Raw genomic sequence first — 70,203 nt, 5'->3', positions numbered from 1 at the left:
AGGTCTGTCCACCTAGGTCTCTGCTATGCTGGGGGCAAGGGTCAGTGGTAAGCCACACGCATACCCGGGGCTAGGTTCGGGGACCCAGTCTCAGCTCCGTTACCACTGGGTGTCTCTGGGGAGGTTCCTTTATCTTTCTTAGCTTCAGTTTCCTTTTTTGTAAAATGTAGATTATCGGACTCCAGAGAGAGGGATTACACACAATTGTGCTATCCGTAAACTGTAAAGCGCTCTTCCTTCCATACTTACCCTCGGAGAGAGTATAAGGCCTCCTTGAAGAACATGATCATATTCTATTAAAGGATATAAACAGAAGACCTGAATAACAGAAGAACATTCTCAATTCATGAATCAACCAGCCTAATGTCTTAAAAAAGTGTCGACTGTCTCCAAACTAATCTATAAAGACATTAGGAGTCCAACCAAAATCCCCAGGGATTGTGGCAAGGCATAATGGGAACCTGATTCTAAGACATATAGAGAAAACCAAGGTCCTTGAAAATTTAAGGCATTTTTTGAAAAATGGAACCAAAATGGGGACTTACTCTGCCCAACATTAAGACCTATATGTTACAAAAGCACAGCAGTAAAAACAATGGGGTAGTGGCAGGAAAAACAGGCAGGTGAATGTCTCTAGAACCCTGAAGCTGTCTACAAATGGAAACTTAATACAGGAAAAAAAGGGACATCCCAAAGCAGTGTGAGAGCATGGCCTCGTTAGCGGATGGGGTTGGAGAAATTGGTTGACAATGTGAAAAAATGAATACGTATGGGTCCTGTAGTGAGTTGAAGGTGTTCCTTAAAGACATGTCCACCCAGAACCTGTCAATGTCACCTTATTTGCGAAAAAGTCCTTTGCCAAGGATTCTTTGAGCCAAAGGTCTTCAGACTAGATCATCCTGGAGTATGATGGGCTCTAAACCCAATGATGAGGGTTTTTATAAGAGAAACTAAGGGAAGGAGAAACACAGAGAAGGCCATGTGAAGAGGGACATGGATTAGCCAAGAAATGCCAAGGATTGCCAGCAGCCACTGGGAGCTGGGAGAGAAGCATGAAGAGTTTCTTCCTCAGAGCCTCCAGAAGGAGCCAACCCTGCCAGCAACACCCTGACTTCAGAATTCTCCAGAACCGTGAGAGAGAGAAATCTCTGGTGTTTGAAGCCACCAAGCTTTTGGCAATTGTCTACAGCAGCCACAAGAAATGGATACAGATCCTTACTCTGTGTCTCAGCTCTGTACCTAAGGTCCAAAAACATTTGAAATGCTATATCAATGCAAATTGGTATTATCCTATTATTACAAGGATCCCTATGTGCCCAATGCGTTTATTATTCTTTGGGAAGTAATCGTAGCTGCCCTTTACTGAGGGCAGAGCACTATAGGGCAGAGCAATCTTCTATTTCATTCAGTCATGCAATCAACACTTTGAAGAAAGCACTCTTTTATCAGCTCCATTTTGTAGCTAAAGAAATTGTCTCTGGCGCCTGGGTAGCTCAGTGGGTTAAGCCTCTGCCTCTGCCTTCCGCTCAGGTCATGATCTCAGCGCCCTGGAATGGAGCCTGTCATCCCATCAGGCTCTCTGCTCAGCGGGGACCCCCCCCACCGCCTGCCACCCCCCCCACCCCCGCAACCCCCGCCTGCCTTTCTGCCCGCTTGTGATCTCTCTCTCTGTTCAAGAAATAAATAAAATCTTAAAAAGAAAAGAAAAGAAAAGAAATTGTCTCAAAAGAATTTAGTAACTTCCTGAGGTCACACAGCAGAATTCATGCCTTCAACCACCAGCCCTCACATCCCCGCTGAGAATGAGCTCTTTCCAGGGTTTTAACTCCTTTCCTGCCCCCACTAGCACGGAGATGGCAGGAAGACCGGCTCTACTGCATTCCCTACTCTGTCCCCAGGCCAGGAGCATGCACAGATCCTACGAGTGACATCAGGTGCCAGCGTCCCCCTTTAGACTTTTGCCCGCGCTATCCCCATTTGTTTGTTGTTCGCAGAGACTGTTTGCCTCCTCAGTCCTCAACCCACAAGTCAAGTCAACAATCTTGACTTGCTGAACCAGCCTCCAGGAGCATCCTTTCGTCCCCCATCCTGGCCCTGAGATCTGTTCTCTGCCTGTCAGTGGGGTAAGATCTCACACCATGAATCAGACCAACTCATTCCACTGATTAAGACGCTTCAGTGGTTTCCCATAGTATGATACCTGGGGGGAGGGACTATGACCATGATCCCAGCACCTCTCTGGGTCCCCCAGGGAGCCCCCCCACAAAAGACCCCTCCCATTTCCCATGCGGTCCTCCCTGTGACAGAGCCTTGGCACCTGCTTCTCTCCCTGCCCGGAACACGGGTTGACTTCTACTTAGTCTTGTTAAAGCATAAATGTTAAGAGAGGATAAAATCACAACTCTTGTACAGATATAAAATGAACATATGTCAAAGATTTTATTTAGCTCATTAATTAATGAGAGAACTAGGCAGACGCCACGCTGGTTCAGAGGAAAAGATGCAGAACCACACATTTAAATGGAGCAAAGGAATGTCAAAATGAATTTAAACAAGTAGATATCAGACTGGCTTTTTCTGTTGGGGGAGAGATGTGTCCTTCCACCAGAGATAATTTATTTGTGTTTGGATAGATTAGGGTTGTTTGCATGGCTACACTTTATCTACAATCCACAGGGCAGTAAAACAGTTGAAGAGCAAAGAAGAATCTTTTTAAACTACACCCAACTAGATAATCCCCAAGTTTCCAGCATGTTGGCAAAAAGAGAGCTCTTCCCCTTCTTCCAAAATCTTCCCCTCTTCAGATCGTACCTTCTATGTTACCGCTTGGGAAGTCTTCCCCAGTCCCATCATAGTACTAACTGGTCTCACTCCCCTCCTCAGGTCTTAACCCCCATTGTGGAATGTATGTATGTATGTAAGCTTTATGCCCAACATGAGAACTCCCAACCCGGAGACCAAGAGTCACCAAGAGTCTCATGCTCTACTGACTGAGCCAGCAAGGCATGCACCAACCCCCACCATTGTGGATTTTTAATTGTCAATGTCAGTTGCTTTAAAGAAGGGGCATCTATCTCCATTTTTCGCAGTGCCAACCACATAGGTGGGTTTCATCAATATTTGTGGGTGAAGGTAAGAGTGAGCCTGCTTGTCTGGGGGGATATGTAAATATTGTCAGTGGAGCCTCAGGTTTGGACTTCCTGGGTCCCTCTAACCAAAATGTGTTTCTCTTCCCTGGGGGAATATGGAGATGAGAAGCCCGTCCTCCCAGGAGCAAAGGTGCAATTCTGTGCCCTGAACTTCACGTCTCTGGGAAACTTTTCCTCTTGCCGTCGGTGCCAACACCAGGCCCAGAACCCCCAGCATTTTCCTAGTTTGACCGACTGACCTAATAGCCACCTGAGTCTTCGTTTCCTTAGGTATAAAGTAACAATCACACCTCAGTCAAGGATTCATTCATTAACTCCTTCATTTGGTAAATGTGTAGGATTGCCTGCTCCATGCCAGATTCTGTTACGCTGATGCAAATCAAAAAAAAAAAAACTTTTAACATCTCTAAGACTCGGAATTTTATTTGAGCCCAAGGTAAGACAGGTGCCAGGGAAACAGGCTTTTCACATGTTTCAGAGAAACGTGAAAATGTTTCAGAGAATTAACAGTTATTGCAGCGTTATATACTTTCTTATATCTTGTAAAAGCTCAAAAGATTTAGGTTAGCATGTCGTCGGGAATCCCAGGTTTTATCAGAAGAGAACGCAGGGAGTAGGAGCATGGATCAACATCTCAGAGACAAGACGGTTTTCCTTCAGGCGACTCATCCACAACGCGGCTGTGCGGCGAGCCTTAAATCAGGCTTCTGGTTTGAACAAAGTTTATATACAGTCATGATGGCTTGAAAGGAAATCTAAATGGCTTCCCTCGTATCTCTGACCTTCAGAAAGTTTTTCTCTCATTAGTTATAGTTTCTCTCATATAGTTATAGTTATTAGTTATAGTATATAGTTATAGTTATCTCAGAACTGTTAAAAAGAAAACCACAAATCCAAAATGGCGTCCTTAAGTCAAGTCACCAAACTTGGGTTTAATAGCTAAGCTAATGCAGTTTCAACATCCCCCAGAAATGCAGTCTTCACTGGTCAGGGATTTTTCTGATCAGCACCAATGAGGTAATCTATCAAATGGACCCTCTGCATTCCCCAAAGGAATATGAAGTCATCCACCCAGTAAGACCTCTGCCCTTCCAACTAAGGGAAGGTGACCTTGCCTGGAACAATCCTTCCATTTCTTTCGCTAATAACTTCCTTGCCTTGTCGTCCTTCCTATAAAAACCTTCTACTTCGTACAGCTCCTTGGTGCTCCCTTCTGCTTGCTAGATGGGATGCTGCCTGTTTCATGAAATATTTCATAAAACCAATCAGATCTTCAGGGCGCCTGGGTGGCTCAGTGGGTTAAAGCCTCCTGGGATCGAGCCCCACGTCGGGCTCTCTGCTCAGCAGGGAGCCTGCTTCCTCCTCTCTCTCTCTGCCTGCCTCTCTGCCTACTTGTAATCTCTGCCTGTCAATAAATAAATAAAATCTTTTAAAAAAAAATCAGATCTTCAAATTTACTCGGCTGAATTTTTTTTTAACATAACAAATGGCAATTTCTGGGGGTGAAACCCAGACATTAGACATTTTGAAAAGGCGCCAGAGGACTCTAAAATGTAGCCAAAATTGAGAGCTAAACAAGACTAAAGATTTCTGTATGAGAGTCGAATTGGTTGGTTTCAACATTCACCCGTACAACCAACCTCCTCTAGAATTGTAATGTGTGCCGGGTTCTGCCCTGGGGGCTGGAGGTTTGGAAATGAATCCATGTGATGTTCATTCAAGTTACCTGAAAGGTGGGAGAGGGCTGGAGATGGAAGATGAGGTGAGAGTGTCTTCTAGAAGGAGGCAGCTCTCCTCTGAGGCGAGAAGGTTTCTGTGGCCTGCCAGGATCCTGGGCGAGGTGACTTCTGCTGGGGTAGGTCTCTCGGGACCTAAGGTGACCCTGGTATTCTTCTTGCACACAGAATCCCCTGAAAAATAATAAATACACATTAGTCATGACCCACGTTATCTGACATTAAAATATCCCACAGTCATTCATTCACTATGTATTCATTGTGCACCTGTTGTTTGCAGGGCTCTGTTAGAGGCATTTGGGATACATCAGTGAATGAAACAATGTTTCTTGCCCACTGGGAGCTTATATTCTAGCTTTAGTGATTAAAAAACAAAAAAAAAAAAAAAAAAAAAAACCAACACACACAACAGCATAGAACATAGGCTAGCACAGAAAATAGACCAAAGGAAATAAAGAAAGAGCACAAATGCAGATTTCTGTACACATCAGGCCCTGATCCATGATTGAAGAGTGACAAGGCTGTGGGGCAGTTGATTCTAAGAGTGATGGGTACAGTGTGGGGAAAATCAACTTATTCTTGGGGGAAAACTGCATCTTCTACGGACACCATATATAAAGGCAGATTCTAGGTAGATTAAAACAATTAAGACTATAAAACTACTGTAAAAATATGAGAGAAAAATCTCTGCGACCTACAGATCCTCAAAGTCTTAAAATAAGGCTCCAGAAACACAAACCATGAGGGGAAAATGATCGTCTTAGGCCATGTCAAAGTGAAGGATTGCTTTTCAGTGAAGGATAGTATCATTAGTTAACACTCACAGAGTACTTGCTAGGTCCCTGTAACCCTGTCATCGAACCTTTCTATGAACTTGGCGCTATCTGTGTTCTCACTTCAGTACGTGGGAAAACAGAGCCACAGAAAAAAGTATACTTGAAAGTGGTGAGACCATATTCAAGCTCAAGTAGTCAAGGACTCAAATCCAAGCTATTAGCCAGGGGTCCACAAATGCTTTCTGCTTTCTGGAAAGGGCCAGAGGGTATCTTTTTTTTTTTTGGGAGGGGGGGGTGCTCTGTGGACCATATAGTTGAAGGGATCCAAAGTTCACTTCGCTTGGGTGATTTTAAGCTAAAAATACCTCAACAGATGTCAGCCACAAGAAAGAAAAAACTTGGGTGCCTGGGTGGCTCAGATGGTTAAGCGTCTGCCTTCAGCTCAGGTCATGATCCCGGGGTCCTAGGATCGAGTCCCACATCGGGCTCCCTGTTCAGCGGGGAGCCTGCTTCTCCCTTTCCCTCTACTGCTCCCCCTGCTTGTGCTCTCTCTCTCTCAAATAAATAAATAAAATCTTTTTTAAAAGTAAAAAATGATAGGGGCATCTGGGTGGCTCAGTGGGTTAAAGCCTCTGCCTTCGGCTCAGGTCATGATCTCAGGGTCCTGGGATCGAGCCCCGCATCGTATCGGGCTCTCTGCTCGGCAGGGAGCCTGCTTCCTACTCTCTCTCTCTGCCTGTCTCTCTGCCTACTTGTAGTCACTGTCTGTCAAATAAATAAATAAAATCTTAAAAAAATAAAAATAAAAAATGATAAAAATTTTAAAAAGAAAGGAAAAACATGCCTAAACTTCTTTGCTGCCCAAAGAAGGACTTCCCGAAAGAAGCCACCACAAATCCTCAGTCTGGGTGACTCACAGCCAGAAAGGAGACTAACCGTTGTCACTTGAATAATTGCATAAACAAACTAGATCCTAAACTGTCACACCTTCCATCGCTCTTCCATAGAAGCCCTTTCTCCCTGCTCCCTATCCTCTTATCAGGTGGGTATGGAAATACTTATCTTCCTTTTCTTTTCTTTTCTTTTTTTAGGATTTTTATTTATTTATTGACAAAGAGGGACACAGCGAGAGAGGGACCAGAATTAGGGGGAGTGGAAGAGGGAGAAGCAGGCTTCCCCCTGAGCAGGGAGCCGATGTGGGGCTCCATCCCAGGATTCTGGGATCATGACCTGAGCGGAAGGTCAGATGCTTAGCCAACTGAGCCACCCAGGCACCCCTTCCTTTTCTTTTAATACAGTGGTTCTTGAAGCAAATGAGAACAGTGGGAATAGAGCAGGAGTTGGAGCTCGCTCCAGTGCTCATCGTCCTCGGGATGGGTAGGAAGATGTGGCCGTGTGCACAATGAGACACTGGGCACTACGGGGAACGAACAGATCAGATGTTCCTACCATAAGTGGATAAGTTGTAACACCATAAGCTTGAGTTGAGAAAGGGAAGAAACAGCAATATTTACAGCCCGATGCCATTGGCTATTTAAAAACACAAACCGGGGCACCTGCCTGGCTCAGTCAGAGGAGTACGTGACTCTTGACCTCGGGGTCGTGAGTTTGAGCCCCACGTTGGGTGGAAAGATCACTTAGATACATTTTTTTTTTGATAGAGAGAGAGAGAAAGAGAGAGTACATGAGCAAGGGAGTTGGGACAGAAGGAGGAGAGACTCCTAAGCAGACACTTGGCTGGATTTCATGACCTTGAGATCAGGACGCGAGCCGAAATTAAGAGTTAGATGGTCAGTGGACTGAGCCACACAGGCACCCTGAGAGATTACTTAAATAAATAAATAAATAAATAAATAAATAAATAAATTTATTTGTAAAAGTAAATATATTTTTTTAAAGATTTTATTTATCTATTTGACACAGAGAGAGAGAGATCACAAGTAAGCAGAGAGGCAGGCAGAGAGAGAGGGGGAAGCAGGCTCCCCACTGAGCAGAGAGCCCGATGCGGGGCTCGATCCCAGGACCCTGAGATCATGACCTGAGCTTAAGGCAGAGGCTTTAATCCACTGAGCCACCCAGGCACCTCTAAAAGTAAATATATTAAAAAAAATAAAAACACAAAGAATAAGGCATATGTAATTAATGTACAACGGTGCATGCACATTCAGAGAGATCTATGAGCAATGGGCAGCAGAATCAGGTGAGGATCTTGGTAGAAAAACAAGCGTGCAGGCCCCACCTGTCGTCACTCTGGGCCTCCATGTTCTTTCCGAGCTCTCCCTGGGACACTGAGGCACACCAGCGGAGGGAAACTCTGCTTTGAAAACTGTCATGAGGAGGGTCCTGGGAATGAGGGGTTGGGGAGAGGGAAAGGAGACAAGAGAGGGGGTTTGTGGGCACCTGGGTGGCTCAGTGGGTTAAAACCTCTGCTTTCTGCTCAGGTTGTGATCTTAGGGTCCTGGGATCGAGCCCCGCATCGGGCTTGCTGCTCAGTGGGGAGCCTGCTTCCTCCTCTCTCTCTGCCTGCCTCTCTGCCTACTTGTGATCTCTGTCTGTCAAATAAATAAATAAAATCTTTTTTAAAAAAGAGAGAAAGGGTGTTTGACCCCCTCTGGAGATCATAATGTTTTCCAAGCTGAGGAGACGGATAAACTCAACCATTAACAATAATTAATATTACCATGATAGGGGCACCAGGGTGACTCAGTTGGTTAGGCATCTGCCTTTGGCTCAGGTCGTGATCCCAATGTCCTGGGTTCAAACCCCATGTCGGGCTCCCTGCTCAACGGGCAGCCTGCTTCTCTCTCCCCCCTGCTCCCTCCATGCCCCACTCATGCTGGAGTACTCCCTCTCTCCCAAATAAATAAAATGTATATATATTTTAGGTTTTTATATTTAGATTATATATATTTTAGATTTAGATATATACATATATCACCAATATATATCAGCTATATATTTATATACATATATATATATATATCACCATGATATTTCTTTTTCCTTCTATATGCCTTTCTAGGTTCTCAGCTGGGTCTCTGTAAGAAATGACAAATTAGGGGCGCCTGGATGGCTCAGTGGGTTAAAGCCTCTGCCTTTGGCTCCGGTCATGATCCCAGAGTCCTGGGATCAAGCCCCACATCGGGCTTTCTGCTCTGGGGGAGCCTGCTTCCTACTCTCTCTCTCTGCCTGCCTCTCTGTCTACTTGTGATCTCTGTCAAATAAATAAATAAAATATTTTTTTAAAAAAGGATATAACAGGGCGCCTGGGTGGCTCAGTGGATTAAGCCGCTGCCTTCGGCTCAGGTCATGATCTCAGGGTCCTGGGATCGAGCCCCACAAGGGGCTCTCTGCTCTGCAGGGAGTCTGCTTCCTCCTCTCTCTCTGCCTGCCTCTCTGCCTACTTGTGACCTCTCTCTCTGTCAAATAAATAAATAAATAAAATCTTTAAAAAAAAAGGATATAACAAATTAACAGGAGAAAACAAACAGAAGTCTGTTAACATTGTGTATTTCATACATACATGGGGAAAATCTGGAGATGAGCAGCTCAAAGGGGTGGCAAAAACTTAGGCTTATTTGGCATCTTCCGCAAAGAACAACACATTTGTAGAGAATGACAGGGCAAACATGACAAAATGACAGACCCATTTTAGACTTCCAAGGATGGCAAACTGTGGGAAAATAAATAGATGGGGGAACACTAACAGAATGTATTTGTTTTCAGACTCCTCTGGTGCTGCCACTGGGCTTATAAGAGTCTAGAGTGGTCTCCAGTAAAGGCAAATGTAAACCCTAGAAGGGGAGAAGGGAAAGAGAGCTTTTCCTGCACTTGCTACTTTTTAATTGCCTCCAGCTCAAAATAATTCTTATGTCAAAGAAGCATATTTTGGGGTGTCATATTCTGGTTTCCTTCGATGATATTTCTGTACAGTGAAATAGTTTGCAGTCTGTTAACCAGAATTAGGTAGGTCTATATATAGCGACATGAAAAGACTTTCAAGACACATCGGCAAGTATAAAAAGCAAGTCACGGAACAACACAAATGCTATAATACTATTTATTTAAAAATTAGATGCGTGTCCACGCATGCAAAATGAGTAAATTCATAGACAGTCACCCAGAAGGTGGCTGAAACTGTGGGTACTTTTGAGGAGTGCAGGGGGCCTGAGGGGTAGGTGTGAAGGCGGTTTTCCCAGATGGTTCTCTATAGCCTGCTGGATTCTTCGCAAGAATGTACTCATTGTTAATTACTTGGGCAATTTTTAAAAATAAAAATCAAAGTGAACTTCTGAGAAGAAACAAAACGGGAATCATCTGGACTTTTTCAAAATATAGATACCACCCTGGGGCCTGCTGGATCAGAAGCTGGGGGAAAAGGAAGCACAGCCAGCCCGGAAAAGAACCCCAGGTAATTCTGAAGGGCACACCCCCTTAAGCACCACTCAGCCAGGGAAAGTTTGGGCAAATCACTTGAACTTGAGATCTAAGTAATTGTAAAAGTTTTTTGTGCCCCCAAAAGCTCTTCTGGGACATGACAAAGCTCATGTTGGAAGGCTCAGAGCAAATCCCTTTCCATCTCTGGGTCTGAGTCCCTCCTTTTTGAAAATGAGGAGGTTGGACCAAAATCTCTTTAATGGATGGTCCCAGGTCCCTTCCACTCACTGTTTAGGATTCTAGGTGGGCTGTGTTTCTAATCCAACCACCCAAGGCCTACTATTGCCTTGTTAAAGACAAAACACCAGGGATGCTTGGGTAGCTCAGTCTGTTAAGCGTCTGCCTCTGGCTCAGGTTATGATCTCAGGGTCCTGAATCAAGTCCCGCAAGTAAGTAAGGCTCCTTACTTAGTGGGGAGCCTGCTTCTTCCTCTCCCTGCCACCCCCAACCCCCCGCCGCTTGTACTTTCGCTCTCTTTGTGGCAAATAAATAAATAAAATCTTTAAAAAATTAAAAAAAAAAACTCACCAGATAACTGTCCTGCTAATGAATACAGAATAAAAGTAGAAAATCAGGGGCGCCTGGGTGGCTCAGTGGATTAAGCCGCTGCCTTCGGCTCAGGTCATGATCTCAGGGTCCTGGGATTAAGCCCCGCATCAGGCTCTCTGCTCAGCAGGGAGCCTGCTTCCTCCTCTCTCTCTCTCTCTGCCTGCCTCTCTGCCTACTTGTGATCTCTGTCAAATAAAGAAATAAAATCTTAAAAAAAAAAAGTAGATAATCACTCCTTTGTCATCCCTAATTGAGTCAGGCAAAGACTTCCAAGAGATTTTAAAAGCATTGGATGAAACATAGTTAGAAAACAGTATAGTCGTGCAATGTATCACGTACAGATTATTAACTAATTCTGAAGGGAAAGTGTGCTTCAACAGTGGGGAGACCCCTTCAAGCAAGCAGCAACACTCAGAGTGGGACAGCCTGGTGTGGTGTCCCTCCCCATGGTGTACTCACTAAAGTGTATGACATCATCTGTGAACTAAGGTCCAAATGTTTACTGTAAGTGCAATCATGAGAAAACAGACCCATCAGGCCTCTCTGGCCCCCACTTTCACCCTGTCCCTCCTCCAACTGTCCCTTTCAGCCTCTCTGGATTTACTGCGACTCCCACAGCTGGGTTTCCAGCTGATTCAGGGATGATACGTATAATTACAGCATAAAGTAGAAAGGGGCAGGGAGAATTCGTTTTCCACTGCATTAGTCAGGGTTCTCCAGAGAAACAGAACCAGCAGAACCAATCATGTGTGTGTGTGATACATATATAGGATTTATCTTAAGGAATTAATTCATGTCACTGTAGCAGTTGACAAGTCTGAAGTCCTTAGGGCTCACCAGCAGGTTTGAAACTCGGGCAAGAGTTGATGTTGCAGTCTTGGGTGCAAAATCTGCAGGGCAGGCCAGCAGACTGGAAACTCAGAAAGGAGTTAATGTTGGAGTCTGGAGTTCAAACTCTCCGTTCTGGGAGGACTGTTTCTGACTTAAGGCCTTCAACTGATCAGGTGAGGCTCACCCATATTCTTGCAGGCCACGGCCTTTATTAGTAATCTTTTTTTTTCTAAGATTTTATTTATTTATTTGGCAGAGAGAGAGAGAGCGCGTGCAAGTAGGGGGAGTAGCAGGGAAAGGGAGAGGGAAAAGGAGGGTCCCCGCAGAGCAGGGGAAGCCCGATGCAGAACTCGATCCTAGGACTTCTAGATTCATGATCTGAGCAGAAGGCAGACGCTCAACCAACTGAGCCACCCAGGAGCCCCCATATTTTTCATTTCTTATACTTCTGCTTGATTCATTTCCTTATTTCTTGTTCTTTGATATTGCTGATATCATCCCTTATCTCCACATCATGCTTATTTCAAATTCTTGATTTGCTTGTCCTAATACCCCTGCTTCAAATGGCATATGTCAGGCGGTTTATTGAATTTATTTTCAGGGAGTTGTACACCTCAGATATCTAGTTGTTTTAGCCCCTGAGCTCTCTGCACGGAGATCTCAATTATTCACTCTGGTTGTGTGTATTGAGAGAAGAAAAAGGCCAGTTCCTGGTGTGTGTTAGTCCCAAGAAATTTGAGTAGAGGGGAGGAGGAGCCCTGGGATCAGTGGGGGACAGAAAGCTCAAGGGTCCACCAGACAGCTCCAACTACTCCTTCTGGTTGCCACGGCCCCCAACTAATCATAGTTTCACTTTGAACCAGCTTTAGTAGTCTCCCAGTTGGCTTCCTGATTCCTGCTAATTTGGAGAGGTGGGTGGATGAATGAATCCTGAGCGCAACTGTCTTCGACTTTCAGCCGGCACGTGGAATCCATTTGTGTGAATGGTGTGAGGTAGGAACCCAACCGCATTTCTTTCCCCATATGGAGAGCCAATGTTCCCGGCACTGCTCACTTACTAAATGGCCCATCCTTCCGTTTGCAATGTCACTTCTGTATATCACATTTCCAAATGTTCCTCATTCTAATTCTGGGCTCTGCATTCTGTTCCATTGTTCTTTTTGTCTATCATCTGATTTACTACAGCTTTATAATGAACCTTTACATCTGCTACGTCTGTCTGGTAGAACTTGCTCTTCGTCCTCGATTTTGGATTGGCCATTCTTGGCCCCTTGCTTTTCCCTAAGGATTTTTTTTTTTTAAGATTTTATTTATTTATTTGACAGACAGAGATCACAAGTAGGCAGAGAGGCAGGCAGAGAGAGAGGGGGAAGCAGGATCCCTAAGGAGCAGAGAGCCTCATGTGGGGCTCGATCCCAGGATCCTGGGATCACGACCCGAGCGAAGGCAGAGGCTTTAACCCACTGAGACACCCAGGCGCCGCCCCCCTAAGAATTTTAGAATCAGCTTCTAAGCGAAATAAGTCAGTCAAAGAAAGACACACCCTATGGAATTTAAGAAATTTAAAAAAAAAAGAATATGGGGGGAAAAAGAGAGGGAAACCAAGAAACAGACTCTTTTTTTTTTTAAATATTTTATTTATTTATTTGACAGACAGAGATCACAAGCAGGCAGAGAGACAGACAGAGGGAGAGGAAGGGAAGCAGGCTCCCTGCTGAGCAAAGAGCCCGATGCGGGGCTCGATCCCTGGACCCTGGGACCATGACCTGAGCCGAAGGCAGAGGCTTTAACCCACTGAGCCACCCAGGCGCCCCAAGAAACAGACTCTTAACTATAGAGAACAAACGTTCCTGGAGGAGAGGTGGGTGGGGGGTGGGTGAAATGGGTGATGGGGATTAAGGAGGTGCCGGTCCACAGGGACACTGGGTGCTGGATGGAAGTATTGAGTCACTGAATTCTACCCCTGAAACTACTATTACTACTATTACTATTAAACTACTATTAACTATTTACTTACATGGTATGTTAACTAACTGGAATCTAAATTAAAACTTTAAAAAATAGGGGTGCCTGGGTAGCTCAGTGGGTTAAGCCACTACCTTCAGCTCAGGTCATGATCTCGAGGTCCTGGGATCGAGTTCCACATCGGGGTCTCTGCTCAGCGGATAGCCTGCCTCCCCCTCTCTCTGCCTGTCTCTCTGCCTGCTTGTGATCTCCCTTTCTCTGTCAAATAAATAAATAAAATATTTTGTTAAACTTTAAAAAACAATAATAGATAAGTAAATATTTGCTTTGTTTTGTTTTAAACAGCCTAGAGAATTTTTTTAACGATTTTATTTATTTATTTGCAAGAGAGACAGAGGGTGAGCAGGAGCAGGGGGAAGGGAGGAGCAGCAGAGCCAGAGGGAGAAGCAGACTTGCCACTGAGCAGGGAGCAGATGTGGGCTTTGATCCCAGGATCCTGGGGTCACCACCCAAGCTGAAAGCAGATGCTTCACCGGCTGAGCCCCCCAGGCACCCATTGCAGTAGCAAATTTTTTAAGATTATGGTTTTTCCACTCAAATCCAATGAAAGAATTGCCCCTCCTCCCAGGCAACCCCACGCTCTCAGAGAAAACAGACCTAACGCCTTCCATACCAAAGCAACCTCAAGGGGGCAGGAGAGAGTGAGCAATGGCGAGTCACAGCTGAGCCGGGACAGGAGCTCAAAATTACCGCGCAGAACCGGGCAAGATCAGGCAGCTCCGAGTTTGCAAAATCTTGACCTACAAAGAACAGTCTGACTTCCTCCTTTGGCCCTGCCATTAACAGGGAACAACACATAAACACAAACAGTAGGAGAGGAGGACGTTTCTATGCACCTGCAATGCTAGGTATTCAGTAGAGGTTCTTGGGGGACCCTGGAAACCTCCCCATCATTTATAACTTTGTGCTGCTAAGAAAATGCCTCCACACCCTGCTGTGCATACCTACCTTGAAAACCAACCGGGAAGGGAAGGCCAACAATGTTTACTAAGCTCCTTCTTTGTATCAAGCACTATTCTAAGTACATTTTGTGCATTCTCTCATTTAATCCTGACAATAATCCTCAGGGGTTTTGTTGTTGTTGTTTTTTAAAGAATTCATTAATTTATTTATTTGGTAGAGAGAGAGAGGGAGGGAGAGAGCAAGAGCGGAGGGGAGGGGCAGAGGGAGAAGGAGAAGCAGGATCCCAGGAGGAGGCTGATTGGGGGGGAGGGCGGCATGGGGGAGGGGGGTTCAGTCCCAGGACCCAGAGATCATGACCTGAACCAAAAGCAGACACTTAAGGGACTGAGCCATCCAGGCACCCCCTCAGGTTTCTTTATAATAAAGTACTATGCTTATTTCTATTTATCATATGAGGAAACAGTCCCAAAGAGGTGAAGGCGTTTGTCCAAGGTGACTCAGTGACTGTCAGAAGGAACCAGGACTTGTACGCAAGAATATCTTCGTCTACAGCTCAGGTTCCTGAACAACACCCTTTCTGAGATTTAAATTCATCGGTGTGATCCAATCTTAATGCTGGAAAGGTTAGAACATTCTCTAAATTCTTTACCCCTTATGCCCCCATGTCTAGCACAAAGTCTTAGGTAAGGTGGGTTTCAAATAAAGATTTATTAAGGGGTGCTTGCTTCTCCCTCTCCCCCAGCCCCTCCCCACCCTGCTCATGCTCTCTCTTGCACTCTCTCTCTCTTCCTAATGAATAAATAAAGTCTTAAAAAAATTTTATAGGGATGCCTGGGTGTCTCAGTGGGTTAAAGCCTCTGCTTTTTTTTAAAAAATATTTTATTTATTTATTTGACAGAGAGAGAGGTCACAAGTAGGCAGAGAGAGAGAGGGAGAAACAGGCTCCCCACTGAGCAGAGAGCCCAATGCGGGGCTCGATCCCAGGACCCTGAGACCCTGAGACCCTGAGATCATGACCTGAGCCAAAGGCAGAGGCTTAAACAGCTGAGCCACCCAGGCGCCCCTAAAGCCTCTGCTTTTAGCTCAGGTCATGATCTCAGGGTCCTGGGATCAAGCCCCGCATCGGACTCTCTGCTCAGCGGGGAGCCTGCTTCCCCCTCTCTCTGTGCCTGCTGCTCTGCCTACTTGTGATCTCTGTCTGTTGAGTAAATAAATAAAATCTTAAAAAAATTTTTAAATAAAGATTTATTGAATAAATATGTGAATGAATATTACTGAATCAGTCCATCACACTCACTCAGATTTATTTCCCATTTTAAAAAGTGTGTATAATTAACATACAGTGAAAATCACCCTTTTTTTAAAAAAAGCTTTTCTTTATTTATTTGACAGAGAGAGAGATCACAAGTAGGCAGAGAGGCCGGCAGAGAGAGAAGGGGAAGCAGGCTCCCTGCCGAGCAGAGAGCCCGATGTGGGGCTTGATCCCAGCACCCTGAGATCATGACCTGAGCCGAATGCAGTGACTTAACCCTCTGAGCCACCTGGGCACCCCGAAAATCACCCTTTTTATGGACAAACATATATTGTCAATTTTATAACCATTACCACAAACAAGAGAGAAAAGGATTCCATCATCCCCCAAATTTTTCCATGCTCTTCACTAGTAAATCCTCCAATGTGCCCTCCAGTCACACTTTCAGTCCCTAGCAACCGCTGTATCTGTTTTCCGTCCCTATAGTTCTGCTTTCGCAAGGACATATAAAAGGAATCATGCCCTCTGTAGTCTTCCGAGCCTGGCCTCTTTTCCTTAATACAACACATGCTGTGGAAAGTATCCATTGTTCGTTCCTTTTTCATTCCTGAGTAGTAACCCATTGCACAAAGGGTCCCACAATTTGTTTCTGCATTCTCCCATTGAGGGACATTTGGGTTATTTCCAAGTTTGGACTATTACAAATAAAGCTGCTATAAACATTCTTGTGCAGAGTTTTGTGTGAACATAACTTTTAATTTCTCTAGGGCAAACACCCAGGAGGGAGATTGCAGGGTCACATTGTAAATGTATAAGTTAGCTTTATCCGAAGCTGCTAACCTGTTTTCCTAAGTGGCTGTACTTACTGAATTATTATTACTGTTTCGTAATTTCACCAGCAAGGGGTAAGAGCTCCAGTTGTTCTAAATCCTCTCCAACACTTGATATGGTCAAATTAAAATTTTTAACCATTTTTGTATGTATATGGAAGTATCTCATCCTGATTTGCATTTGCATTTCCCTAGGGACTAGTAGGCTTAGTTGCCATCTGTATATCTTTTTTGGTGAAATGTATCTGTTCAAGTCTTTCACCCATTTTCTGAAAACCAGATTATTTTCTTATTATTGACTTTGCAGAGTTCTTTATATATTTGGGATGCAAAGTCTTTTTTTTTTTTTTTAAGATTTATTTATTTATTTTAGAGGGGGTCATTGAGAGCACGCAAGCAAGGGGCGAGGCAGAGGGAGAGGAAGAGAGAAACTTCAGCGGACTCCTGCCTGAGCTCAGAACCCAACTCGCGACTTGACTTCAGGACCCTGAGGTCATGACCTGAGTCAAAACCAAGAGTCTGACACTCAATGGACTGCGCCGGCCAGGGACACCTGGAAAGCAAAATTTTTTTTTTTTAAACAAAGGGGTTCTTTTATTTTTTTTTTTTAAGATTTTATTTATTTATTTGACAGACAGAGATCACAAGTAGGCAGAGAGAGAGGAAGGGAAGCAGGCTCCCTGCTAAGCAGAGAGCCCGATGCCAGGCTGGATCCCAGGACCCTGGGATTATGACCTGAGCTGAAGGGAGAGGCTTTAACCCACTGAGCCACCCAGGCGCCCCTGGAAGGCAAATTCTTTATCAGGTGTATGTTTTGTAAAGATTTTTCTCCCACATTGTGGTTTGCCTTTATTCATTCCTGTAACAGCAACTTTTGAACAGTTTTGATGAAGTTCAGTTGATGGATTGTTTTCTCTTAGGGATCATGGTCTTGGCGTTATATCCGAGAATTCCTTGCCCAACCCAAGGTCACAAAAATTTCTCTTGCGTTTTCTTCTAGAAGTTTTATATAATCATAGCAGCTACTATAAGGTTGTTGTATTAAATGGGGATAATATATGTAAAGGACTTAGCACAGGGCCGGGCACAGAATGAACCCTCGGTAAACAGAGCCTACAATGGACACTTGCCGAGGCGATATTTCTAAGACGTGACACACCACCACACATTTCCTGTGCACAGACCTGTGTCCTGTTGTCACAGAATGACAACGCAGCAGCAAAGCATATCCTTGTCCAACCTGATCCTGGAACCAATGGAGGTACCTGGGCCATGGAGAGAAGCCCTGCGGACTGCAGGTCATCTCAAGGGCCAGACCTGGAAGGTGTCCTTCCCACTGCAGCTAGCACTCCTCCAGTCTGCCTGTTCCCATGCAACCCGGTGGCCTTGCCCAAACTGTGATACCGTTCTGGAGAGTAGGGTGTATTTATTGAGCACATACTGTGTACCTGGCCATTGGCTCCACAGACTAACAGAAGCAAACAATGAACAAATAATTACGTAATTACTGAATTAAGGAAAAGGGTAGTTGGGGGGGTTTGATACACAGACACAGGGGCCCACGACGTGATGTCAACCTAAAAGCAAGGTGGAAACTGAAAGGTCCTTGGGGAGGTGGGTGATTCCGAGGGCTCGGAGACGGGCTATTCATTCGTGGTCCATTCATTCATTCGAGAAATCTTCTGTGGCACCTACTGTGTAGGAAGACAAACGCGGCCCCTGCCCTACTAGGTTGGGGGACAGATAGCGACAGGAAACAAATAACGAAGACGGTTTCAACCAGAGCCTCAGGCACCGCGGGGCTGTGATGGGGACAGCGCGGCCCGGGAGAGCGGCCGCCCGGAGGTGGGGACGTCCTGTATTTGCTGCACCCGCCCCGGCCCCGCTCCGCAGAGAGGTCACCACGCCAGCGACGAGCGCGCCCTCCACCCGGTCCGCAGCACGCGCGCCCCCGGGAACAAGCGCGCGCGGCCCGCCTCCAGCCGGCGCCCCGGCGCCCTCCGCGCACGACGCCCCCTGGCGGGAGCCCTGGACCACACCGGCCGCGCGAGCAGGGGAGGGGGCGGGGGCGCCGCGCACGCGCAGGGCCGGCGGCGCGCGCCGAGCGGGGGGCACCGCGCGGGTGCAGCCACGATGGAAGGGGGTGCGTACGGAGCGGGCAAAGCCGGGGGCGCCTTCGACCCCCACACCCTGGTCCGGCAGCCGCACACCATTCTGCGCGTCGTGTCTTGGGTAAGGACGGCTGGGTGGCCCGACCGCGCCGGGGGTGGCGTGTCGTGGGGACGCGGGCAGGGGCGGCGCGCCCGGACGGACTCCAACCCCGCCGGACCCTGGGCAAAGGTGCCGCAACCGGCGGGGAGCCTTCCGGACAGGGTGCCGGCGGCCGCTACCCCCGCTCCTTCCCGGGCCCCGGGCGGGGGTCCCAGCGCTGGCGAGGGGCTCCCGCTCCTGCTGCCGGCGCCCTTTCTTCCCGGCGTCCCTGTTCGCGTGCGGCTCCCCATCGTCGTGACCTCCAGGCCGCGGCTATGCAGCTCGCGGCTCCGGTTGCGCGCTGCCGCCGGGCGGATCAGCGGCGGTGGGGATTGAGCCTGGGTCTCAGGTGGCCTTTTTTGGGGGGTGGATCAGGGCGTAGATCAACTCCCGGGTGCACGCCACGTCTGCCGTGGACGTTCAAGGAGGAGAGGGCCGGAAACCAGGTTAGATGGCTTAGCCCGGAAGGTATGGAGCGATAAGCCGGGAGCCGGGAACCTGGCTTCCACCCGGGAAATGCCTCTCCTTCGCGGCGTGACCTTGGGCCGGAAACCACCCAAGAAATGTTTATGGGAAACGAGGAGTTACATTCTGAGGTGGGGAGAGGCAACTCTTCTCTCATGCCTCAGTTTCCCGATTTGTAGAGAGGTGGGAGGAGCCACCTTGGGCTCTGATATTTCCTGAATCCACGACCGCCCCACCAAGTACACCTGAATGCTTGTTGGGGGAGGGGGCTTGGCAGAGAGGCCTGTTCTGGACCTCAGCCTGGTGAGGGGGTCAGAATCCCCCAGCAGTAGGGGGGTCCCTGCTCAGACCTGGGGGCTGCGGGGGAGGAGGATGGGACAGAGACAGTGAGCACAGAGGGGGAGTTCAGGTGGTGTGGGCAGCGCCCCAGGAGAAGAAGGCCAGTGCAGGAGGGGGTGCCTTTTGCCCCCCCTAGGGTTTGCTGGACATTGCCCAAACACCCTCACTGGAGGGCTGTGCCTCTGCGGGCCTAGAGCCTATTCCTGTGGGCCCACAGGGGGCTAGGACTGGGGACAACTGGCCAGGGTCACTATCAGCGACCCCAAAGGACTACACCTAAGACCAGCCACGGCCTCAGGGTACTCAAGCTCCCTCACTTCCTGGGTTTTCAGGACAATATTAGGGTTTGATGGGTGGGACAGCTTGGGTGTTTATCTCTGGCCTCCCAGAGAGAAAGGAAGCTAACTGTCCTTTGTCTGAAGATGTTAAAACCTCCTCCTGGCACCACAAGAAGCATAGCCCTGTGTAAACCCCTTTCCTCTTAAGATGGGGAGCTTGCTGAGGGCAGGGAAGCCCCAGTGGCCACATAGGGCCCGGCGGTGGGCCGGGCACCCTGGGCACATCCAGAAGGGTTTGTGGTACTGGACTCATTCATCTGTGCCAGTCGTCCAGCTCCCCAGCGACCCCGGCTGGTTCTTGGCAGAGAGAGAACTCGGGCTGTGGGGAGGACACACCTGCCTGATCGGGCGAGCCAGCTGTGTGCTCTGCTCCCCTTTGCCAGCCCCTGGGCCACGGGCCTGGGAGGGTGAAGCCACTGGCTTTGTGAGGAGGTGTGGGCAGTTTGCCTGCTTGGGACACTTCTGCCGGTGATGGCTTATTTAGCAAAGCTGCATCAAGTCTGCTGGGCCCCTGGGGAAGGCGGCATGACTCAGACGCAGCCATTAGTGCTCGGGGATCACACAGTCCCACTGGGAAGGGAGCCAGTGTTCCCCCCCCCCCCCCCCCCCCCCCCCCCCCCCGGCAGAGGCCGTGAGAGCCAGCAGAGGGGTACCCCCTGCCGTGAGAATCAGAGAGGCTTCGTGGAGAGGATAATATCAAATTGGGCCTTAAAGGATGAACAGGGCTTACCTCTGTCCATCACGTCCGGGTACCAGAGAGACATTCCAAGAAGGAGGAAGGAAAGGTAACGATGGAGAGGCCGCTGGGTGCAGGGGGCCCGCGTGCAGTCACCCGCCACTCATTCCCCTACGGCTCCTGCATCACTTGAGGAAGCAGGCTCCGAGAGACCCAAGGTTACTGAGCATGTAAGCAGCAGACAGAGGATCTGAACCCAAATCTTGGAGTCTCCAAAGTACATTGATCACTTCTCCGGGAGCTGGAAGAGGTCAGAATCTTGGGTTTCAGGATTGGGCAGGATAAAGGTCATCTGGGCCAAGCACTCATCTAATGCCCAGATCCCCCCCCCCCCCCACCAAAACGGCCTCCTAGCTGTGCTCACTGCCTTTGTGTGAACAGAGACAGCTGATAGAGGCTCATCGTCGCCTTTAAAACATATATCTTTTTTCTGATCACAAAAGTAACACCTGCTGATGTCTGGAAGACAGAAACATCGCTTGTGATGGTCACACAATATTAATGTACTGGGCTTAATACCACCTTGTACCTAAAAATGGTGATGTTGGTATATTTTATGTCCTGGCTATTTTACCACGACAAAAACAATCAGGAAAAAAATCACGTGTGATCCCACCGCTCAGAGAGGCCCAGTGCCTGCCTTCCAGTCTTTTCCAAAAAACGTCTGGTGCGCCGACGTGTTCTAACGTGTCCGTAAGTGTGCGAGGGATGTAGCTGGAGACCTGACCTTGGCCCTGGTGTTCCATCAGCGCCCCAAGAGGTCAGGGAGGCTGTGGACTTCACCTTGAAGCTAAGGAAGCCTGAGCTCCGGACTGGGGTGACTGGTTCAACATGGTTTGCTGGCACTTTCCCAGCTTTAGCCCTGAAAGTGCTGTGTCCTGGGAGCCCACTCAGTCCCACACAAACCTGGACACCTGGTCCCTCCATCCAGGACCACATCTGGGTCCCTCCCTTGCAGCCGGGGTACGGCCCTAGCCCCATATGTGCTCATGGGCTGGGGATTTTGTGCCATTTGTATAAGACTGATCTTGTCTCTGAAAGAGGGACCCCCCTGGGGTCCTGGCAGGGGGGAAGTGGGTCCCCCAGCGCCTCCTCTTTGGCTTCCTCAACTGCCCCCTTCCCCACCCACTGGCCCCCAGGCCCAGGAGGATGATTAGCTCCAGCAGGCCTTGAACGCTTTTGGCTAAGTGGGGAGGAAGCTGGCAGCTGGCTGGCCCAGCTGACTAGGAGCCAAACTAGAACCTTCCGTGTCTGGGGTGAGGCAGGGATGGCTGAGGTGGAGCAGCGTCCAGGGCAGGCTCTGAGGGGCTGCCTCTGACCCAGTTGTAGGGAGACGGGGCCAGTCTGGCTGGCGGCCAGAAGAAGGCTGCCCCACAGACCAGCTACGACCACCCCTGTGCCTCAGTCTCCCCAGCTCAGTGAGGAGGCTGAGCTAGGTCACAGGTGCCGCAAGACTCAGGCTTGTCAGGGGACACCTTTCTTTGTTCTGGGGCCAGATGGGGCCCCCGGAGCTCTGGCAGGGAGCTAGCTGATTTGTGGTTTTACTTTTAGTGCATCCTACTGCCGTGCGGGGAAGGAATATTGTGGAAGGAATGCGCTTGTGGAGAACAGGGTAGTTCGTGTTCTCGTGTACATTTGGAGCAAAACAGAATGCTAAAGTGTTTGAAATGTTGGTGTTTCTGGGGTTGATTCCTGAACACCCCAGGATTCTGTGAGTAGGGTGTTTATCACACAAACGACACAAACGACAGAATAAGGCACAACCTGGAGGTCTATGGGGTCCGCATTCAGTGTACCCCCTGTGGCCCGCCTGTCTACTTTGCCGTGGCACCAAGGGGGACTCGACGGGGTCTCGTTTTCATCCACACCCTCAATCACCCCAGTGAACACTGACAATAAAAGCTGAACTTGGTTTGGAAACACAGCAGCTTCGAGATGAGAGCCCTCTGTCCCCACTCCAGTCCAGATCACCATTCCCTAGCCATCCTACATCAAAATCCTGGAGGTGTGGAGTGGGGCAAAGGGGTCCAGGGTGGTCATGGAGCCCCTGGCCAGCTCTGGCATTCAGTCATTCATTCCGCAAATGCCAAGTTCCTGCCCGGTACCAGCCTGTGTGTCCCACCAGAGACACTCTCAGTCCAGTGACACGTACTCCTTAGGAGGCCTGAGACACCACAAGAAGAAAATCCAGCAGGGGGTAGCTGCCTCTTCGAGTGGGATATGGAGGACTTCCAGGGGGAGGTGACTGCTGAGTTGGTTCTGATAAAGATGCTGGGAGGGAACATTGCAGGTGGAAGGAACAGCAGGTGCAAATGTCGGGAGCTTGAGATCTGAGTGGGCTTTAGAAATGATGGGGAGCTCTTGGGGATCCCCGGTGTGCGAATGAGAGAGCCATCACACTCCATGAGCAGGCTCCGGGGTGGCAGGCAGGGGGTGCTCACCAAAGACCTTGGGTCACAGAACGGGGTTCAGACGGAGAAGAGCTCCCTGTGGCTGCCATGGGGAGATGTGGCTTGAGGTTCTGGGAGCAGGTGTCCTGACAGGAATTGGGTGGCCTCATCCAGCCTGTCCTCTCCAAGCACCTGGCATGGCCGGGTCACTAACTCAGGGAGCGCTGTCGGCGGAAGTAGATCACATGCTCCTTTGTCCTTTATCACTAGCCGTCTTGGAATCTTCCTTATCTTTTAATCTGCTTGTGGCTGACCTTTGGTTAGTCCATCTGTCTTGGGTCTAGGAAGGAGGCCGTGGCAAGGAGGTCTTCGGGAGACGTTGGCCGAGGGCTGAGGTCTTCGGGAGATGTTGGCTGGTAGGATCCTGCCTTGCATCGTGGGCATTTCCTCATGCACGGGGGCAGTGCAGGAGCTTGGGAGCCTGCGGGAGCCTGGGACTTGGCGTGGGGAGCAGGATTGCCTGAGCAGGACCTTGGAAAATCCTGGCCTCTCCAGACCTCATCTGTGACCCGCGATTGGAATGGTTAGCTTTGGGGCAGACTTGAAGCTTTGCGAAGGCGGATATTTAAAGGGCCTGCCACACATCCACTCTTCCCAGGCCTGTAGCATCCTGGTCAAGTGGGTTTTGTTACCCCACTTCAGGTGAGAAGCTGAAGCCCGAGAGGTTAACTGGAGGGGCTGGGATCGCGGCCAGCGTCTTCTGCTTCAGGGAGTCCCCAGCCACATGGGGGGAGCCCCATGACTGGCTCCTGCAGGGCCCTACCCCTGCTCCTGAGAAGCTGTGAGGCAAGCCCAAGCAGGGCGGGGCGGGGGGGGGGGGGGGAGACAGAAGCTGGGGGAGGAGGGGTGGAGAGGAGGAAAAACCAGGAGGAAAGGAAGGGCAGATGGCAGAGCAGGCGAGGGAGCCGCGCTTGGCAGCCAAACCTGGAGAACCGGCTGTCCGGTGGGAGGAGAGGCAGGACAGGCCGCCGGGAAGTGCCTGCAGCCTCGGGGCCTGAGGCCACGTTCTGCACCCGCTCTGACCCCGACTGGTGGTATGACTTGAGCAAGATGCCATGTCCTCCGGGCCTCAGTTTCCCCACCTGTCAAATGGAAAAAAGAGAGTCAAATTGGGCTCGTGGTTGCCAGCCTTTCTGTCCTCAAAGAACCCCCACTCTTGCTCCTGGTGGGCTTCGGGTTGGGGACTTTGGGACCGGTCAGTCTTTGAAGAAGTGATATCAAGAACCACACCCCCATAACGCTTGTGGGGGTCCCGCAGCAGGGGGCCTGGGCCCGGGGTCCGAGGATGTGAGCAGAGTGTGGGTTAGATCCTGGCCCCTGTGTGTCTGGAGGACGCCTCCCTTCCAGGAATGGAATTATGTTCAGCTTCCCTCATAGGGGGACGGGGGGCGGTGTGAAGGGGACCGTGGGGAGGGTGGGTCGCTGTTTGGCTGGGGCAGCCCTAGGCTGCCAGGCCCAGACTATTTAGAACCCCAACAAGCCGGGGCTCCCAGCTCCCAGTCCAGGGGGCGAGCGGACATGGCCTAAGGCCCCGAGTCTTTGGCCCCGCTCTGAACATCCCTAATTGTAAATTGCACTAACCCGGCCTCCCCGCCCGCCTCGACCCTGCTTGCCTGGCAGCCTTCTTAAGAGAGCTCTTCTTTCCCTCATACCCTGCTCTGTCGAGCCTGGAGGTGGGACATGGTCCTCCTGGCTCCCAAGGCTGCCTCGAGACCATTGTCCCCCAGCTTTGGCTTCCGTGCCGGGCTGGCTGCCCCAGGTTGCCCCCCTGTTCCATGAAGGTACCACTCGCTCTGTCTAGCACAACCACCGCCTTCCTTCCAGGTGACTGTGGCGCCCACTTCTGTGATCCTGCCCCCGTCCAGCCTCGCCTCCTCCCACAGTCCTCTCCTCACGGCCCGGAGCCCCTCTCGCCTGGCCCACTTTCCAGCAGCTGCCTGCTCTCCCCCGCTCCTGTCTCTCCAGCTCTCTTTTCACCTCTTGACCCCAACATCTCTGAGCCATCGACCCTCGGGCTGGGCCCTCGCCCCGTCCTCCCTGTCCCCTTCCAGCTGGGCTCCTCCGGGTCTCGGGTTTCGGCTCTCACCCACCCGCACCCCTCCCCAGCCTCCTGCATCCAGCGCTCACCCTTCCCCGGGCTCTCCGGTTCTGTGGCCCCGGCCGGCCTCACTGCGGCCCCTCACTCCTGTCTGGTCACAGTCTCCAAGGGGTCTCCCTCAGTTTCTCACCTGTACCCCACTCAGGCTTTCTCCCCCTCCTCTCTGCCATCTGTGACCTTCTCCTGGCCAAACCCAGGGTCGCTGGTCATTAACGACCGTCTCGGCCGAACCTGGCCAGCTGTGAGGCTCATCCAACCTCCCCTTGGACCCTGCAGCCGCAGGACACACACGCGCTGTCGTCTTCCGTTTAACACACACGGAGCGCGTGCTGGGGGCCTGCTCCTTGCCGAGGGCTCATGGTGGGAAATGGTGGAGGGAAATGCGATGATGAAACCAGTAAAAAAAAAAAAAACACAGAGATGAGCACACAGCCAGGGTGAGGAGACAGTGAGGTCAGGAACAGGGAGCGGACAGCACAGTCCGCTGTCTGAGAAGGCTGGGGCCAGCCAGGCGGAGAGGCGTAGAGGAGGGCTTCCCGGCCGGAGGAGTGTCACAGTAAAGCCGACAGGTGCAGCAGGGCAGCGAGGAGACTGCCGCCCGCAGAGGTGTAAGCTGGGTTGGGGGGAGGCTGTGTTTTATGTCACTGTTGTGTCCCTGGTGCTTGATGGTGCGTGGCGTCTTGTAAAGGCTAAACGAGGTGGGGAACTGCGCTGCTCTACCTTCCTCTCTCCACCCTCTGTCCTTATTCAGGGTCTCCCACTCGGCCTTCAAGGCCCAGCTCAGATATCGCCTCTTCCTTGAAGCCTTTCAGGATTTGCCCCCCACACACACAAGTTTGCTATCTCCTCCCTGCTTCCTTTGTGCTCTATGTGAACAGCTGTAAGAACTCTGAAAGCAGAAGGCATTTCCCCCTTTGTGTCTTTCTGCTTCTCAAGAAAGTGAGGCAGGGCCTGGGACCAGATTACCTCTCTGAAGACCTGGAATTTCCCCAGAGGGAAAGAAACTGGACCATGTCAGGCTTGTAGGAACTGGCAGGGCAGAGGCAGGCACCGAGGTGAGGAAGAGCTCATAGACCTGCGAGGTTATCCCTGCTCTTTTAACCAGCGGAGAGACCGCAGAGAGTCTTGGTTTCCCCATCTGCAAAATGGGGAGAGCCGTGCCTGCCTCCAGGGGCCGCTGGGGCAGAGCACAGTCCTGTCTAGGAAGGGCCCCTGATGCTTGGTTGGCCTTCACAGTGCTTTTCCAGGGGTGCCATCGCTCCCCCTCCTGACCTCAGAAAGTTCTGAGGGGGCAGGACCTGGGTAAGGAAGGACGTGGTCTGTAGAAGGTTGTTGGTGGGGAGGGGGCGGGGGATCCTCCTGCCCCGCCCCCCTACCCCCTTGGTTGCACAGCCACAGGAGGCTGAAGCTCTCAGTGCCTTGGGGACAAGGGTCCACAAGCTCAGGCCCCTGCCCCATAGAGCCCCCTCCCCACCCCCACCCCCACCACTGAGAATGTGAGGGACTGCTTGCGGAAGATTACAGCCTAATCCCCTGCAGGTCACATCCAAGGCTTCGGAACAGGGTGCCCCGGCAGGGGAGGAGAGAAGGGACCCCAGGAGCGCCCCGACCTGACTCTGCCTCAGCCCTGCGGCTCAACACGAGGCTCTCTGGGAAGCAGAGTGGCCGCCTGGTGCCTGTCATGTGCTCCCACATTGGCTTCAGCCATTTTCCTCATATGACCCCATGGGAGGCAGGGCCCCACTCCCATGAAACGGGGCGGGGGGGGGGGGGTGGTGTTTGGCAGCCTGACTCATCCCTCAAAAGCACAGCTCCTTTTTTCCTCGCAACCTTTCCCTGCGGCCCCGGGGCAGGAGCAGGGACTTTGATATGGACACTGACAGGAAGGCAGGTTCAGCTCAGGGTAAGGGAGAGGACGCAGGAGCCCCCCTTACTAGAGAGTGAGCTCCCCATGTTCAGAGGTATGCAAGCAGAGGCCCAAACTAGAGGTGCTGAGGAGGGAATGCTCCCTTCTGACTCCCATGCTGCCTGTGCTCCTGCCTATCTCAGATTTGCTGTTCTCTCCCCTCTAAGCTTTTCCTGACCCTCCCTCTGGGTCCCAGGAGGGAGATGTTCACCCACAAATGAACCAATAACGAAGGACATTTGTGTATAATGATGTTATCGAGGAAACAAGGTGGAGTATCAGAGAATAGAGTAGATCTGGGAGTCAGGTCTGGAGGGTTTCTCTGAGGTTTGGATGTTGAGAAGGAAGCAGCAGGAGCCAGCCTGGGAGCTCTGGGGAACTCTGGGTATTCCAGGCAGAGGGAACAGCCAAGTGCAAAGGCCCTGAGGCAGGAATGAGCTTGGGGGAGAGCTAGAGGACAGTGGCGAGAAAGGAGACTGTGAGGAAGGCAGGAGACCTGGGTTGCAGTGGGGGAGGGATTCGCGGTGGGGGTGAGCAGGACAGAGCAGGGCCGTGACAGTTCTGAAGGGCTCTTTCCAGCTGCTGCAAAGGGGAGGGAGCTGGAGCCGACACAGAGAGCCTGGGAAGCTCCTGTCATCGCCTGGCAGGAGGTGGTCGTGGCCTGGGCTGGCACGGGGGACATGGGGTGATTTGAGTTACTGGGGGGCAGGAGGAAGCAGTAGGCCCGGTGCCACATGGGATGGGCTTTGAGGATGAGCCCAGTTTGGGGTTTGAGCTCCTGAGTGGGAGCCAATGTGTGGAGGGATGAGGGGCGCTGGAGGTCACTGGAGGTCACTGGAGCTGGAGAGATCAGATGTGAACCAGCAGCCCAAGTAGGGGGACCACAGAACCTGCCTGGGGAGGCAGTCCTCAGCCTTGGGAGGGACTAGGAAGAGTTGAGGTGGGGGAGCTCCCACCGGCGGAGGCGAGGAGGCCGGAGAGGTGGCTGTCCTGGGCCAGGCAACGTTGGGGTGGGCAGCAGAGACCGTGGAGCAGAAGGCTACCTGGGAAGATGTCCCAGGAGAGGGTGAGACGGGTAGTGCCATTCAGAGCTGGCAGGACCCAGGAGCTCCTCTCTCTACAGTTTCTCGGGGCCGCTGGGGGGAACCCAGCAAGTGCCTAAAGATGGTTAAGGCCACCCTCTGGGGAGTTCCCAGTAAACAGCAGCGACCTCTGCCCCTCAGGCTGGCTTGGCCCTGCTCTCCCTGGAGCCGGCTCAGCCCGATGCCCAGCAGGGGCCCAGACGCAGCCTGCCTGCTCTGGGCACAGATGTGGAGTAAAATGGTCCTGCTGCTCTTGCCCTGTGGGGTGGTGACACGGCTCTGAGGGCAGGTGTCCCTCCTGGAACTCATGCTTGTCCTAGAGTTTGGGATCTGGAATTCACTGCTGGGGCGGCAGCTGAAGGTAGAGATTTGGCTTACATTCTGGAATGGGGCGAAAGAGGGGCAGGCCTGGGCTGGGAGCTGGCACCCTGCTTAGCCGCTGTGGGCCAGCCCATATGGGCCGCCAGCTAGAGTCCAGGTGTATCGGAGCCTCAGCTTTCTTATCTGTGAAATGGGCTCAATGAGCCTGCTTTGTGGAGATGTTTTTAGGTTTGTATTTTCTTTCAAGGTTTTAAAAATATTTTATTTTATTTCTATTAAAAAGAGAGAGAGAAGGAGGGGCAAAGGGAGAAGGAGAGAGAGAATCTTTTTTTTTTTTTTTTTAAGATTTTATTTATTTATTTGACAGAGACCACAAGTAGGCAGAGATGCAGGCAGAGAGAGAGAGAGGAGGAAGCAGGCTCCCCGCTGAGCAGAAAGCCCAATGTGGGGCTTGATTCCAGGACCCTGGGATCATGACCTGAGCCGAAGGCAGAGGCTTTAACCCACTGAGCCACCAAGGCGCCCTTCCTTCGAGGTTTTGGTGAGGATTAAGTGATGTGATTTTTTCAGGACTTCCCAGTCGATGCGGAGCCCCTGCAGAAGCTGTGGGGTTAGCTCAGGGTCTCCTGGGGGAGACAGATCCAGAAATGAGTTCCCAACAGGAGTGTGTGAAGGGTCGGGGTGGAGGAGAGTTTTGAAGGGTGAGAAGGAGTTTGATCCTATTTGAAGATGAAAAAGGTGGGGAAAGGGGACACCTGGTTGGCTTAGTGGCTAAGCGACTGCCTTCAACTCAGGTCCATGATCCCAGGGTCCTGGGATCCAGCCCTGCATTGGGCTCCTTGCTCAGCGGGAAGCCTGTTTCTCCCTCTTCCATTCCCCCTGCTTGTGTTCCCTCTCTCGCTGTCTCTCTCTCTGTCAAATAAATAAATAAAATCTTAAAAAAAAAAAAAAAAGAAAAAGGTGGGGAAGGGTGTTCAGGGAGTGGGAACAGCAGGTGCAAACTTATCAGACAGCTGTGACTATGCCAGCCCTGGCCCTCTGGGATGGCGGAGCCAAGTGGGGGAGGGGAAGAGATGAGGCTGGCGTGAGGGGTGGAGTGGCCTGGCCCAACTGGGGTCTCCATTTCTGTGCCTCTGAATCCAGTACCCCAAGATCCTGAAATTCTGAGGTACCCCTGGTTTGTTTTTCTGAGTTCAACCTACCTCTGTTCCAACTGCCATCTGGAATCCATTTTTTTTAAATCCATTTTTAAAAAGACCCAGGATTGGATTATAAAGACAGCAACAAAACAGCCTCGGCCCATTTACATTGGTGCCTTTAAAAAAAAAAAACCAACATTTTCTTTTTATAGCATTTTCTTTAGTTCAAAGCAAAGGGGTGGTTTATTTCCTGAGCCTCACCATGACCAGTGGCCTTTGTGGGACACCTCCCCCCCCCCCCCCCGCCCCACCAGGCCACCTTGTCCTGTTTCTGAGGCACTGGTTCTGCCACCATGGACCTGAGTCCCGTCCCGTCAGCGGATCCGCTTGTCAGGAAGAGTTCAGCCACAGCAGCGTAGAATTTCATTCTGGTTTAATTTCCGGGCCGCTGGTGGCCGCTCTGTGTACTCTCGCTGCAGATCCGGCCTTAGCAAGTCCCCTAGAGGCCGCCTGACCTGACGCAGAGCCTGGCATGGGGCTCCGAGAGACTCGGGTTTTAGTCTGCAGCTGCCCCCAGCAGCCGAGGTCCCAGGCAGGTAGGAGGATGCATGCTAGTCACCTGGCAGTTCCTGAGGGAGGCCCCCCTTCCTCCCAGTGGGATGGAAGTGCTGGGGGCAGAAACCTGAGGCCCATCCCGGCTCTGCTCCGCTCGTAGTGGGGCTCCCTCCCACTGGGGCAGGAGGATGGAGGCTAAATGGAGAAGTTAACCCCGGGCTTGCAGGGTCCTTGAGGGAGTTCGGCGGCCACAAGGGAGCAGTTGTGTATCCTTGGCAACACCTTTCCACGTGTGGACTCTCCGCCGGGTCTGGGTGAGGCTCCCTGCCCCTAGCCCAGCTCTGCGGCCTGCAGGGGATGTGGCGTGCACACCTGTGTCCCCACTGGTCATCAAGCCACACCCCTGCCCCAACCCGCTGCCCTTTGCTCTTCCTCCCATCCCCCAGGGCACACCTGTCAGCAGATGCTGGTGGCTTTACCTTCCACATACATTAGGCACCCACCCCATCCCACCACCCCCTGCTGGTGCCAGTCCAGGGCGCCCCTTAGCCCCCAGCGGTCTCCCAGCTTTCACCCTAGCCCTGCACTCTTCAGTGCAGGCAGCAGCCAGGTCCAGAGAGGAAATGGTATGGGGAAGGGGAGCGGGGCGTGGGAAGGTGGGGAGGCACTGGCTGGTGAATCGTAGAGGGAGGTGAGTCCCCAGGGCCCTGACCACCAGCCCTGGAAGGTTGGATCATGTCTGGAAGGCGGTGGGGAACAGCTTTAGGGCCCTTCGTGCTACAGGGTGGGGATGGTGACCCACAGGTCTGGTCACCCCGCTGTGACGTCTCACCATGTCCCACTGTGGTCCTTCTGGCCTTGTCACCCCCAACCCGGGAACCGCGCCTGCGCTCCCTCTCTCCCCGTCCCGTGCACGTGTGCAGCCCCACTCCTCGGTCACTTCTTCCCACCTTTGGCCTCTGCCCTTCCTGCTCTGCCTGAAACACGCTTCCCCACTACCCCTCGTCTTGGCCTGGCTGGCTGCTTCTCGTCTGTGCCCCAAAATCGCAGCTCGGCTCCTTCCTGGCCGTTGCTGCCTCCTCCTACCATCACTTAGGCCTGCGATGCCTCGGTCTCTGTCCAGCTGTTCAGCATCAGGCTGGTGTTTGGGGACGCCGCCCCCACGACACGTGCACGACCTCATCCCTTCCTTCGCAATGCGCCATTGCTTTACGGATGAGGGGACTGAGGCGCAGAGAAGGCAAGTCACTTGCCCAAGGTGACTTTGAGCTGCGAGGAGGGCCTGAGCACAGAGAGCCCTGCCTGCCGGAGCTGTGGGCTAGAGAGGAGGACCAGAGCTGGCACAGAGCCTCCTCTCTCTGCGCTGCCCTTGGGCCCCGCCGGTTCCCTGGAGGATGTTGCGATCTTGTTCCTTACCCTGTTGGGGACACGCTGTCTCCAGCACATGCCTCCTGGCCTCTCCAGGGACTCCCTGCTTCTCTCCCCCAAGAGGGCCCTGTCTTAATGGTTCCTCCTCTCCTGTCCCCAAAGCCCCAGCTTCCGTCTGCCTGCTTCCCCTCCCACCTCCTCCTGACCTGCTTTTGGCCGGGAGTCCACCCTTGTCCCCACCCCTGGTGGAGCCTATCAGGAAGTGCTGGTGCTCTTCCTTCTTTCCTAGGGCCTCTGGAGAAGGGAGTGAATCCTTGCCAAGCCCCTCTTGGGCACTGCTCTGCTCCGGGTGCTTGCTTGTAGTTCTCCCATTAGCCCTGAAGGGAGGCTTAGGTTTTGCAGAGGACGGATCTGAGGCTCAGAGAGGTTGTCATTACCTGAGGCCACATAGCATAAGCCACAGCAGCTCTGTGGGACTCCTCAGTGTCTGGGGCACCCTTGAATCAAGAGGCTTTTCCATTCTGCTGGATTGGAGACAGTGGGTGACATCCGGAGCTGGGCCTCAGATTCCTGACCTGGCAGGTTCCTGGTAGGAACCCTGGACTTACCTTGACGCACAAGTCCGAGGGGCTGTGTGAATGGCAGTCCCGAAATGGTGCTGTGCACAGCTCTGGAAACCAGCCGTGAGAGCCTGCCTTCATCTCCCGGCGTCCAGCGTCTGCCTTGCTTGTTGCCCAGACTGTCGGTAGACCAGGAGTCCCTTAGACAATTCCTGTGAAGTCCAGACTTCCTGCGTCTCCCCTCCTGGGCCCTCGAGCGTCAGACGTGGCACTCAGTCACACCGTGGGCCCCTCAGGTGTCTGGAAAGACTACCCGTCCCTCAGGGCCCACCTTCTAAGGCTGAGAGTCAGCCTGGTTGGGGGCGGGGGGGGGGGGGGAAGAGCGCAGGTCTGAGAATTGAGACACTTGGGTTCAGGTTCAACCCATTCTGCTGACAACGGTCCCACCTGCTGTTTGAGTTTTCCTCCGCCGCTAATTGGGAGAAGCACCAATTGCCGTCTGTGCCTGGCAGGGTGATCCTAAGGACGCAGAATGTGTGGCATGCCTGCACGGGGCTGGACCTTGGCTGTGTGTACGCGCTCGAGTCTGAACTGTCAGTTGTGTGGCTCATGAGCCACCACGGCCCACCTGTGTGCTCGTGGTTCAACCAGAGCACAGCTCCACAGTCTCGTCTTCCTTTCTTTTTTTTTTTTTAACTGCAGAAAAATCCACATAGCACACAATAAACCATTTTAAAGCACGTAGTTCAGTGGCCTTTATGTTGTGCAAAAATCACCTTTGTCTAGTTTCAGAACCTTTTGTCCCTATGAAAAACATCCCATGCTCATTCAGTAATCACTCCCCGCTCTCCCCTCTCTGGTCACCTCTGGTCTGCTTCTTGTCTCTGTTTTGCCTGTTGAGGATACAGGACATAAACGAAATTACATAACATTGATCTTCTGTGTTTGACTTCCTGCACCTCTTTTTTTTTTTTAAGGTTCATCCAGTTATGGCCAAGTCAGAACTGTTTTGTTGTTCATTTGTGTGTTTAATGACTGAAAACATTCCGTTATGTGGAGGTGCCACATCTGTTTCTCCATTCATCCATCGACAGACATTTGGTTTCAAATTTTTCTTAACACACGTGCCAGGCACCAGTGGTCTCCACACTCTTGGTCGTGCCCTCCTTTAGGAAAAACTTCTGAATCATTCCTCCCATTAAATGTAGGTTTCTTTGTTTTATATACATTAGTACTACACAGATGCTCCCTGCGTGGTTCAGTCGTTAAACATCTGCCTTCGGCTCAGGTCATGATCCCAAGGTCCTGGGATCGAGTCCCACATCGGGCTCCCTGCTTAGCTGGGATTGGGATCTCCCTATGCCCCTGCTCATGTGTGCTCTCTCTTGCTCACTCTCTCTCTCTCACATAAATAAATTAAATCTTAAAAAAAGAAAAAAGTATAGACATCTCAGGAAGATGAGATTAAAAAAATAATAATGCGGGGCGCCTGGGTGGCTCAGTGGGTTAAAGCCTCTGCCTTCGGCTCAGGTGGTGATTCCAGGGTCCTGGGATCGATCCCCACATCGGGCTCTCTGCTCAGCAGGGAGCCTGCTTCCTCCTCTCTCTCTGCCTGCCTCTCTGCCTGCCTCTCTGCCTACTTGAGATCTCTGCCAAATAAATTTAAAAATCTTTAAAAAAAATCTTTAAAAAAAAATAATAATAATGCTTCTCATATTTTTTCCCACACCTGCCACGGAGTTACTGCCCATCCTAAGTATTAGCTGAGGATGAAAATATGCCTGAAATTACAGTTTCTTCTTTTAGAAAAATTGGAAAACACAAAGAAGTGGAAAACGGGCAGTAAAAATCCTTTTGGCCTCTGCCTCAGGCTCACTGAAGGCCACACACCTGAGGCTCTGAGGTGAGAGGCAGGAAGAACATGCATGAACTTCTCTTTTTTAAGATTTTATTTATTTATTTGACAGAGAGACCGCGGAAGAGGGAACACAAGCAGGGGGAGTGGGAGAGGGAGAAGCAGGCTTCTCACCGAGCAGGGACCCCCTGCAGGGCTAGATCCCAGGACCCTGTGATCATGACCTGAGCCAAAGGCATTTCCTAGTTTCATTCCCTGGTTTTATTTGCTTAGTTCCTTAGTTTCATTTCCTAGTCATTTCCTAGTTTCTGATGTCAGGAATCCGCTTAGCCAGAGGCCAGTGCCTCGCGATCCCTCATGGGTTACCACGTGGGGTCAGCCAGGGCTGTGGTCTTGTCTGAAGGCCGAGGGTGATTCCATTTTCAAGCTCACTCACACAGTGCCAGCTGAGGACTCGATTCCTTGTGGGCTGAGGGGCTCCGGTCCCTGTTGACTGTTGGCTGGAGGCCTTCTTCGCTTCCATGCCACATAGGCCTCTCCACAGGGCGGCTCAAAACATGGCAGCTTCTTCATTAGAGCTAGCAAGTAGGGAGTGGCAGGAGAGGGCAAGCAAGGTGGAAGCCAAAGTCTTTGTAATCTCCTCACAGAGATCTTATCTCTCCCTTTTTGCAATATTCTGTGGGTTCGAAGTGAATCACAAGGCCCAGCCCGCACTCAGGGGAAGGAGGTTGCGTAAGGCTGTGAATACCGGGAGTTGGGGCTGGAGGGGAGGGGGTGGGACGGCGGGCGGCCATCTTGGCTGGCTGTCTATCCCGCGTAGACCCCTCACAGAGGGCTGCTGGGTTCAAGGAGGTACCACGTGCACTGCACTTGGGGGAGTACAGATTGCCCTGTAATTGGCGGGATTGTGACTGGTGTTACTTTTTTTTTTAATTAATATATTTATTTGAGAGAGAGAGAACGAGCGATGGGAGGGACAGAGGGAAAGAACCCCTGCAGACTCCCTGCAGAACCCCGAAATCATGACCTGAGCCAAAACCAAGAGTCAGAAGGTTAGGGGCACCTGGGTAGCTCAGTCGGTTAAGCATCTGCCTTCGACTCAGGTCATGATCAGAGATGGGGCTGGGCATGTGCCAACATCTAGGGGAGTCAGCCTAACGTCGGGGCTTGGCAGGCCCACCTCCCAGGACATAAGACCCCTCGTTCTAGGAGGCCAGGTCCAGCTCCAGAGGATTCTTGGTGTCAGGGCCCAGGAAGACCTCTCAGGACCTGGCTGGTGGGATGGTACTGCCAGATCTGTGGTCAGAGGCTCCTTAGAGTCCGAGGCTGAGGAAAGAAGTGATTGTCTTCCTCCTGCGCCATGTGACCGGGAGCAAGTTGCCCTCTGTCTCTGGACCTCCCTTCTGAAATGCCTGCTTCACAGCAGCCTTGTGGCTGTTTGGGGTGAAGAGGGCTCGCCGGGGTGCGGGCAGGCAGCAGGCCAAGGGCAGTAGCCTCCCCTCCTCCAGGCCTGGTGCTGCATCGGGCGGGCCTGGGTCTCACACCCGGCCCGGCCCCTCCCCCGCCCCGCAGGTGTTCTCCATCGTGGTGTTCGGCTCCATCGTGAACGAGGGCTACCTCAACAACAACTCAGGGGGTGAGAAGTTCTGCATCTACAACCGCAACCCCAGCGCCTGCAGCTATGGCGTGGCTGTGGGCGTGCTCGCCTTCCTCACCTGCCTGCTCTACCTGGCCTTGGACGTGTACTTCCCGCAGATCAGCAGCGTGAAGGACCGCAAGAAGGCTGTCCTGTCCGACATCGGGGTCTCAGGTGAGTCCCCCGGCCCCGTGGGCAGCCCCCAGCACAACAGAGCCTGTGGAGGGCGCCCCCCCCCCGCGCGCGGCAGGTGAGGGGACAGACTTGGGGTCACCTGGCTGGCAACAGGGAGTGGTGGGACTGGGGCTGGGCAGGAGACACTGCAACAGCAGGGAGGGGACACGGCTTTCCGCCCTTCAGAGGCCTCTTCTGTGCCCTCTCCCTTGGTAGAGCCTCGTGAGAAGTCAGGCAAGCCTGACAGCCTGGTATACAGTCCGTGCCTAGGGAGGGTCGGGGTCCGACATGACTTGATGCCCCTGCCCTCCTGAAACAGCCTTTGGCAGAGGTGACCCTACCACTGTCCCCACGAGTTCTGAGAGCCTGATCGCTGGGTGCTTTAGTTGAGGGGCAGTGAGACTTTGGCTGTGGTCTCAGGTCTCTGGCTGTGACCTCCCCCATTACCCAGCCTGGGACTCTCAGGATGAGTCTGACTGGCTGTAAGCTAGAATGAAATTAGTAGTTCTCAAACTGTATTCCACGGAGCCCCAGGGGTTCCCCAGCAGTGCCTATGGGCCCAACCCTTTGGCACACACACGCTTCATCAGAGCAGCTCTGGTTCTCCCTGGGTAGACTCTGAGAACCTGCAGGAGATCTCACTGCCACAAAGTTCCCACTGCTGAACTCCCCAGGCCTCTCCTCGAGAGGGCCCGCCCAAACCTCCGGCTTTGTGAGGCTCCAGGTACGGGAGAAGTCAGTGCTCAGATCCGGCCAGCCAAGCTGCCCCCCTTGTCTTGTCCAGCCGCCGCCTCCTCCTCCTCCTTCTCCTCTCTCTGCCCTGTTAGGCCACAGTGGGGGCAGTGGTTGGTGCGGGGTGGGAGGGGGGCGGTGGCGGTGGGAGTTCAGATCACTGCCCCTCCCCCACTGCTGCAGGGCAGGCAGCGGTCCCCACGCCGGATTCAGCTGGGAAATCTGTGTGTGGCTGAGGTGACAGAAATGCCCGCCCAGGCTGACTGACTTTTCTCTCTGTCTCTCCCTCCTTCCCTCCCCTCACCGCCCCTGGCTCTCCCTGGCTCTCCCCGGCTCTGCTCGTGGCTGCACTGTCCCCACGGGGCCGGCTCCTTTCTGTGGTCTCTGTCCCACTCCGTGTCCGACCGACCTCCCTGCTCTGACCTCACCTTCCCTGTGCTCCCTTCTCTGCCCACCCCTGCCCCCGCCTCTCCCTTTGGGGGTGGGGGAGCGTGGGAGATGTGCTCCCGAACCCCTCCCTGGTCCTCCCCACTCACCCTCTCTCGCACGCGCGGCCCCTCCTGCCTGGCCCCGGTGAACACCCCAGCCTTCTGGGCCTTCCTCTGGTTCGTGGGCTTCTGCTTCCTGGCCAACCAGTGGCAGGTGTCCAAGCCGAAGGACAACCCGATGAACGAAGGGACAGATGCGGCCCGGGCCGCCATCACCTTCTCCTTCTTCTCCATCTTCACGTGGGTGAGTACACCGCTCGCCCAGCACGTACCCTCCCGCCCAGCCAGGCTCCCAGGCTGCCGGCCTCGAAGCTTAGCCAGGGACTCCTGCTTCCTGGGGCCCAAACAGCCGCCTGCGTCTGTCTTGACGCCCGCATGGAGCTGCTTCCTGAGGAAGGAGGCTGTTGCCAGTACCAGCGAGGACAGCCCCCCAGTGACGGGAGACCCTCGCTTTGGTGCAGGGCACCCCCGGTGATCGTGAAAGCCCTCCCAGCCGCTCTGGGAGTTGGGTCGTGGGCGTTTACCATAACCTTTTACAAACACAAGCAGAAGCCTAGATGGAAAGACAAGGTTTGCAGTCCTAAGGGAAGGAGCTCAGGCCTTGGCGTCGGAGACCTGGGCCACATCTTGGTGCTGCCTCGAATTTTCCAGGACTCTGTCTTCCCATCTGTAAAATCAGGCGATTGGATTTGGGGTGGGAAGTTGTCATAAACTCAGATGCCCACGGGACAGGCAGCACATGGGAAGTTCTGAGTGGGCCGGTGGCAGGTACGTGCCCTCCAAAAGGGCACCCTCGGCCCGTGTTCCAAAGCAGGAATGGGGATTCACGCAGGCCAGGTCTTCCCACTTTCCAGAGAAGACAGAAATCTGAATTTCTTTTTTTTTTTTTTTAAAGATTTTATTTATTTATTTGACAGAGAGAAATCACAACAAGGCAGAGAGGCAGGCAGAGAGAGAGCGAGAAGGAAGCAGGCTCCCCGCTGAGCAGAGAGCCCGATATGGGACTCAATCCCAGAACCCTGAGATCATGACCTGAGCCGAAGGCAGCGGCTTAACCCACTGAGCCACCCAGGCGCCCCAGAAATCTGAATTTCTGTGTGAAATCTGGTCTTTATATGTTAGAAATTAATTCAAGTTTAAAAAAAAAAAAAAAAAGAAAGAACCTACTATTTGGGTCAAAAAAAGCATGTCTCTGGTTCAAACTGGCCAGACAGCACCCCTTGGCAAGCTCTAGACCTAGGCCGGGCCCTCTTTCCCACTGGTTCCGGGTCACCTTGATGTATTTCTTCTCCTGTCGTCTCCCTCCTGCAGATGTCTGGGTCACGTGGGCTCCAGGCCCCCATCCGAAGGGTTCCCCTCCCCTGCGTGCAGCCCCTTCCCCTCCATGCCTCCCACTGGTCCTGGGCCCAGCCTCCTGCAGGGAGCCCCTGGAGCTGGATACGGGCCACCCAGCCCTCCTGCAAAGTGTGCTGTTGCCTGCCCTCCCTGTCTCTCTACCCTCCTGGGCTTGTCCTGGAGTGACTTCCTGCTCCTTATGAGAGGCCTTGAATATCCATCTTCTCTAGGGACCCCCAGCCCCCATGCAATATTAGGAGCTAGAGTTTGGAGGAGAACACCTGTGGTTCGGGCCCCAGCTCCCCAGCTGTGACCAGCTGTGGTCACACCAGCCCTCCATGTGTCACACCGCACGCTCCATGGTCACACCATGCCCAGGGCTGGGCAGGAAGAATCAGATGACCCCAAGGCATCTCAGACCAGAGAAGGTGCCCCGTGTGTGGGGACAAGCCGGCCCAGCCAGCCCTACAGGGAGGTGTTTGGAACAGTGAGCCCTGCGATGGGGATTGGTTCACAGAGGAGGAATGGGTGATTGGACGGCAGGACTTTTAGGGGCAGATCCAAGAGCCTGACTGACAGGAGCCCGCCGGCCCACTGATGCCAGCCTCCCTGCTGGCACTTCTGCCTTTCCCAGCTCATCCCCATTGGCCTCACCCCTGCTCTCTCCTGCTCCCGGCAGAGCCTGACCGCAGCCCTGGCCGTGCGGAGATTCAAGGACCTTACCTTCCAGGAGGAATACAGCACACTGTTTCCCGCCTCAGCCCAGCCGTAGGCCTGCCTGGCTTCCAGAGGCTAAGGGGCGCCCCAGGTCATGGCCAGTGGCAAGGTCATGGGGGTGGCCTGCTGCCGGGAGCGGCCAGGATACCAGGGCCCTCAGGGCAGGGGAAGGCTGGCTGGCAAGGCCAGTTCCCACCCTCCACTTCATCGCTTGTTGTCTCCTTTGTGTTTCATTTGTCCGTTCATTCAGTAAACATTTATTGAGCTATTTTGTGCCTAGTGATGAATCAGACGGGGTCCTTGGCATTAGGAGCCCACAGGCTGGGGAGGGGAACACAAGCAAATTGCAGTTTCCCCCAAATAGACTGCTGGGGGCTCTCGGAGGGTGGGAGGTGGCTCATACACGGTCTGCCAGGGTGCCGACTGCAGACACTGTGAGAGCCTGTCCCTCACTGCAGCATGAAGGCTGACGTTACTCCCCGGGGAGGCTGGCTGCTCAGGAGCAGGGGGCTGGGGGGACCCTGCCCGAGGATGTCAGAGGATGCCTTGCCTGGCTCTGCTTTCATATGCTGTGTGACCCTGGGCAAACCCCTGCACCTCTCTGAGCCTCCGTCCACTACCCAGTGGACCAACCTCTCAGGGCTGTTGTGCGGATGAAACAAAGGCTGACACAGGGCCTGGCACAGAGATGCTCAATAAATGTAGGCTCTTTTGTTCTTCCATGCATTCATTCATTCATTCTCTCCCAGGAGTCAGGGACACCTCCATAATCCCTGCTTTGGGAGCTGTTCTCATGGGGTGAGTCCTTGTTCTTCCAAAAGACTCTGGCTTCCAGTTCTTTGTAGCCTCCAGCTTCCCTGGGCAGGAACCACTTATCTCTCCACCCTCTGCAGGAGCTGAGGGGGTATTAGAGCAAACAGGCCCGCAGAGCAAAGCACAAAGAGAAGGAGCTTCCTAACACTAGAGGCATACAAGTGCAGATGGCCGCAGACAGTGTACCCGCTCTGGAGAAGGGGCCAGGCACACCACCAGGTCCCTGGGCTCTGTGCACAACTCCCAGCCTCCCCTTTGCACCCAAGTCCAGCAGGGTTCCCTGTCTTGTGACACAAATCGAAAGTCAGTGCCCAGTCACTGGGCTTCTGGAACTCTCTAGAATAAAATGCCAAGCACACTTCAGCCCCTGCCTCTCACCAGATAGCCCTCTGGGGTTCCTCACTGGTTTGTGGCCTTGTCAGGGGGCTGATGAAAAAGACGGAGCTGGGGAGGGCCCTGGCCTGGGAAGAGGAGGACCTCTGTGTTCAGGTCCGGCTTCTCGCACTAACTCTGCCATGAGGTCTCCCATAACGAAGCCTTAGTCCTCCCAGCCCAAAAGCGGGTTTGTAGAGCATTAGCCTCTTCCCATCACAGACAGACTACTTGCTAGAAAGATCTTTGGAGGAGGCTTTCAATGTAAACCTGAAAACTAATTTTTTAAAATTTATTCCCTAGCTTGCTGTGGTCAATGTCATTGTCCTTAATAACAATGCAGTAGTTTTTACTGAAAAAGAATTTCCCACCTATATACATATGCTGTAGACAAGTCGTTCCCAACGAGGTCTTGTGGGAAAAAGGCTTTGTGGGTCAGATAAGGTTGGCACATGCTGCTGCTTGCCATAGTTTCCCCCTTGGGCGATGCCAGCATATATTAGTCAAGGCTCTGACAAGTCCTGTGGCTCTGACATTTTATTTCACTCTGTTTCCAAATTTGTTTGATCAAATGTTTGAGTTAGAATTAGGTTCAGCAGCAAGTGAAATTGTAAATTGCAGCCCAAGTCTGCGAAGACAGTGCAGGACTGGCCTAGTGGCTCCAGGGGACTTTCGTGACCCAGGCCTCTTCCATCCTTCCAGTTTGGCTCATGGACCTCTCGGTCCCATGTGGCAGCCAGAGCTCCAGCTACCACATCTGCATTCCCGGCATCAGGTCAAAGGGTGGGACAAAGGGCTTGGGGTGACGTGCTGGCCAGAACTTTGTCACATGCTTACACCTTGCTGCAAGAGAGACAGGATGGCTTTTAGGAGATACCAACAGTTCTCTCTCCCACCGAGAACCTGTTTTCCCCATTCCACATAACACGCCTGAGGACACGGTTTGAGAAGGATGCTGTGGCCTTTGGGCCACTTTAACACTACCCCCCCGGAGGATGTTTGGTCGACCGTCATGACTTCTGGGACATGGGAGGGGTGACTTCTGAAGATGGACGGTGTGGCTCTGGCTGGCTTAAAGGCTGGCCGCCAGCACAGACTCCCCCACCCCCCAGGCAAGCTTAGTTTCCTCCTCGGTGCTTTGAGGATATTTAACCCCTATTGCGTGTGTCGTGTCAACTAACTGCCACTAACCCACTGTTCTTGTCTGTCTCTCCCCTAACCGTCCCCTCCCTCCTGTCCTCGTCCTCGCCGGCGCCCGTCACCAGGCGGGCCAGGCCGTGCTGGCCTTCCAGCGGTACCAGATTGGCGCCGACTCGGCCCTCTTCTCCCAGGACTACATGGACCCCAGCCAGGACTCCAGCATGCCTTACGCCCCCTACGTGGAGCCCAGCGCCGGGCCGGACCCCGCCGGCATGGGCGGGACCTACCAGCAGCCGGCCAACGCCTTTGACACCGAGCCCCAGGGCTACCAGTCCCAGGGCTACTGAGCCGCCGTGACCACCTGCCCCTTGCCTGTCCCCGCCCCAGTCCCAGCTGCCCCTCCCCCCTTCACCCCTGCCCACACCCGGACCCTGGCTCCCTCCCAGGCTGCCCTGCCCAGCGCCTTGGCAGCCTCTGCGTTGTTCCGCTGTGGTCCAGGGCAGCTCAGGGTGGGATGGGGCGGTAAGGTGTTGGGGGTGCGTCTCCACGTGTGTGCAAGGCTGTCTGGCAGGGGCTGGGGGCGTTTGCACTCGTGCGTTGTGTCCCTGAGCGTTCATTACGTGCCTACTGTGTGTCAGGTATGGGCTTGACACAGGTCGTGAGAGACCAGTGGTCCAGGGAAGGGGGAAGACGTGCCGAGGAGCCCCGCTGGTCCCGGAGGTGGGAATTGGTGTGAAAGACCTGGATGATGCCAGGAAGGTTTGGCTCTCGGGTGTGTGGGGACACGTCACCCAGCCCTACTACGAGCATGGGGGCGGTCTCCATTTTATGGTTGAGAACACTGAGGCCTGCAGAGGTCAAGGTCCCTTGCCCAGGTTCACTCAGGCGGCCAGTGATAGAGTTGGGGCCAAGCGCAGGCCACCTGACCCTTGGAGAGCCCCTGCTGTCTCCTGTCTTCCCTGCCTTCCCCGTCCCTGGGGCTCCACCACTCAGCATTCCTGTCACTCTGGGAGGCCTCGGGACCTCAGTCCGTGAGAGAACCCTGATTCTGCTGCAAGCCAAGGGCCTGCTCTGCCCTGCTGCTCCCCACAGTGGGACAGCCCAGCCTCCAGGCCCCCCTCCCCACATCCCCACCGGCCCCTCCGCCAGCCTCCAGTCAGGGTGGGAGGGCCAACGGGGCTCGCCTCACTTGCTTGTTTCCCCATATGCTGTTCCATGCTGTGTGTGCCCCACGGGGAGCTCTAGCACCTTCTTTGTGGCCTCCCAAAGGACTGACCATTGTCCCTGCCCAGGGCTGGGAGGACGAGGAGGCCCAGAATGGGGAGTGACCGGCTCAAGGTCACAGTGACTGAGTGGCAGAGCTGGGCTTGCCGCCTGGGTTTCTTGGCCCCAGCCACCCAGCAGGTGCCCCGATTCCCTGCCCTGCCCTTGTGACCTCCCAGGAAACAGAAGTGATCTGGGACACTGTGTCATCGTTCCCTCAGCCGGGGTTAGCCAGGGCCTCAGGGGCTGGAACACCCAAGGACACGGAGAGCCCTTCCACTGGCCTTCCAGAAGGCCCAATGAGAGGACCGTCTCCCTGTGGAAGTCAGGGGAGAGGGGCAGGGGCTGTGGAACCCTCAAGGCCAGCCTTCGAGCTGCTGCCATGGGACAAACCGCTCCCAAGATGAACGCTGAGAGCCCCTGGTGCGTGGTAGGCTGGGGGAGGCAGTGGGCTCTCGGAGACGGTAGCAGGTGTCTCCAGAGGCACAAGGAGGGTTGGGAGGAGGAAGGGATTCTTCACTGAACCTTAAAGGATGGGGAGGCCTTAAAGGAGAGAGAGGTGTGGGGGTGCATGGGGTCCCGCGTCCACTGGCCAGTGCCCCAAGGAGCAGGACCAGGGTATCGTGGCCTGGCACCATGCTGGCTGTTCCCACCACCGGCACCCCATGCCCCCACGAGAACCCTCAGAGGCAGGTGATACTCACTCACTTGCCCATTGACTCAGCAGCTGTCTCGTGCCAGGGATTCAGAAAACATGCTAGCTGGCCGGCCAGAGACGTGTCCCAAGCCAACCACTACCCAGGGTCCACCAGGGGGTAGAGTGCTATCTGAGCGCTTGCCAAGGTTGGGGGGGGGGGGTGCCTAGGAGGGGCCGGGAGGATGGGCAGCAGTTAGCACCTTGGTGAGGGAAGAAGGAATTTCCTAGGTTGAGAAGTAGCATCGTTGTCCCCACTCAACAGAAAGGGAAGCTGAGGCTCAGTGTAAATGAGTTAACAGTGGAGCAGGGATCTGAACTCGAGCCTGTTCAAGTCCTCCGGAGGGGCAGCAGCGACAGGAGAGAACCCCAGACAGCCAAGCAACAGCTGGTCTTCATAGACTCCAGTTTTCCACATCTGAGGGAGGCACGCTGTCGCTGGTAACCCGCCAGTGGCGCAAGTGGGGACGGGATGGGGGGGGTGGCATTTACCAGGCCGAGCAGCGGAGCCTGTACCAGACCAAGGTTGCGAAGCAGGTATGGGGCACGGGTGGTTGTGGGTGCGCTTCTGGCAAAGTGAGGTTCTGTACGCACACGGGAGGTTGAGAGAGGTCCTTCCCCACACCTGCACCCCACCAAACAGCTCCTCCTCTGCTGATGGACACCAGGAGACCCCAGGGTGCTGCCCACCCGTTCTCCCTGAGCACCAGCCAGCTGCTCGTGATACAGAGCTGGAGGGCCGGGTACCACTTGAGCTTCGCCAATCCCCTGGGTGTTTCTTCTAGACTGTCCCTGCCACCCCAGGCCGGGGAAGTTTACAGGACCCCTGCCACGAGGGAGGGGCACAGAATCTTCTCACTTTGCATTCTTCACTCGACCTGGGGTACAGCCTAGACATGATCCCACCATCAAGCTGGGTGTTGGCAGAGGCCAACAGTGGTGCAGGTGAGAAATGGGGAGAGGGCGGGATTCGGCTGGAACCCAGGGCTCCTGACTCCCCTTCTGGGGGGTTGGTAGGGACCCTCTGCTTCTTCCACTGACTGAGGACAGCACCCAGGAGGTCCCAAACTTAGAACCCGAGCTCGTGGGCCAACAGTATCCTCTTTCCCCCTCCCTCGGCCTCTCCCTTGCTTCCAACCCTTTCTTTGGAGAAGGCTGCCCCCTGCAGCCTGACTTTGCCGGGTTTGGGCTCCCTCCTCCCACCATGCACAAGACAGGCCCAGGAAAACTGGGTTCCACACAAGTTTAGAGTTGCAAGGACCCTTAGAGAAGGTAGAGTAGGCCAAGAAGACAGTCATTTGTCCAAAGTTATGCACAGAGAAGTTGAGGACCTTGGTCTCCTGCCTCTGAGTTAACACTCACCCTGCACAGTCATGGGCCGTCTGCCTGGGTATGGCGTCTGGTACCTGGGGGGACAGTCGAGGGTCTAATTCCCCCGGATTTGGCATCCTCTCCCCTACTCCAACCTCCCCTGTGATTTTTGATGTTCAAAGACTCAGGGGGGCCCAGGCTTCCCCATGTAACCAAGAGCCCCCACTTGTTACCACTTGAGGGCCCCCTAACCTTGGCCCAAGACCCCTTTGATTTTCTAAGGAGCAGGAAGGGGGAGCAGCCCTCCCAAGAGTTTGTGGGAGGATGGCCTGGTCCAGCCATGTCCCAGCGCTGCCCCTTGATGTGACATTCCCCATCCCCTGGTGCCCACAGCCCTTGTCTGGGTGTCCCGGCCCTCCTGCAGCGTAACTGCCTGTGTATAGTATAAATATATATATTTTCTATATATAAGATGTATAATATAAGGCTCCACAATATATCTCTGTGTGTGCGTGTGTGCAGTGAATGGCGGTCCCCATCCTGGGCCCCCACTCTGGACTCCCCCACCACCTGGTTAAATCTCAAGAGTGAATCCAGTGGCCCCGTGACACCCTCCATTATGACATCTGTCCATTTGTGGTGAACCAAGTGAAGGTGGTGACTTCTGGTGACATAGTAATAAAGTGAAGATAAATCCACCAGCTGACTGCCGCGTGTCCCGACGTTTTTGTTCTTCCTGGGTGGGGCTTGGGGTCGCATTCCCTCTTCCCCCTGAATTGGCACCTGCTTTATTTGTTCTTACTGTTCAGTACAAGTGAGGTCATGACCGTTGAAGGCAGTGCTCCCCAGCTTTACATATATGTGTGCAGGCACACAGGCCTACATGTGTGTACACACCCCTGTCACCATTCCCTATCCTGGTCCCGTTCTCAATCCCCAGAGGCACCTAAGCCTCCATACAGACCTACGTGTAGGTTTGCAGGACACTAATTAAAGGTGATGGTCCTGAGCTGGGCCGTGTATCTAGACACGGTGCTGGGCTCTAGGAGTCAACACTGAGCAAGGTAGTCAGCCCCTGTCCCCACAGACTAGTCCTCCAGCAGGAGGTATGGACGCGAAACCAACATGCAAAAAAAAAATAAGTTGTGACAAGTGCCGAGAGACCATCAGAAGATGCCGTTTAGACCTGGGCTCAGATACAGACCCCTCTGAGCGGATGACCCTTCGCCGCGATGAGCAGGTGTTCAGCGGCAAGGGGATGGGCTGCTGAGCGATCTCGAGAGAGGAACTGGACCGCGGAGGTCCCTGGCCAGGAAGAGCTGGGAGAGGCGGAAGGCAGGAGAGGCAAACACACAGGAGAGGAGGAGGAGGGACAGGCCACAGGGTACTCCGGGGTCCCACCGCACAGCGCCTCCAGGTTCCATCGGAGGTCTGGTTCCTGCTGAGCGACGTAGAACCCACTGACGGGGGGATGACCATCCCGGTATGTGTTCAAAAAAGACCACTCCTGGGGTCAGATGGCAACCAAGAGGTGGCTGCCCGTTGTTCAGACAGAAAGGTCACCAGGGACATAGGGAAAATGGAAGAAATCCAGATATTATTTGAGGAAAGAGCAGATCGGTAAGGGATGGCTTGGGTAAGAAGGGCTGAGGTGGGTGTGAGAACCGCCCCCCAGCAGAAAAGCAGGAGCTCAGGTGGTGGAGGAGGAGCGCAGGTGAGTTCCGGTCTCTGTGCCGGCCTGTCCATCACAGTGCTGGCTCCGCCCACACCATGGCTGTCCACAAGTCCCGCCTTTGTCCAGCTGCGGGGTCTCCGACTGGACAGAAGTGAGCACCTGATCCACGGGCCGCCCCTCCATAGGCTGAGGGGTCCCAGAGCCGAGGTGCCAAGACAGCACTAAAGGCACCGCCCTCCCTCCATAACCAAGCCAATCAGATTGCCTCCCTCCACGATGGGGCAGAAGGATTGGTCAATCGGGAGGAGGCTGGAGGAGACTCTCCCCCCCCCCCCCAGGAGGCACAGTTCGGAGAGAAAGTCCAGGGCAGGAGTTCCATTCTACCTGGGGTCTACCTCCCTCCTCTCGCTTTAAGGAGGCCTGGGGGCTGCAGCTGCTTCCAATCACAAGAGCTTCACTACCCCTGGAAGGCTGCCTCACCTGTAACCCCTTCCCTGCCAGGCTTCCAGAAGACTAATGAACTGTGAACCAACCAGACAGCAGAGAGCATGCGCGGAGTCCCTGCTGACAAGACCGATCACATCGTTATTGACTTAATAGTCACGCCGCCCTGCGTTTGCCTTTTCTGTTTTTGTCATCATTATTCACCTATTTCCTTCACTCTGGAGTAGCCAAAGTACTTGCCACATACCTTACCTGCCAAAGGACTTCAAAAATTAAAATCTGAATCCAAAGGACTCGGATCTGCCGTGGGGAGTGGGGGGGGGGGGGGGGGGAGGACGACTCAGAAGAATGACCCTTAGCTGCAGAAGATGGTTCCCAGATTAGGATAAGGAGGATATCACAGCGGAGGTCTCTGCCCTCAGCGATGACCAGCCTTCCCTGCTGTGATGTGGTTTTCAAAACGTGATAACATGATGGCCTTTCCTTGACAGAAATCAGTAAAAGCCTCAACGGGCTTTAACAGAGTCAGAATAATTTGGGAAATATGAGAATCCTTTCAAAGAAATACTGGTTTTCTGGGGCGCCTGGGTGGCTCAGTGGGTTAAGCCGCTGCCTTCGGCTCAGGTCATGATCTCAGGGTCCTGGGATCGAGTCCCACGTCAGGCTCTCTGCTCTGAAGGGAGCCTGCTTCCCTCTCACTCTCTCTGCCTGCCTCTCTGCCTACTTGTGATCTCTCTCTGATAAATAAATAAAATCTTTAAAAAAAAAAAAAAAGAAATACTGGTTTTCAGAATCAGAGCCCCTACATAATTTTCGGGCCTCTTATTCAAAAAGCTGTAAAAAGGAGTGCCTGGGTGGTTCAGTTGGTTAAGCACTCCACTCTTTTTTTTTTTTTTTTTTTTATGGCACCATTTTATTTTATTTTGTATTTTTTAAGATTTTATTTATTTTGACACCACACACACACACACGAGCAGGACGAGGAGCAGAAGCAGGCTCCCCGCTGAGCAAGGAACCCCATGCAGGGCTCAATCCTAGGACCCTGAGATCACTACCGGAGCTGAAGGCAGACACCCAACCGACTGAGCCACCCAGGCACCCCATAAGCACCCAACTCCTGATCTCAATTCAGACCTTGATCTCAGGGTCCTGAGTTCAAGCTCCAAGTTGGACTCCATGATGGGTGTGGAGCCTACTTATACAGACACACACAGATACACACAGCAGTAGGGGAAAAAAAGTGTAGTTAAAAGTACTAAAATAATTTTTTTCCTTTCAAAATATTTGATTACTGGGGCACCTGGGTGGCTCAGTGGTTTAAGCCACTGCCTTCGGCTCAGGTCATGATCTCAGGGTCCTGGGATCGAGTCCCGCATCGGGCTCTCTGCTCGCCAGGAAGCCTGTTTCCTCCTCTCTCTCTGCCTGCCTCTCTGCCTACTTGTGATCTCTCTGTGTCAAATAAATAAATAAAATCTTTAAAAAAAAATATTTGATTACTTATAAAATGAAATAAGGGGGAGGGGTGCGCCTGGGTGGTTCAGTGGGTTTGAGCCTCTGCCTTCAGCTCGGGTCATGACCCCAGGGTCCTGGGATCGAGCCCTTCATCGGGCTCTCTGCTCGGCGGGAAGCCTGCTTCCTTCTCTCTCTGCCTGCCTCTCTGCCTAATTGTGATCTCTGTCTGTCAAATAAATAAATAAAATCTTTTACACAAAAAAAATGAAATAGAGGTTATGCAAATGACATAAACTTAAAACTGCAAAAAAATTTTTGTTATTGGTACATTTAGAGCTGATGATTCTTGTGGAACAATTTATCAAAAGATTTAAGTCTTCAAAAAATCTATTTGATGTATGCCTGAATTTAATTTTTTAATTTAATTTTATATGTAAGTTTATACAGTGGCATTTTAATATTTCCTCTAACATTTTCTGTGCCTTGTGTAGTTGTACAGGAAACTGAAAGTTAGGGGCGCCTGGGTAACTCAGTCAGTCCAGTTAGGTGTCTGCCTTCAGCTCAGGTCATGATCCCCAGGTCCTGGTATCCAGCTCCATATTGGGCTCCTTGCTCAGTAGGGAGTCTGGTTGTCCCTCTCCCTCTGCCCCTCCCCTCCGCTCATGTTCTCTCTCTCATTCTTTCCCTCAAATACATAAATAAAATCTTAAAAAAAAGAAAGAAACTGAAAGTGATCCTCACCTGGCATGAGAGATGCTAAGCGATCGCCAAGGTGGCTCTCGCAGTGTGAGGCTCATACATTGCACTTGGGAAACTTGACTGTGCAATTTCGAATGGGCAGGGGGGCCTGCATTCGTGTTCTCCTATGGAAAAAAAAACTGAAAGCGACCTCATAATTTGTCTATAATTTTAATAAACCTATTTATGCACCTGATTGCACTATGTTTGATTACAAGAAAATTTAATTTTAAAATTTCCTTTCTCAAAAATAAAAATAAAAAATAAAATAGAATTGCCTTTCTCATGAATAACGAAGCTTCACATGAAAATAGAATGGTTTGCTATAAAGCGTGACCTTTAAATTTGAGTTCTTGTCGTAAACCTCTGAATATTTGCTTTGCAATGTTGCGGTGGTTTCCAAAACCAGGGATACTAGACTCTGAAGAATTGACAACTCCCGGATACACTTTATTGCCATGTCCATCCGTAGGCTTTGGTTTTGTGATAGTTTACCGACAGTTCACTGCCCAAGTGCACACAGGTCCCGTCCCAGACTTAGGCGGCCGAGCTTCTGTTTCTGTAGATCTTCTGGACGGGCTTTTCCGAGGGAAGGGGCGGGGGCTCCCTTCTCTCACCCTGGCTTGGGTGGACTGCAGCCAGATTCTGCTGCTGCCAATCTGGGCCCAGATCCCAGACTGCCCCGCCATGTGGGTGCACGCTGGGTGGCCAGGCCAACTGGCTCAGCACCCAAGCTGCCCACAGCCCGCCAGACTTGCTGGCCAGGGCCGGCTCCCCACCACCTGGCGTATCTTCACACGCATGCGTCCCTGTCCCGTTGGACTTCCTTTACAAAACACAGGTTCAAGGAGCAAATCGTTACAAATTTCAAGATGGGGAGAGCAGAGTGTTAAACCAAGAACCGGGTCCATTCTGAGCTGGGAGGCCACTAACTGTACGGGTCACATACCTATGAGCTCAGCCTTGCCGGAATACTGATTCTAGTTCCCTCTCTACTGCTCCTTCATTCTATCCTGTTGTTGTTGTTTTTATTTTATTTTATTTTTTTAAGATTTATTTATTTGTCAGAGAGAGATCATGAGTAAGCAGAGAGGCAGGCAGAGAGAGAGGAGGAAGCAGGCTCCCCGCTGAGCAGAGAGCCTGATGTGGGACTCGATCCCAAGACCCTGAGATCATGACCTGAGCCGAAGGCAGAGGCTTAAACCACTGAGCCACCCAGGCGCCCCTTATTTTTTTTTTTTAAGATTTATTTATTTGACAGAGATCACAAGTAGGCAGAGAGGTGGGGGGGGGAGCAGGCCCCCCACCAAGCAGAGAGCCCAATGCAGGGCTCAATCCCAGGACCCTGAGACCATGACCTGAGCTGAAGGCAGAGGCTTTAACCCACTGAGCCATCCAGGCGCCCCTTGTTGTTGTTGTTTTTAAGATTTTATTTATTTATTTGAGAGAGAGAGAGAGTGCATGAGCAGGGGGCAGAGGGAGAAGCAAGCTTCCCACTGAGCAGGGAGCCCAACAAGCGGCTTGATCCCCTGGGATCAGACCTGAGCTGAAGGCAGTCCCTTCATCAACTGAACCACCCCGGCGCCCCTCTTTCATTCTATTCTGAATCGTCTTTTTCTTTTAGTCTCCTTGTCAATTAGATAGCAACACTTAACTGTGGGCCTGTCATAGTGGCTGTAATTATGATAAATTTGATCACCCAGTTCTTTTTTTTTTTTTTTTTTTTTAAAGATTTTATTTTATTTATTTGACAGTGAGAGAGAGAGATCACAAGTAGGCAGAGAGGCAGGCAGAGAGAGAGGAGGAAGCAGGCTCCCTGCGGAGCAGAGAGCCCGATGCGGGGCTCGATCCCAGGACCCTGAGATCATGACCTGAGCCGAAGGCAGCGGCTTAATCCACTGAGCCACCCAGGCGCCCCGATTGATCACCCAGTTCTTGTTCCTGGCGCAGAGCTGCGAAAATCCTTGGAATTTCTGAATGATAGGGTTAAGAGGTTCATTTTGTGTTGTTCATAACCAGCCCCTTACAGTCACACCTGCATGTATGGTAATGAGGTAACTTTTGGAAAACCCCTAAGAATTAAGGGGGTTGCCAAGGAAACCAGCCCTGGGATGGGGGTTGGACAGTTCAGCCCCACCCCCTGACCTTCAGGTAGAGGAGAGGGGCTGGAGATGGAGCTCAGTCATCAATGGCCAGTGATTGAATCAAGCATGCCTCCATATAAAACCCTAACCAGGGGCGCCTGGGTGGCTCAGTGGGTTAAGCCGCTGCCTTTGGCTCAGGTCATGATCTTAGGGTCCTGGGATCGAGTCCCCCATCGGGCTCTCTGCTCAGCAGGGAGCCTGCTTCCCCCACACACCCCCCCCCCCGCCTCTCTATCTACTTGTGATCTCTCTCTCTGTCAAATAAATAAATAAATAAAATCTTTGAAAAAAGAAATCTTAAAAAATTAAAGAAGAATAAATAAAAAATCCATGTTCTTAGCCACTGCCTTTTGTTAAATGATTTTTATGCCAGTGTATGGTTGTGTTGGTAATTCCCATGTCCTTAAAGCCAGTTTTCCACAAAAATCACCCCGGCTCAGAACGTCTCTGGATCAGCAAAGGCTTCAACTTTGGTCACCCCCCCGCCCCCCGCCCCGTCTTCTTACCCATCTCTGCTGTCTTCCCAAGCCTGTCCCAATTGTGTGTCCTAGAAGTGCTACTTCGAACATTTGAGAGATCGCTGACAAAACCAAAAACCTTTTCCTCAAGATTTTTCAAAAATTTGCAGGCTTTTCAAAAATCACATCAGCTGGGCGGTGGCATCGGTCGAGCCCTTGCTGTCAGCATGGCAGACTCCCGGGCTCACCCTTGGCCCTCTTCTCCATCCACACTTGCTTCCTTGGTAAGCCCATCTGGTCCCACGGCTTGAAATAGCCACAGTACACTGATCGCTCCCAAGCAAACACCCCCCAGCCTGGGCCACTTGCTTATCCAACTGCCTGCCTTTATCCTGAGATATCTGATCGATGACTCCCGTTCATCGCCCTCAAAGCCAGACTCCTGATGTTGCCCCCTATCTCAGTAAATGGCAACTTCAGCTTCCATGTGCTCAGGGCAAAAATCCTTGGAGCCATTCTTATTCCCCTTTCTCTCATGTTTCATGTGTGATCCGCTGGCAGATGCTATCAACTCTTCCTCATTCTGACCATTTCTCTCCACTTCCACCATAACCATTCTGGTCCAAGCCACCCTCACCATCCTCCTGGGGCCCTGGACCACTGCAGGAGCTGCCCAGATGGTGTCCCTGCTTCCACTCTGGTCCCCTCCAGTCTGTTCTCAACACCAGCAGCCTTAATGATCATTATGGTAATTGCTGCTCCCAGTCTATGGAGCTTAGAATGTGCCAGACACTGTTCTGAGGGCTTCCTTATATTAACTATATTTAATCCTCGCAATAACCATACAAAGTGATTACTGTTATTATCCCCATTTTACAGATTATGAAACTGAGGCACAGAGAAATTAAATAACTCATCCAAGGTCACCACCCAGTTAGGAAGTGATCAAGGAATTCTTATTCACTAAGCCTCTAAAATACAAGCCATTCAGGGTCCTCTTCTGCTCAAAACTCTCGAAAGACATTCTGGCTTTCTTAGCGTAAAAGCTGGAATCTTCACAAGGGTCTGCAAGGCCCCACGGGACCTACCTCTGCTACCCCTCCTATCCCATCATCTGCCACTCTTCCCCTTGCTCTACCACACTGTTCCTCCTTGCTCTACCACACTGGCCTCCTCAGTCTTCCTGGAATATGTTCTTGCCTCAGGGCCTTTGCACATGCTCTTTCCTCTGCATAGAATATGCTCCCCCGTCCAAGTCTCTGTATGACACCTTATCAATGAGACCATCCCTGGTCATGTCTTTGAAAAACTGTGGACCAGGGCACCTGGCAGACTCAGTCGGTAGAATGTGTGACTCTTGACCTCAGGGTCATGAATTCCAGCCCCACGCTGGTTATAGAGCTTACTTAAAAATAAAATAAAAATATGTTTTAAAAGATTTTATTTATTTATTTGACAGACAGAGATCAGAGAAGGAGGCAGAGAAAGAGGAGGAAGCAGACTCCCTGCCAAGCAGAGAGCCCGATGCGGGGCTCGATCCCAGGACCCTGGGATCACGACCTCAGCCGAAGGCAGAGGCCTTAACCCTTAACAACAGAGGCCACCAGAGGGTGGCCTTAAGCCACCCAGGCACCCCAAGTAAAAATATTTTTAAAAAATTACAGACCCCACCCACTCACTTTATTTTCCTCCGTAACACTTTTTACTGCTTGACATATGTTTGTGTATTTCTTCATTGTCCAGCTCTCCTCAATGAATTTAAGTCTCACAAGAGCAGAGATTTTGTCCTTGCTCGGTCCTAAATGCAGTGCCTGGCATAGAGTAGGTGCTTAATTGTGAATTGTTGCCTTAATGAATGCATCTTCCCACCAAACCTCCTCCTTTCCCTGTGCTCACTATTCCAGAGACGGCAATTTCAGGCCTGGTTCCCCTCCCTGGTCGTAATATCCTAGCTTTGTCCCTCTCTTAAAAAAATCAAAGCAGGGGCGCCTGGGTGGCTCAGTGGATTAAAGCCTCTGCCTTCAGCTCAGGTCATGATCCTGGGGTCCTGGGATCGAGCCCCGCATTGGGATCTCTGCTCAGCATGCAGCCTGCTTCCTCCATTCTCTCTCTGCCTGCCTCTCTGCCTACTTGTAATCTCTGTCTGTCAAATAAATAAATAAAATCTTTAAAAAAAAAAATCAAAGCATCTGCCAGATCCTGTTGACTCAACTTCCTAAATATTTTTCAAACCATCCCCTTCCCACCATCCCTCTGCCGTCTCCTTGGTTCTGCTCTTCCGGAACAGATGCCTGGAATGCCTACAAGAATACATTGAGTTTTGCAGACTTCGAATTTTTCGTGTCTTCTCTAGCCCCAACCCTTTCAGTGGATTTCTTGTCCTCCCCAACCCCGGGCCCAAACGAGCTCTCCTTCTAGTGCTTCTATCTCAGTAAATCCTTCACCAGCGACACAGCTGCCCAAGCCGGGAACCTGGGGTCCTCCTTCACACCCCTCTTTCCACCTCCAATCTATTGCCAGTCCTTCTCTTTTTAGCTAATGAGATGTTTTTGAAAACTGCCCATCTTTCATCCTTGAGGCTACCACCCTGGTCCTGGCTGCCACCCATCTTACCTGCCTTATCTCAGCAGCCCCCTAGGGGTCCCCACCTGCCATCTGGCCTGGGCTCATCTTCCTAAAATACACGTGTGATCACAGGACTCTCCCACTTCAATGAATCCCTACCCTTTCCCGTGCACAGACAACCCCCTCCCCTATTTGGCCCAGCCTCCTGCCCCTCTTGATTTCTACCAGGGCTCCCTCCCACTCTTGCTTTGATCTATTCCTTTGGCCTGGGATGCCCTTTCTCCCTTCTCCACCTGCCCAATTTCTCTCCCCCACTGAACCCAGCTCGAAGGTCACCTTTCCTGTGAAGTTTCCCCTGACTCCCCCTCCACCCCCACCAAGTCCTCAGCACTGGGTAACTACCATCCTCCTTCGGCGGCTCACCCACCCAGCCCTCCTGAGCAAGGTCACCTTGGCTGAGGCACTAACAGGCCAAAGAGAAGTTTGGGGGCCAAACGGTGAGGCCTGAGTGAGCACCTTCTGTGTGGCTGGAACCATTCCTAGAATCCCAAGGTCAAACTGTAGAAGCATATGGCATGAGGAAGGAGTAACGCTGGAGAAGGAGAAGGGCAGAGAACCAGCACGTTTGGAGCGGATTCTGTGTTCCCATGTTACAGGCTTTGAAAATGTGACTTCATTTAATCCTTGTCGCCTCTCTGGACGGCAGGGATTTCAAGAACAAAGAAACTGGTGCATAAGGGTCACAAAACTAATAAAGGCAGCATTTCAAAGCGGTTTGGGGAAACAAGAGATTAATCAATGAAAGGCTTTCATGGGAAATTGGCAATGTGTATGGAAACAACCAGACTGGATCCCTTCCACTGCATTTAACCCCAAATGGACTCAACATGACTGTAGTTAAGTGATTATTTACTTCCGTTCGGGGTCAGGTAGCTCTTTCTCAACATAACACAGAAGACAGAGACCATAAAGGAAAACATGGAGAGATTTCATTAGACAAAATTTAAATGTTTAGAATGTCAAAAAATAAAATTGAAACAGAAATAAAAAACTGGGAAAAGTGTTTCCAACACGTTAACAGAAACAGGTTCATGATCTAAACAGACAATTCACTTAATAAGAAATAAAGTGCACCAATACACGTATCCAAAAAAATTTCCATTTTCTGAGTAATCATAGAAACACAAATCGAATTGCGGTGCCATTTGTGATGAGGGAGCAGGAGGCTGGCTGAGGACAGAGCAAAAGCTGGCACCTTGCACCCCCTCTTCACCCACTCCCCTCGGTAATAACGTGTAGCATTCCTCAGGCACCCCTGACCACCATAAACGAGAAACAAACAGTTCCCCTTGGTTTACAAATGTCCTAGAGATCTACAAACAAAGAAGTTACCTTGTGCTATTGATAATTTCCAGAGGCAAATAACTCAGTTCCTCAAGCCCTAAGGTCGCCCTCCCCTCCATACACAAAACTGAAGGAGGCTGAGGTCGAAGGAAATGTAAATATAGTTAAATCTCTTCTGGACCTAAATCTCACTAACAAAGACGCTTGATAGCAGGATTGTGACGTCCCACCAGGAATCTCCCAACTATCTTGATGTTAATAGCTTGCCAAAAGACAACATTGATCAAGCCGGAAGACCTCCGGGTATCCCCAAGACCTCCGGGATACTCCCGGCACCTTGTAGGCCCTCTTTAGCATATGAAAACTCCATTGAAACCTCCTTTCCCCTCACCTTCCCCCAACCTCAGGGTACATAACCTGCCATCCCTCACAACCCGGGGCAGCAGCTCTTTCTGCCCACGGGTCCTGTCCCCGTGCTTTAATAAACCACCATTTTGCACCAAAGATGTCACAAGAATTCTCTCTTGGTCATTGGCTCTGGACCTCAGCCCACCTAACCTCACCGAGGTTCTAGAACTTCTTCATTTGTAATCTACCAAATTATCAAATACTCACTTTAATAAGATTATTCTATCATGGGTGCCACAGGAGACTGGGTCTTAAAAATGCTGATGCTGGGGGCGCCTGGGTGGCTCAGTGGGTTAAAGCCTCTGCCTTCGGCTCAGGTCATGATCCCAGGGTCCTGGGATCGATCCCCACATCGGGCTCTCTGCTCGGCAGGGAGCCTGCTTCCTCCTCTCTCTGCCTGCCTCTCTGCCTAGTTGTGATTTCTCTCTCTGTCAAATAAATAAAATATTTAAAAAAAAATGCTGATGCTAAGGTAGCCTGGGTGGCTCAGTGGATTAAGCTGCTGCCTTCGGCTCAGGTCATGATCTCAGGGTCCTGGGATTAAGCCCCGCATCCGGCTCTCTGCTCAGCAGGGAGCCTGCTTCCTCCTCTCTCTCTGCCTACTTGTGATCTCTCTCTCTGTCAAATAAATAAATAAAAAATCTTTAAAAAAAAATGCTGATGCTAGTGGGGTGAGAAACAAAGACAGTAGGAAACACATAAAATTAAGCGTCTCTACAACCTGCAGCCAATTGGCAAATACTTGAGATAGGCAGATTACAACATTCTTCCAGGAGGCCCCCCCCCACCCCGTCCACCCTGTCTTCTTTAGCATATGAAAGTCCTCTTGGACCTTCCCTTATCTTTACTTCTCCCACCCCCTGAGGTATGGAATCAGGTCCTGCTCACAATCCTGGGGCAGCCCCCAGTCCTGCCCCTTGTTTTCATAAAACTACCCTCCTGCACCAAAGACATCTCAAGAGTTCTTTCTTCGCTGTTGGCCCCGGACCCCACCAACCTCACCAACACAACAATATTCCAAAGAAACTACATCACTAGAACCTGCCATTTTCAAGGTTATCGGGGCGCCTGGGTGGCTCAGTTGGTTAAATGTCCAACTCTTGATTTTGGCTCAGGTTGTGATCGATCTCAGGGTCATTGGCTCAAGGCCTGTGGGGTGGGAAATCTGTCCTCGGCAGGGAGTCTGCCTGGGATTCTTCCCCCTGCCCCTTCTCCCCAAAATAAAGCAATAAATGGTAAAAAATAAATAAAGGTTATAAACAGGGGTGCCTGGCTGACTCAGTCGGTAGAGCATGTGAAAGACCCCCTTCCTCCTTGCTGAGGGCTTTTTCCAGAGTGCTGAAACAAGGCCGCCACGCCAGAACAAACAGCTATGTCTTTGTCTTGAACCTAACGCCTGACTATGCTTAATTTAAATGGACCAATCAGGTTCCTGTAACTAAGCATCTGCTTCTGTAAGTCCGCTTCCCGCTTCCCCGCTCTACGCCCCCCTTCCCGCCTTCGTCTTCGCGCGCGCGGGTCCTCCAAAGCCAATCCGCTAACACCAAGTAGGCCTTTTTCAACTGTTCAAATTGTCGGCCAATCAGCTCCGCCCCACCCAAAACTTGTTTGTGCCTGTCTATAAAAACCCTGCACCACCCCAGCCTGGTGTGCTCAGCTGGCAGGAGCTGCTGACCACCCGCAGGCGCCCGCGTTACAATAAAGATCCTCTTGCTGTTTGCATCCTGTGGCAGTGTTGAATTCTTGGGTACGGGGATCCGCGGGTCTTACATTTGGAGGTTCCACCAAGATCATCGGACTCCTGCCCAAGGATCCAACCGACTCCCACCGGGAGGTAAGCTGGCCAGCATTTAAACTTTAATAACTGTTCCCGTCTCCTGTCTCGTGTTCTCGTCTGTCCTGCCTGTACGCCTGTATAGGACTGTACTATTACGCGTAATAGATCTGTATTCTGGGCAGCTTGAGAAGGAGTTGACGAACTCGGACTTCTCCCCTGCCACCCTGGGGGACGCCCCAGGGATCAGAGGGGCCCGTTTTTTGCAAGTCTTTGAGGAACCGTGGCTAGTATTTATGCCTTCCTTCCTTCATGCACACTCCATACAGTCCTTCCCCTTCGCCCAGAACCTTGGCTGTTTGGATTTTTGAGGAAGGTGGAAGTAGGCGTGGCTGCGGAGAAGGTGCCTACCAGAGCCCAGCCCAAGCAAGTAGGTGTACAAGCGGGAGCCAGAGGAACTGGGGAGTGGGTATCTGGGGTTGCAGTGTGTGAACTTGTCCCCGGGAACACTTGGAGTTGTATTTGTCCATGAGTGAGTCTGTACCATGTGTCCCACAATGATCCAGGGAGCCTGCATGCTCCTGACTCCTGAGCCCTGCAAACTTTTTCCCTGAGCACCTGCTCCATGTCAGGCCTTATGCAGGGGACACAGCAGACCTACAGAGAGAGCTCCAGCCCTGCCCCCATGGACCCGCGGTCCAGTGGGGGGAGAGATTAATCCACAGACAATATGACCCAGAATGTGCAGGACTGGGTTAGGAGAGCCTAGAGGGGGCCTTTGACTTAGACAGGGGGGCAGGGAGGGCATCCTGGAGGAGGTGATGCTGTAGCTAATACTAAAGGGTCCCCTTTCCTAGTGTAACAATTGCTTTCCTGTATCACTAATGAATCAAGTAGCCTTTGAAAGACCCCCTTCCTCCTTGCTGAGGGCTTTTTCCAGAGTGCTGAAACAAGGCCGCCACGCCAGAACAAACAGCTATGTCTTTGTCTTGAACCTAACGCCTGACTACGCTTAATTTAAATGGACCAATCAGGTTCCTGTAACTAAGCATCTGCTTCTGTAAGTCCGCTTCCCGCTTCCCCGCTCTACGCCCCCCTTCCCGCCTTCGTCTTCGCGCGCGCGGGTCCTCCAAAGCCAATCCGCTAACACCAAGTAGGCCTTTTTCAACTGTTCAAATTGTCGGCCAATCAGCTCCGCCCCACCCAAAACTTGTTTGTACCTGTCTATAAAAACCCTGCACCACCCCAGCCTGGTGTGCTCAGCTGGCAGGAGCTGCTGACCACCCGCAGGCGCCCGCGTTACAATAAAGATCCTCTTGCTGTTTGCATCCTGTGGCAGTGTTGAATTCTTGGGTACGGGGATCCGCGGGTCTTACACATGCAACTCTTGATCTCAAGGTTGTGAGTTCAAGCCCCATGTTGGATGCAGAGATGAGTTAAACTTTTTTTTTTTCCAAAGATTTTATTTATTTATTTGACAGATCACAAGTAGGCAGAGAGGAGGAAGCCGACTCCCTGTGGAGCAGAGAGCCCGATGCGGGACTCGATCCCAGGACCCTGAGATCATGACCTGAGCCGAAGGCAGCGGCTTAATCCACTGAGCCACCCAGGCGCCCCATGACTTAAACTTTTTAAAGATATAAACAGATTTTGTGAGGAAGACCTTTCCTTTGTTCTAGATTGTTCTGGAAGGATCAGCTCCGTGGACCCTCTTGGTCAGGCAGCTGTGAGGTAGAAGCTGCTGCTGCCCTTGGGGAAGCCCCGGGCTGGCTGCTTTAGACTAAGACAAGGATTCTGTTTAGTTATGTAAACTGGGTCTGTTCGTTAAGGGACCTTTTTTTTTAATCTGGCTTTTCCACTCTATGCAGGGGAAAATCGTGTGTGTGCACTTGCGCAGTCCGACCATCTGCAAACGGGGATGGCTGAGCCGGCAGGTCATCCTTTCCTGAACCACTGGTCTGAGCTGGCCGACTGCAGATGGTGCCCCAGTTTGACCTGGGGGTATATAGCCCTATTTTGTGATGGTGTGGCCTGCCCAGGCCCCATGAGGAGGGTGGGGGCTATCCCCAGAGAGAATGAGTATTCCCACCATGGAGGATAGGGGTGTTGGAGAAGAAAAGAGACACACCAGGGTGGCCCCGTGAAGACTCCAGACTTTGGCAGCAGTGACCTTCAGTTTAAATCGGCATTCTGTTCCCAAACCTGCTGTAAGGGTCGTCAGGCTGGTGGCCGCTGTGTTTTAGGGAATTCTGGGAGGGTGTGGAGCCCAGGGTAAGCCATCCTGGGAGCTGAAGCCTGGCGATGGCACCAGATGGAGGGAGGTGACCCATTTCTGGGCTGTAGGGCAGTGATCCGGAGGAAGGGAGGTGGCCGAGGTGACAAGCAACAGCCAAGTCAGATCAGGGAGAGGAAGCATTGCTTGGAAGTTGCTGGGGAAGAGCAGAGTGCCCCCCCCGCCCCCGTAGGAGGGGAATGAAGAATTTGAGGATCCCTGGCTGCGGGTAGGAGGCAGGAAAACAGGCCCTTTGCAGTCTCCTGAATGGAAATTGCATCTCTAACCACCAGCCAGAGCTTACATGCATGCAGACTCTGACGCAGCGAAACCACTTCTAGGACTTGACCCTCAGGTCAAAGGAAGCTGATTGTACAAGGGTCTGGGAGGCTGGATGGGGGACAAAACATTGCACCTTTATTTTCAGAGACCTCTAGATGAGACTGAGCACTTTCTTCCCTTCCGAATGCAGGCGGTCAGCAGGGCAGAATCAGCAGTACCTGGGGCTCTGACCAGAGTCATGGAGCCATGCAGCCCTTGAAGGTTCATTGCCAGTTCAAAATTACGCGGGCTTGTTATCAAATGCATTAATTAGAAGCAGCATATCTATGATGACAGCCCATTTTTTTGGCACTTCATAACAGACTTTATTTTTTAGAGTGGGTTGAGGTTTATGCAAAAATGGACCAGGACCTAGAGTTCTCATATACTTCCTGTCTCCCAGACTCCCAGCTTTTGCCCTATTATTAACATCCTGCCTTAATTGCTTACCATTGATGAAGCAATAAAGACATGTTATTGTTGACTAAAGGCCATAGTTAGTGATGTAGGAAAGATGTTGGTGTTCGGAGCCCACAGACCAGAGAGAATTCTTGAGACATCTTTGGCGCGCAAAAAGGTGGTTCCATTAAAGCATGGGGGTGGGGGTGGGCTCCTGGGTGGCTCAATTGGTTAAGCCACTGCCTTCATGTCTCAGGTCATGATCCCTGAACCCTGGGATCGAGTCCCATATCGGGCTTCCCCTGCTCTGCAGAGAGCCTGCTTCTCCCTCTCCTTCTGCCTGCCACTCCCCCTGATTGTGCCCACGCTCTCTCTCTGTCAAATAAATAAATAAAATCTTTAAAAAAAAAGAAAAAGAAAAAGAAAGCATGGGGTCAGGACCGGTGGGCAGAAAGCTGCACTGGGGTGGTGAGTGTTATGCCCAAATAATGGGTCCGTGATTAAAGGAGCAAGACTGATATAAGGCGAAGGTCAAGCAAAGCTTTATTTCGCGCCAAGCATCAAGAATCTAACTGAACGTTCGAGGCCGCACCTCTTAAAAGAGAGAGCGACCCTTCTCTGTTTCACAGACTAGCGTTTAAGGGCAAAGGCCATGTAGTTGGGCCTGGCCACGCAAAGGTGGCCAATGAAAATGTAACACACAGGAAACTCCACAGTGATGCTAGGTGACCAATTGAATTACAATTTACCCTAGTAGACATTAGAACCAGTCTATTACACCTTGATTAGGATTGGTGCCAAAAAGGCTCCCAGAGGGAGGGGGTCCCTACTCTTTGGTAACCAGGGAGACAGTATGCAAACCCCCACTGATCGGATGTCTCCACCTGGCCTGACCCACCCTTGTATCTGGGCTTTGTTACCTGGAGCTGGTTTCCGGGACTTGTCTCCAAGTAAATCCCCTGGGGGAAGGGGAGCAGGGACAATTTCTAAATAGGTCCTTACAGTGAGGAGCGGCCCATTTTATACTCGCAAGTGGGGAGGGTGTTAGGGATAGCCTAAGTCTTCAAGGAATTTTGAAAGCAAGGTTTCCAGGACCTTGAGGGGCTAGCTGTTTTTAGGAAAAGGTCATTTATTACTGTCTAATAAAACCTTAGTCATGAGACCTTTCAGATGTATATCGGTGGGTCAAATGCTTGGGGGATGATTGCCAACATGTATCTTTTTTTTTTTTTGAGATTTTATTTATTTATTGGACAGACAGAGATCACAAGTAGGCAGAGAGGCAAGCAGAGAGAGAGAGGAGGAAGCAGGCTCCCTGCCGAGCAGAGAGGGGCTCAATTGCAGGACCCTGGGATCATGACCTGAGCTGAAGGTGAAAGACCAAAGGAACCCCCCCTGACTAGAGATGCATATTTATCCTGTTAACCAGCTAGTTTCGCTTCTGTACGAACGCTTGCTTTTTCGCGCGCGCGGGCTAACCTGCCGTTTCTGCTTCTGTAAGATTGCTTTGCTTGTTTTCGCACGCGCGGGCCCCCTGAACCAATCCGCTGGCACCAAGTATGCCTGTTCAAACTGTCAACCAGTCAGCTCAGTCCCACCCGAAACTTGTCTGTATCTGTCTATAAAAACCCTGCACCAACTCAGCTCGAGACCTCTCGGCGTTATCGGCAACGAGCGGCGCAGAGGTCCAGGTTCGAACCTGCAATAAACGACCCTTGCTGCTTGGCTTTGACTCACGTCTCTGGTGGTCTTTAAGGTGGGAGTAATACTCTGTTGGCATTTCATTTGGAGGTCCCACCGAGATCTCGCCTTCAAGCCCACCAGACAACTGGTCAACGGGTCGCTGCAACCGATCGGTAAGAAGGCCGGCTTTGTCTTTTGTCTCTATGTTTTTCGTATGCTTTGCTCTTATGTCCTGACTGTGTTTTGTCCTTTCTGTGATTATTCCTGGGTTGGGATCCCAGGACCTGGGTTAGAGTCCCAGGGCGGTGACTGGCAAATAAGCCCTGGCGGACGCGCTATAGGGTTGCCAGCGGGCCGACGGAGACGTCCCTCGTGCCCGGCAGGAACGGCCCCTCAGAGATCGTGGGTTCGAGTCCCACCTCGGAGGCCAACAATGTATGTCTTCATGTTATGTCTTTAAATGTGGTTATATGTTCCTTGTACTGGTTAAGAAGGTTACATTCTGTTTAAGGGGAGGGTGTCTAACCCGTTTGAATCTGAGGATTGTTTGACTGTATGAATGTGTTTGTGTGGCTCCACCGCCTTCGGCTACGGAGTCTGACTGGGCTGCACCCTGAGTCTTGCGGAGCGTCATACGGCATAACGGTCATCTACTCCATGGAGTAGCCTGGTCCAGGGTTTATACGGATAGACCTTAGCTAAGACGCTCCTAAGTTCCCGCGAGGGACGCGAGCAGGACAGCACCTGAAAAGTCCCCCTCCCCTTGTCTGTGACATCGTACATATCGGGAGGGAATATAAGAGATGGGTATTAAGACCTAAAACCAGATTCAATAAGCCAGTGATATGAGAGTAAACAAATTATGAGAATTCTAACGTTCTGAACACCGCCGGTCCCTTATACTTTAACGGTTGCTCCTCTAGGTTGGAGGAAATTATTTCCCTAATTATCCTGCCCACATCCTCCTAACCCATGTCACTTTCAGGTTCACCCTGGCGGACAGAGGAAAAGAATTCCTACTCTCGCCGTCTGAGGATGAAACTTGCCTAGCTCCTACCCCCAGGCCACCGAAGGCTTTCATCCACCCTTTCGGACTAGTTGAACCGGAACACACACCCTCAATTCACCCTTTCGAATTCCTCACTTGCTCGTTGGTCTCACACCCCATACACCGGTGTCTCTGTCGCTTTCTGCCTATTCTAGGCGCTTTTCTTCTAGTCTCAACTATTATCTTAATCTGGGAACAACCTAGTCTAATGGGGCAAACTCAGAGTACCCCGCTCTCCCTTCTCCTGGCTAACTTTAAGGATGTTCGGGCGAGAGGCAATGACCTAAGCCTGGATATCCGAAGATGGAGACTTAGCACTTTCTGTCGCTCCGAATGGCCAACCTTCGGAGTAGGATGGCCCACTCAAGGCACTTTTTGCCTCCCCATAATTCTTAAGGTTAAGGCTCAGGTATATCTCCCAGGTAAAGGACATCCAGACCAAGTCCCTTACATTACAGTCTGGCAGGATCTTGTGGAAACCACCCCCCCCGCCTTGGTTGGCCCCCTTAATATTCCCAGAAAGCTGCAAGGTTCTCGCAGACAGGCCGACAGAAGCATGAGGACCTCGTGCCCCATCTGCACCCCCTCCACCCGTCCTCCCTGAGAGTCAAGACTTACTTAGTCTAGATCCGCCCCCTTATCAAATCCCTTCCTCAGCCGCAGTTGCGGCTGAGCCTGCGCCCCGGCTGAAGCGGCCATGCCGGGCCCTGAGGCAGAAGGTCCAGAAGCAATTGCTACAGTCCCTGCCGTTCAAGGAGGAACTGACGGCCCTGCCGGGCACACTAGGGGGCGTATTCAGAGAGAAAATCCATCACGCCCGGCAGATTCAACTGTGGCTTTGCCCCTTAGAGAGATTGCCCCCCCCCCATGATACTGGTAATCCCCGACTCCAATATTGGCCCTTCTCAACTAGTGATCTTTACAATTGGAAAGCCCAAAACGCGCGCTTTTCAGATAATCCAAAAGATCTCACAGCCCTTGTAGATAGCATCATGTTCACCCATCAACCCACCTGGGATTGTCAGCAGCGCTTGCGTATCCTATTCACTACCGAAGAAAGAGAGAAAATCCAGGTGGAAGCCAGGAAGCTGGTTCCCGGAGACGATGGCAGACCAACCGTGAATCCAGACCTCATTGATGCAAGTTTCCCTTTAGCTAGGCCCAACTGGGACTACAACACGGCAGAAGGTAGGGGACAGCTACTCATTTATCGCCAGACTCTAATGGCGGGTCTCAGGGCTGCTGCTCGCAAGCCCACCAATTTGGCCAAGGTACATGCAGTTTTGCAAGGTAAGACAGAGAGTCCAGCAGCATTTCTAGAGAGATTAATGGAAGCCTTTAGGCAGTTTACCCCTATGGATCCTGAAGCCCCTGAGAATCAGGCAGCAGTAGTCATGTCTTTTGTAAATCAGGCAGCATCAGACATTAAAAAGAAATTGCAGAAACTAGAGGACCTAGAGGGCAAACAGATTCAAGATCTACTCCGCATTACACAATGGGTTTATAATGCCCGAGATACCCCGGAGGATAAGCAACTCAAAGTAACAAAAGAAATGTCCAAAGTCCTAGCTGCCTTTGTCCAGGAAGAATCAACCCCTCGAGGGGAACCTCAGAAAGTCCAGGGCTTCCAACGCAATCTGGACCCAGATCAATGTGCATATTGTAGAGAAAAGGGACACTGGGCACGTAATTGCCCCCAAAAAAGGCGTAGACCGCAACCATGGGGAACGAAACCCAACCCCACTCTGGTTACCCGAGATTCAGAATGGAGGGGACGGGGTTCGGATCCCCTCCCCGAGCCCAGGGTAACCCTACAAGTGGAGGGGAATCCTGTACAATTTCTGGTTGACACCGGAGCTCAACATTCAGTGTTGACCAAACCCCATGGAAAAGTTTCAGACAAATTTTCCTGAGTCCACGGAGCCACTGGAACTAAAAGGTACCCTTGGACAACTCAACGGACTGTTAACTTAGGTACAGGAGAAGTAACTCATTCATTCCTCATCATCCCTGATAGCCCTTGCCCTCTGCTGGGGAGAGACTTATTCACCAAGATGGGAGCGCACATTTATTTTCAACCCGATGGCCCCACGGTAACTAGCTCTCAGACCTTGCCATTATCAATACTCACAATGCGTTTGGAGGACGAACATCTACTCCACCAAACCACCCCCCCTTCCCAGGAACTCAACATCGAGTCCTGGCTTCACCGATTCCCTAAAGCCTGGGCGGAAACAGGAGGCATGGGGCTGGCTAGACATCGGCCGGCCCTCTTCATAGAGCTAAAGCCCGGGGCTGACCCCGTCCGAGTCAAACAGTACCCCATGCCCATGGAAGCCAAATCGGGCATCACCCCACATATTAGATGTCTCCTGGACTCAGGTGTGCTACGCCCCTGTCACTTGCCCTGGAACACACCTTTGCTACCGGTGCGTACACCCAATAGTGGGGACTACCGACCTGTACAAGACCTGAGGGAAGTTAATAAACGGGTTATGGACACACACCCTTCTGTCCCTAACCCCTATACTCTCCTCAGTGCCCTGGGGCCCACCAGAATATGGTACACAGTTCTTGACTTAAAGGATGCCTTTTTTAGCTTGCCCTTGGGCCCCCAAGAGCCAGAATCTCTTCGCCTTTGAATGGACAGACCCTGAGAGAGGTATAAGTGGACAGTTGACATGGACTCGCCTCCCACAAGGGCTCAAAAACTCGCCCACCCTGTTTGATGAGGCCCTCCACGAGGATTTAAGTGACTATAGAAAGCAAAACCCTGAGATAACACTCTTGCAATATGTAGATGATCTCCTAATAGCTGCAGATTCCCAACAGGCCTGCCTTCAAGGAACTGAAAACCTCCTCCAAGCTCTCGGCGACCTGGGGTACCGGGCTTCAGCAAAAAAAGGCCCAAATTTGCAAGTCCGAGGTAATGTACCTGGGATACTTACTGAAAGGGGGACAAAGATGGCTCACCGACGCCCGCAAAAACACTGTACTCCGCATTCCCCGACCTGCTACACCACGGCAGGTAAGAGAATTCTTAGGGACGGCAGGGTACTGTTGATTATAGATACCGGGTTTCGCCGAGATGGCCAAACCCCTGTACGTAGCCTCTAAAACTCAGCAGACTTTTGAGTGGACGGAAGAGGCAGAACGGGCTTTCCAACAGGTAAAAAAGGCCCTCCTTTCAGCCCCGCCAGATGTATCCAAAGCATTCCACCTATACGTGGATGAACATAATGGGGTGGCCAAGGCGGTGTTGACCCAACCTCTAGGCCCCTGGCCTAGACCCATAGCATACCTGTCAAAGAAACTAGACCCGGTAGCAGCAGGATGGCCCCCCTGCCTCCGAATGATAGCAGCCACCGCCTTGATGGTAAAGGATGCTGATAAACTGTCACTGGGTCAAGAATTACGAGTAACCACTCCACACGCCATTGAAAGCGTCCTCAAACAGCCCCTTGACCGATGGATGAGCAACGCTCGCATGGTCCACTACCAGGGACTATTGCTCAATCCTACGAGAATAGTCTATACTTCCCCTCAGGCCCTAAACCTCGCATCACTACTGCCTGACCCAGACCTGGATGCTCCCCTCCATGACTGTGTTGACATCTTAGCCCAGGTCCATGGGCTACGGGAAGACCTGCAGGACTATCCCCTAACAGACGCTGAAGTCGTTTGGTTCACTGACGGCAGCAGTTTCGTCCCGGAAGGACAAAGGTATGCAGGGGCCGCAGTCACATCAGAGACGGAAATTATCTGGGCTGGTGCACTGCCTCCGGGCACCTCAGCGCAAAAAGCCGAACTAATCGCCCTGACACAGGCCCTCAAGTTAGGCAGGGCCTCCGCATGACTGTATATACAGACAGCCGGTACGCCTTCGCCACGGCCCACGTCCATGGGGCAATCTATAGGGAGAGGGGATTACTCACCGCCAAGGAAAAAAAAAACATCAAAAACAAGGACGAAATTCTGGCCTTACTAGCAGCCATCTGGGCCCCTAAAAAATTGGCCATAGTCCACTGTCCTGGACACCAAAAACCAAACGATCCAGTCTCTAGGGGAAACAATTTTGCTGATCAGACTGCTCGCCAAGTAGCCTGTAGCATAAAGTCCCGACGCTACCAATACAACTACCTAACCCAGGAGACCCCGAGAACTGCCACCTCATCCGGAATACTCCAAAAAAGACATCGCGTGGATGAGTAAACTCCCAATGGCCCAGGACAAGGATGGCTGGTGGCGAGATATGAAAAATAACATCATCCTCCCCGAGGCCATGGGACAAGAAGTTCTAGAGCAAATTCATCAAACAACTCATTTAGGTTCCAGGCGGCTACAGGACCTTATGCGACAATCCAAACTATCAGAAACATCGTTGAAAAATCAGAATTGTCACCGGATGTCCAGCTTGCCAACTTCAAAACGCCTGCCCACACTCCTCTGTAACCGGATCTCGAGAGAGGGGAACCCTGCCGGGAGCCTATTGGGAAATAGACTTTACAGAGGTAAAGCCTGGGAAATACGGCTGCAAGTACTTACTGGTGTTTATAGATACCTTTTCAGGATGGACTGAGGCTTTTCCAACCAAGCATGAGACTGCACAGGTCGTGGCAAAGAAACTACTCGAAGATATTCTGCCCAGGTATGGTTTTCCTGTTATGATGGGATCAGACAATGGGCCAGCCTTCGTCTCTAAGGTAAGTCAGGGTCTGGCTTCCATACTTGGGGTTAATTGGAAATTACATTGTGCATATAGACCCCAGAGTTCAGGACAGGTAGAAAGGATGAACAGAACCTTAAAAGAGACCCTTGCTAAATTGACCATGGAGACTGGCGCTAATTGAGTGGCTTTGCTCCCCTACGCTCTGTATCGAGTACGCAACACCCCATATAAGCTGGGGTTCACACCTTATGAGATCATGTATGGTAGGCCTCCTCCCATCATACCTAAACTCAGAATTGACCTTATCCAGTCAGACCTTGATAACTCCTTTTTATTCTCCCTCCAAGCTTTACAACGAGTCCATAAACGTATTTGGCCAAGACTAAGGGACTTATATGCAACAGGACCACCGTCTGTACCCCATCAGTTCCACCCTGGAGATTGGGTTCTTGTCAAGCGACACCGAGCCGAGACCCTCGAACCTCATTGGAAGGGACCTTTCCAGGTTATCCTGACTACCCCTACAGCCATCAAGGTGGACAGCATAACAACCTGGATACACCACACCCACGCGAAGTCAGTTGACCCACTGTCAGATCTCATCAGAAAACCCAACCAGGACGTCAGATGGACAGTGGACCGCAGTAAGGACAATCCCCTGAAACTCACCCTGCACCGAGAACCTCCCCCCGTTCCCTATTAGCGGGTGAACAATCCAACGCTTGGTGAATTCTGCTTCACAATGATAGGAATAGGGGAGAGAGTAAGGTTACAAGTAAATTCCTCAATGATCACCACGAGGAGTTTGCTTGTGGCCTTATTCTCCCTCTCATTATCTCACGTCCTCATGGCTAACCTAGACCCCCCTCGTAACAATCCCTATCAACCCTGTAAACTAACCTGGCAGGTCATTAATAGTGTAGGACTAACAGTTTGGAATATATCACACACTGCCACTCCCTACACATGGTGGCCTAACCTATACCCTGACATTTGTAAAATAGCCTTGGGAGCCCCAGCAAACTGGGACATAGCGGACCAGTGGGACCTCCAGAAGCCACCCACAATACCTGCCAGCGGAGGGTTGCATGGCCACGCAATCTACGGTTGCGGAAATCCTCAACGCCGATATAAGTTAAGGAAACTAACCTTCTATGTATGTCCCAGTCCCGGAAATGATAGACTTCAACAGAGGAGGAGAAGAACATATCAATGTGGGGGGATGAACGATTTCTACTGTTCTAGTTGGGGTTGCGAAACCACTGGTGACACTTATTGGAGACCCACTTCCACCTGGGATTTTATAACTGTGAAGGCAAATTACTCTCATGCAGTATCAAACAGAGTTGGAACCGAGAGTCCTTGCCAGAACAAATGGTGCAACCCACTAGAAATTTCCTTCACTGAAGCAGGAAAAAGTCAAGTAAATTGGGTTAATGGATACTCATGGGGCCTCAGACTCTATAAAGAACACTACGACGACGGCCTAATATTCACTATAAAACTGTCCATAGAGTCTCCTAGTACCTCACTAGGGCCCAACCCCGTGCTTGCCCCACCACCTCCAACCAGGCCCCGCCTAACAGTTGTCACTCAGAGCCCTGCCACTTACGAGGCAACACAGACGGGCCATAATCAAGACCATAATCCTCCCACACCCCACAAGCCCCACCGAACGGCCTATGATAAGTACTGAAAAACCTAGATAAGAATCTATCAGCTCATAAGCAGAAGTTGTCCTCCAAAATAGACGGGGATTGGACCTCCTATTCCTCCAACAAGGTGGCTTATGTGCTGCCCTTAAGAAAGAATGTTGCTTTTATATAGACCACTCAGGAGTAATCAAAGACTCGATGGCTAAAGTACGGGAAGGATTGGCAAAACGGAAAAGGGAACATGAAGCTGGGCAAGGTTGGTTCCAGTCATGGTTTAATTCATCCCCTTGGCTGACCACCTTGATATCCTCCTTACTAGGACCCCTTTGTATTCTGATCCTTTTACTGACCTTTGGCCCATGTATTTTAAATCGTCTGGTGGCCTTTGTCAATCAACGCCTTCAGACAGTACAAATCATGCTCCTAAGACAGCAGTATCAGCCCCTAGACTTGAGCAACAATGACGACCTCACTGATGACAACCAAGGACCCAAGACTGGCTCCTCAGGCACCTGAGAGAAGGGGGGAA

At 51.9% G+C, this 70,203-nt stretch overlaps 2 protein-coding genes and 1 pseudogene across 3 annotated transcripts; all 3 read left to right on the top strand.

The window, feature by feature from the left end:
• Nucleotides 1–18,547: 18,547 nt before the first annotated feature.
• SYNGR1 (synaptogyrin 1) lies at nucleotides 18,548–45,323 on the top strand. Of its 2 annotated transcripts, none has more exons than XM_046013196.1 (4): nucleotides 18,548–18,720; nucleotides 35,523–35,760; nucleotides 37,079–37,224; nucleotides 38,995–41,450. In XM_046013196.1, exons 1-4 carry the CDS (start codon nucleotides 18,622–18,624, stop codon nucleotides 39,085–39,087), a joined length of 576 nt encoding a protein of 191 aa, XP_045869152.1. In that variant the 5' UTR covers nucleotides 18,548–18,621; the 3' UTR covers nucleotides 39,088–41,450. The 2 variants fall into 2 exon arrangements, with proteins under 2 accessions (XP_045869152.1, XP_045869151.1); XM_046013195.1 differs by lacking the exon at nucleotides 38,995–41,450 and adding an exon at nucleotides 41,483–45,323 and having other exon boundaries at nucleotides 18,550–18,720.
• Nucleotides 43,257–65,992, top strand: LOC123946299. Its single transcript, XM_046011774.1, is given in 4 exon segments — nucleotides 43,257–43,313; nucleotides 43,768–43,851; nucleotides 44,100–44,259; nucleotides 63,912–65,992. Coding segments are annotated over 4 exon segments (2,382 nt in total).
• Nucleotides 65,993–66,438: 446 nt separating this feature from the next.
• Nucleotides 66,439–68,052, top strand: LOC123946298 (annotated as a pseudogene).
• The last annotated feature ends 2,151 nt before the right edge of the window (nucleotides 68,053–70,203 follow it).

The sequence above is a fragment of the Meles meles genome, chromosome 7, assembly GCF_922984935.1.
Source record: "Meles meles chromosome 7, mMelMel3.1 paternal haplotype, whole genome shotgun sequence".
NCBI classification, from domain to species: Eukaryota; Metazoa; Chordata; class Mammalia; order Carnivora; family Mustelidae; genus Meles; species Meles meles.
The sequence above is the reverse complement of the archived record's forward strand: the minus strand, read 5'-3'. Positions and strand labels throughout refer to the sequence as shown.

What these genes read in the sequence shown, in the direction of transcription:
- SYNGR1 (XM_046013195.1), top strand. Translation starts at nt 18,622, where the DNA reads ATGGAAGGGGGTGCGTACGGAGCGGGCAAAGCCGGGGGCGCCTTCGAC. An exon ending in TTCTGCGCGTCGTGTCTTGG is followed by an intron (nt 18,721 to 35,522) that starts GTAAGGACGGCT and finishes CCCGCCCCGCAG; the next exon opens with GTGTTCTCCATCGTGGTGTT. An exon ending in GTCCGACATCGGGGTCTCAG is followed by an intron (nt 35,761 to 37,078) that starts GTGAGTCCCCCG and finishes TGAACACCCCAG; the next exon opens with CCTTCTGGGCCTTCCTCTGG.